Source organism: Schistocerca nitens, chromosome 1, assembly GCF_023898315.1.
Source record: "Schistocerca nitens isolate TAMUIC-IGC-003100 chromosome 1, iqSchNite1.1, whole genome shotgun sequence".
Taxonomy (NCBI): Eukaryota; Metazoa; Arthropoda; class Insecta; order Orthoptera; family Acrididae; genus Schistocerca; species Schistocerca nitens.
This window is the reverse complement of record NC_064614.1, coordinates 402,181,219-402,253,307: the sequence shown is the minus strand read 5'-3', so window position 1 is coordinate 402,253,307 and position 72,089 is coordinate 402,181,219.

The following is a 72,089-nucleotide window of genomic DNA, read 5'->3' as shown; positions in this document are numbered from 1 at the left end:
TGGAATGTGTCCTGCACTGATAAACCTAGACGACCAAAAATGTCCACACCCAGAAGGTTAGTAGCACGGGGGGATCTGACCATCCAAAACTGAGCAGTGGATGAACGTCCACTGTAAGAGATTTGTCTGGAAAAACTTGCCATCGGCTGATACAGAATGATTACTGAAACTGCACAAGGCATGAGTGTATGGGGATAAAGCTGGCAAACCCAAGTGTTGGTATGTGGCTGTATCCACAATAGAAATACACTCCTGGAAATGGAAAAAAGAACACATTGACACCGGTGTGTCAGACCCACCATACTTGCTCCGGACACTGCGAGAGGGCTGTACAAGCAATGATCACACGCACGGCACAGCGGACACAACAGGAACCGCGGTGTTGGCCGTCGAATGGCGCTAGCTGCGCAGCATTTGTGCACCGCCGCCGTCAGTGTCAGCCAGTTTGCCGTGGCATACGGAGCTCCATCGCAGTCTTTAACACTGGTAGCATGCCGCGACAGCGTGAACGTGAACCGTATGTGCAGTTGACGGACTTTGAGCGAGGGCGTATAGTGGGCATGCGGGAGGCCGGGTGGACGTACCGCTGAATTGCTCAACACATGGGGCGTGAGGTCTCCACAGTACATCGATGTTGTCGCCAGTGGTCGGCGGAAGGTGCACGTGCCTGTCGACCTGGGACCGGACCGCAGCGACGCACGGATGCACGCCAAGACCGTAGGATCCTACGCAGTGCCGTAGGGGACCACACTGCCACTTCCCAGCAAATTAGGGACACTGTTGCTCCTGGGGTATCGGCGAGGACCATTCGCAACCATCTCCATGAAGCTGGGCTACGGTCCCGCACACCGTTAGGCCGTCTTCCGCTCACGCCCCAACATCGTGCAGCCCGCCTCCAGTGGTGTCGCGACAGACATGAATGGAGGGACAAATGGAGACGTGTCGTCTTCAGCGATGAGAGTCGCTTCTGCCTTGGTGCCAATGATCGTCGTATGCGTGTTTGGCGCCGTGCAGGTGAGCGCCACAATCAGGACTACATACGACCGAGGTACACAGGGCCAACACCCGGCATCATGGTGTGGGGAGCGATCTCCTACACTGGCCGTACACCACTGGTGATCGTCGAGGGGACACTGAATAGTGCACGGTACATCCAAACCGTCATCGAACCCATCGTTCTACCATTCCTAGACCGGCAAGGGAACTTGCTGTTCCAACAGGACAATGCACGTCCGCATGTATCCCGTGCCACCCAACGTGCTCTAGAAGGTGTAAGTCAACTACCCCGACCAGCAAGATCTCCGGATCTGTCCCCCATTGAGCATGTTTGGGACTGGATGAAGCATCGTCTCACGCGGTCTGCACGTCCGGCACGAACGCTGGTCCAACTGAGGCGCCAGGTGGAAATGGCATGGCAAGCCGTTCCACAGGACTACATCCAGCATCTCTACGATCGTCTCCATGGGAGAATAGCAGCCTGCATTGCTGCGAAAGGTGGATATACACTGTACTAGTGCCGACATTGTGCATGCTCTGTTGCCTGTGTCTATGTGCCTGTGGTTCTGTCAGTGTGATCATGTGATGTATCTGACCCCAGGAATGTGTCAATAATGTTTCCCCTTCCTGGGACAATGAATTCACGGTGTTCTTATTTCAATTTCCAGGAGTGTAGATGATGCTGTGTCAGCTTGGAAGACCACCAGAATATGCACGAACTCCAAGGTAAGGAGTAAACAGGCACCCATCTGGGGTATGATGAAGAATACTTTGCCATCAGCAGAATGCGAGGCTTGCAGGTCCTGAGGTGACAATTTGTAATGATCCTGTGCGTCCACAAGAAGTGTGGCATCTACGCAGTGTTTCTGCAAAGCCTGACACACCACAGTGAAATGACCTACTCAGATGCAAGCCATGTATCCTTGCTCAGAGGTGAGGGCACTCTGACCATTGGTGAGTCCAGAAACTGTCTGGACAGGATGGATGCTGGGTGAAAGACTTCCTGTCACGGGATGGACCAACAGATCAATGAGACTCCTGCTCAGCACTAGGCAACTGGAGAACTGTGAAAACAGCTGGATCAAGACGCTGTGGTTTTAACCAGTGAGACTGTTCAAACGCATGAGTGATTGGCAGACAGGTGTCAAGGGATGGGTCCTGTAACTTCAAAACATCAGCCCAAAGATCTTCCTCATCTGGTGCATGAAACACCACCATATCACAAATCAATGAAGAGGCATAAGACTACTTCTAGGCAATGTTGGCACACTGGAATTTACAATCACAGGAGAGACACTGGAGCATCATAATCCTTTCCTGACAAGTCTGACTTGGTGACTTTCGATAAGAAAAGAAAGTCTGGCAGATGGAGGTGATGTGTATTTGTGCATCAAAATACTCAAAAAGGCAGCCATTAATATGGGTAAATGAGAGATCATGAGGGGACTGCTCAGGGTTCCATTGTTGAATTAAATGATACACCTGTGAACCAATGCTTGCTGGATAAAAAAAAAGCGCCCAACTTCAATTTTCATCATGTTTCCCATGTGCAAGTAAATGTTGTTCTAACCATTCAACATAATTTGACCATGGTTTGACAGACCTGTCAAAAACCGGAAATGTTGGTGGAGCCACGTGCAAAGTGTTCAATTTACCTGCGATGGAATCAACTCTATGAGTTACCTCTTGCAACGCTGGTGAGTGAGCATGAAGTTCTGAACGCCTGAGCACTCCTTGTATCTGCTGTATAGTTTCCACCAAGGACTGAAGAAGTTCCTCAGAAGAGGCCATTTCGTTCCAAAATGGAAATCTCATCCTTGTTACCAATAACTGTAGTGTCCTGCAGTCAACAGGAAAGAACTAACAGTCAGTCAGAACACACTTTATTATAATTAAAGAAAAAATGCCTTCTTGGCATACACTAAGCTTTAAATGCAAGAACAAAAAGAAAACCCCACAACTCTTGTGGTGGCAAACCAGATAAGGAAACAAGACAATGGAAGTCCACCTTGATAGCTGAGTGGTCAGTGTGGCTGAATGCTGAGCAAAGGGGCCCGGTTTTGATTACCAGCTGGGTCGGAGATTTTCTCTGCTCAGGTGCTGGGTGTTGTGTTGTCTTCATCACCATCTCATCCCATTCAACATGCAAGTGGCGTCAACTCAAAGACTTGCACCAGGCAAACAGCCTACCTGACGGGAGACAATAGCCACACAACATTTCATTTCAAGACAATGGAAGAAAATACTGACCAAAATCTACATCTACCAATTACAAAATACCACATGCTACTACAATGCTATGATGAGTGTATACAATGCTAGGGCCAGTGTAAGTACTGGTTGGAGCTGTTCCTAGAGGTTGGTAAACACTGCTGGTCTCACTGTCTGGTCATACTTATAAAGCCAGGTCGGCGGAGTGCTAAATGAGTCGTATGAGTTCTGATTGGTCGAACACTGTCACATGTTGCCTGGCAAAGTGGTTCCGTGTTTATTTGGAAAGCCTATTATTGTTTATATCTGCTGGCCATGTTTCTCTCTGCACTCCTGAGGTTGGCAGCCCATCTTGCACATTGGTTGTGTGGGCGCTCTAACTAATAAAGGGCTGCTAAGACATTTCACATGTAATAAGGGAATTGCAAGCAGACAAAGATTTCAACACCAAGCCACAAGGGGCACTGCTTTTTATTTTTCACTTGTAATTGTCCATTCTACATGTGTGATATTTATTCCTGTGCTTTTTTTGTTTCCTATTTTTTGTGTTTTATTTTCTGTACTCTTGCTCTGGGCAACAATTGAATTTGCCCCTCACTCTCATTGAATAAGGAGCTATCTGTCAAGCATAATCCTTTTTGTCATCAGATTAATCAGTGTTATTAAGTCCATCAGTTATAATTACACTGATATCAACTGGTAGACTTTTTGACCCAAGAGCTTTCTGTCAAGCATAATCCTTTTTGTCATCAGATTAATCAGTGTTATTAAGTTCATCAGTTATAATTACACTAATATCAACAGGTAAACTTTTTGACCCATTATCAAACACAAAAGGGGTCCTTTTATATCTTAGTAATCATTGAGACATTTTACACATTTATAAAGCTATATCCAATGATAAAAGCAACAATCAAATAAATCATTTTGCAAATAACAGGTAACTATTTTACATATGTTGATATACTACCAGCTATTCCATCACACTGGGAGTCTTAGTTTATATCTAAGTCAGGGAAAATGTATGTGGAAGAAGCAAAATTTTGATTTAGGCATACCACCCTTCTTGTAACATCATTGAGAGATACATGAGTTAAATAGGAAGACTCTGCAGGATCATTCGTAGCAAAAATCATTTTAATTGGATTGAGTATGTCAGTGATTTTAAGGGCATAATGAATAGCCTACCACATTCTTTAACTCAGTTCTCACCCACTGAAAATATGTTTAACAAGAAACCTGAAAATCACATTCCTGAGAACATTGAATATCCAATATGTCAAATCATGACATCTCAGAAAAGGGAAAGAATTGTTAAAGAGATCACAGGTCACCAAAGAGATGCCAGAAAAAAAAAAGACTTGATGCTGAATGTAAGTTAGTTCAGTTTGGGGTAGGGGATTTGGTAAAACACAAGAAAAATCTGAACTAATGACTTCTGAATCAGAGAATTTTTTGGACATCTACATGGGGCTGTTTGAGGTACAGGAGAATGTTTCCCAAAATCCATATAGGCTTATCTACTCAAAGTCTAGGAAATTATTTGTATTCACACTGAATTATAGCTTCATAAGCATATGTCTTAAAACAAAGATTTGCATCCTATGAAGTTCCTGACTTTTCAGAATTATAACTTTCCAGAAAAGAAGAAAAACCCTTCAGAACATTCAAGAAATAAACAATACTAGATGAAAATTAGTGTAGTTATGTGCTTATAGCATCATGTGTCCTTTAACTCAAAACATCTGTCTTTGCTGAACAGTGATTTTCAAAATGTTGCGTCTGAATAAACTGCATTAATATGACTGAGGTGTGATTTTCAAATGAAAATTATCTCTAATACTGTAAAACTCAAGTATTTTTATTAATGTCTTATAAAAACCTCATATCTCATTTAGCAAGATTCTTCTGGGTTAAAATATAGGTATGTTTAGATGCAAGTTGTGAGTAGGAGAGAAAGGGGGCTGAACTCATATTTAAGCAGTTTTCTGAAAGAACTTCATTATTTATTTATCAGCAGTTAGAAAGCCATTGGTTGGTGAAAGTGATTATGTACATCCTGGTAATGAAATGAGAAGTAGAAATTACACACATACACACACAAAAGTGGGCAATGGGTTTAGTAATTATTATTCATTCTGTTAGTATTTATTTACATGTACTCTTTGATCTTTTGGGATAGTGGATATTTCTAAAATACATGTAAGCGTGGGTTTTATGTGAAACTGTACCTTGGAGTACATTAGTCTGGGAGGGGGAGGGGAGGGGGGTTAGTAGAAGTTTTCATCTTTTGAAATATATGTTTAATACTGTACTTTATGTGAAAATTATGCTTGTTTCATAAAAAGGGATTATACTTCCGTTATCTGTTTGTACTTGGATGAATGTATTTCTGGAATTCATACTTAGTTTGTAATTTCTTACATTCACGAACACTTACATTTCTATTAAGACATACCAGTCCTCTAAGCTAATTTAGTGATGAAAGTATTCCCAGAATTTATAAAGGAGATTACTGAAAGGATGTAACTAAAGAAAAAGTCCTAATGAAGGCTATCTGAATTGTTGAAAGCAAAAAAGGAACCAAAGGGACAAAGACTTTTTAAGTATCTGTGGATCATTTAAATATGAACTATTATTTGCATGCAGATGGACAATGATGGAAAGAAGTAGAGAGAAAAAAGCTCATTTATAACTTTATATTAACAGATTTCATTTGTATTTTCTTGTATAGAAGTAAGTGTACTCCAATTCAATGGATGTTGATGCAAATACAAAGCATAATAATATCTTAAATTTATGTAAATATTTCCTAGATGTATTATTTCTTTAACCCTGCGGCAGGTGCGTGGCGGCATACAGTACCGCCAATTTTGTTTTCATTCAATAATTATGTCAGTGCGCCGAGCACACAACAGTCATGCTAGATATGCTTCAATCATTTAGTCACGTGCCAAACTGCATTACTGGGCCATCATTATACCCACCATAACAGCTGTGACTCACCTGTGAAGTGGATGACTGCACCGAGACGGCACTGCGTACTGCACGCGCCCGGTAATGTAAGTACACTGTCGAATGTTTTGATGATTAGAAGCTTTGTTTTACAACTCTGTGGGTGAATGATGATTTAGTTATTAACATTGCTTTGGTATTAGAATTATTTTATTGCCTCTCAGGTCCGCACAAAGGAAAGGACTAACACCAGAAGAAATCGAGCGTCTTCTTCTGCAATCATCTGACAAAGAAGCTTACACAGATTTCTCGGACAGCGATGAGGAAGCAGAAGTAATTGAAACTGTAGATCATTCCAGCGAATCTGAGCAGTCATGCATTGACAGGAATGAAGTGAAAGGAATGCCACATGATGACTGCCATTTTTATATTGATAAGGACCAAGAAACTTTATGGGTAAATAATCCGTTAGCACTACCATGGAAACCAAAACGTAAGAATATAATCAAAGTCCTACCTGGCCCAAAATGCAATGGTAGAGAAGCTAAAACTGAAATTGAAAGTTTTCTCAAGTTGTTTGATCCAGAGATAACGGATTATGTCGTTGCAAACACAGACAAGTACATAAATAACAAGAGATCATCTGTGAATTACTCAAGGGCTAGAGATTGCAAAACTACTTCTGCTTCTGAAATAATGGCTCTTTTAGGAGCACTGTTACTCATTGCTGTACAAAAAGGAGGATGCACAAATGTATTAGGACTGTGGGCATCAAATGGAACAGGACTGGTCATTATAAGGGCAGCATTTAGCTACAAGCGCTTTCTGTTCTTGCTCCGGTCACTCAGGTTTGACGAAACTTCTACGGTCACTCAGGTTTGACGAAACTTCTACAAGAAAAGAACGACTAGCAACTGATAAACTTGCTGCCATCCACAATCTCCACTCAGCATTTCTGAACAACTGCAGAAATAACTACAGTCCAGGGGAGTTCACAATCAAAGACGAAATGCTTGTGATTTTGTTCAGTACATGCCCAATAAGCCCGCTAAGTATGAATTGAAGTTGTATGCATTGTGCGATAGCAAGACATTTTATACTTTTAATTTTGAACTATACTGTGGCAGACAGAATCCTGAACCATACGTTGCATCTAACCAGCCAATGGATATTGTGAAGAGATTGTTTGAGCCAATCAAGGGAACTCACAGGAATGTAACTACTACAGTAGTTACTCTGTAGCCCAGCATCTTTTAGAAAATGGGCTAACGTTCATTGGAACATTGAAAAAGAACAAGAAGGAAATTCCTTCGGAATTTTTGCCCAACAGATCGCGAGAAACTGGAAATTGTCTTTTCGGATTTCAAAATGACTTCTGTCTTGTTTCGTGCCAAACAAAAAGGAACAAGGCTGTGCTTTTCCTGTCGTCAATATATGAAACTGCTGAAATCGACACCGCTACAGGCAAGTCTGTTGTAAATTTGGATTACAATGCAACAAAAGGTGGAATCAATACTGTGGATTATATGTGTACATCCTACTCTACACAAAGGACCAGAAGAGGATGGTTCTTTGCATTGTTTTTTCATTATCTGGATATTGCTGGGATAAATTCCCAGATCTTGTTTTTTTGCAAACAATCCAGAGAAAAGCTTCAGAAGAAGAACCTACCTAACAAACCTGGCCTTGGCTCTGATGGACTGCCATTTGAAATAAAGGGCTCAGCTCTCTACTCTACCACTAGATATTCAAGGATTTCTGTCACCTCATCAATCAATTCCCGCCAATCACGATGAGACTCTAAGAAGGTGTGGGAAATGCCATATTTGTGGTGGTAAAAAAAAAAATGAAACTACTGTCACTTGCAATAGCTGCAAAAGATTCGTTTGCAAGCAACATTGCCACAGTGTTGTCACATGTAATGATTGCAGCACTTCTCCAGAGGAAGAAACTGTGTGATTCTTGATATGTATTTTCTGACTGCCTTATTCTTTATTATTACTACAAAGTTTTTATACATATTAGACGTTTTTTGTAAAACCTACTTCAACAATGGTAAACAATCAAATCATATCTGTGGTTATAATTTATTTAGAATTTGTTATTAAAGTAGTGCTTAGGAAATATCCTGGAAACGTATGTCAGATATTCTGTAACAATTTCAATTTTCCCATGCACCTTGGATATATGTATACGGATCACATTAAAAGTTGCTGTTAAGAATGATGTTATAAACAATAAATAAGTAATTCCACCAAAAAATTAAAAAAACTACTTTTTTATGTATTTATATGTAGGCGGCAGTGAGTGCCGCACACGCCCGCTGACGCAACAATCTTAAGTGCGCCTGCCGCAGGGTTAACATCTTTCTCTCCACACATCCTGAGAGGAATGCATCCTGCTGAGATTTATCACCACAACAATAAAAGAGATTGAATATTGTTTCTTGGATATCGTCTGTCACTATTGAACTACACTCTTTCAGACATCAATCAACAGCCTTAAATGTTTTTATACCCACTATTGTTCCTTTCTTGTTTCTATAACTTTCCCATCTGTTTCTTCTCTTTTTTGTCTGTAAAGACATTTTTTGATTCATTACTACTCACTTCACTCATATCACACAGCTTTACAAACAACACAACTCACAGTCGACACATAATCTATACGCGGTAAATAAGGTGATAACTGCCTGTCATCCAGTACCTTCTTAAGACGATTGCTTAGCCTACATGAAAGATATGGAGCTGAAATTTTCAGAGCAGGTAATTCAAATGTGATTCTATAATTAATCACTTTGGTAGAAAAAGGGCATAAAGCCAATTATGCCCATAGTCCATCACACTCCTCAATTATGAATTTATGTTAACGTCAGTATTGGTTTGTTTCATATGCATACAGTACCTTTTTTGTGTCATCAGTCCTTGCTATTAATCACAAGGTCCAGAACAGTTATGCTTTTATCTTTTTCTGGCTGAACTTTAAGTTCATTTTTGGACCCACTGTGCTCATCTTCCTAGAAACTTCTGTATTTCATCACCATTACTTCTGTATTCTAAAATAAAGCCTCAACATATTTAATGTAATATGCAGTATTCTTTTCTGTGTCCTGGTCCACTTGAAAGAATCTGTTTTCAAGGCTGCTCATAAAAATCTCTGTTATTATTTTGTGTAAACTACTCTCATTGCTAATCAATCCATCTGTTGATATATAAGGTAATTAAACTGAAAGCAGATAAAAGCAAGTACTAATTCAGGGAATTCTATTAATTTCAAACATTTTGTTCTACTGATCTTCTGACACTTTAATAAATTTTCCATGACTACCGCTATCTAAATGGATTCATTTGTATAGAGGTTTATGATATCAAAAGATGTCAGTACTGCCACTTCTGGGGCTTGAATTTTGTTTACAAATGATGTGAAGTCATAGCAGTTCTTTAACACTTTGGAGATCAACCACTTAGAAGCATATTGGTCCTAGGAAACCAGGCATTTATGCTGTTATTTAAAGGATTACTGGCACATTTGCAAATGATGTATCTTCAAGGGTAACAGATACTAAAACTGAACAATTGGCAATCAGCCGGCCGCGGTGGTCTCGCGGTTCTAGGCGCGCAGTCCAGAACCGTGCGACTGCTACGGTTGCAGGTTCGAATCCTGCCTCGGGCATGGATGTGTGTGATGTCCTTAGGTTAGTTAGGTTTAAGTAGTTCTAAGTTCTAGGGGACTTATGACCACAGCAGTTGAGTCCCATAGTGCTCAGAGCCATTTGAACCAATTTGAATTGGCAATCACTATCCACGGCTTGTGCCCTTTTCCACTGATCTTCAGTCACCCCTGTTACTTATAAAACTGCCACTTACCTGTTCAATACGTCAGCATTGGCATGTTTCACACCTGGCTTGTGTATTACCTCATAATCGAACTCACTGAGTTTCAGCGCCCATCTCACTAGCCTACTCGCTGGGTCTTTCAGACCTAATAACCATTTCAGAGCTGAATGGACCGTCGCAACCTTAAACCTTCTACCATACAGATAACATCGAAAGTACGAAATCCCGTGTATTACTGCTAACAATTCCTTCTCCGTCTTGGAGTAATTTTGTTCTGCCTTGTTAAGTTGTCGGAACGCAATCGGATGTTCTTTGCCATCAATTTCTTGGCCAAGTACAACCCCAAGAGCGTGATTAGATGTGTCACATTGTAGTATAAACTCCTTCAAAAAGTCTGGAAACTTCAAAACTGGATCTGATATCAGTATCCGTTTCAACTCTTGAAATGCTTTCTCACACTTTGACGTCCACTGGAAGGTAACACCTTTTCTTAGCAACTTAGTAAGTGGCCTTGCTATTTCTGTGAACCCCTGTATGAATTTTCAATGATAGCTCGCAAGACCAATATATGATTGCAGTCGTTTAACCATTTGCGGAACCGGAAAATCTCGTGCTGCAGAAGTGAGAAGAGGATCTGTCCGTGCCCCATTCTAACTGATAACATGCCTGAGATAATTTACTTGTGCTTGCGCAAAATGGCATTTGTCCAAACTTAATGTTAGCCATGCTGCCTCTAATCTTTTAAACATCTCCTCTAAACGTTCGACATGCTGCTCTATATCTCTTGAAAAAACTGTAATGTCACCAGATACACCAAGCATTTTTTCGGTTTCAACCTGCGAAGGACTCCATCCAACAACCTCTGAAATGTTGCTGGAGCATTTGTTAGTCCAAACAGCATTCTTTTATACTTGAAGTGACCACAATGCATCGTAAATGATGTGTTTGGCCTGTCCTCTGGACATACTTCAATCTGGTGATAACCGCTTCGCAAATACATAGTGGAGAAAAATTTACACTGCCCTAGGTTGTCTAACATTTCTGTGATATTCAGAATTGGATATACGTCCGCCACTGTCCATTCATTCAAATGTCTGTAATCACAACAAAAGCGAAATTTTTTCGACCCGTCCGGTGTCTTCTTCGGAACTAGGTCCACGCTACTATACCAAGAACTATTACTGTGCTGGATTATCCCATCTTCCAGTTGTTGCTCTATTAATTGCTCTACTACTGGTTGTAATTGTTTCGGTACTCTGTATGGCTTATGATACACCGGAGCGTGATTCCCTGTCGGAATACGATGCTGTGTTATCGGTGTAGCAGGTAGTGTACCCTGTGCTTCAAACAGTGCTTTATACTTTAGTAATAATGCTTCCATACCTGAATGATCATTTCCTCTCAAATGATTTACCTTGTCACGAAGTGCAAACGTGCTGACGGTTTGTTTTACATCATAGTCTAATCTCGAACTATCAATGTCCTGTTCATCCATTCACTCTACTGTGGCTATTAATAATCCCTTCAGCAGATTGACATCATTCCACCCAAAGTTATCTAAACTCACTGGAACCATAAACTGCCCATTTACGTCTGTTACCCATGATACACTCCTACATATAAAGCAACGCTTTTCATCTAAAACCTCATTACTTGGTAGTGGCTCTACCAAGAATAAGCCCTGCTGTGGCATATCGACATCTACTGTACCCAGATCAACTTCCCTGTACCTGTTCGTACTTTGCCACACAAAATCACCTTTAATGCACTTGTATGAAGTTTAGTTGGTATCACCTTAGCTATCAGTACACCTTGTGACTCTCAAACATTTGCAATGGCTGTACCCATTGAGAACAAGTTCCCATCGAGTACCAGCATATGTTGCGAAAGGTCAATTTTGGCATGATGTTTAATCAGAAAGTCCAACCCAAGTATCGCTGAAAATCCCTGTCCCACAGTTGACAACACCTCCATTTGCTCCCGGAACCACACGTTCCCTATCTTAAACTTGAGCTGTGCTGTCCCTAGTGCATCTAATTTTTTATCACCTACTGCACGCAATCTGTATCTCGGAGCTTCCAATCCTTTCTTGCCCACGAGGTCCACACTGACAACTGTTACATGCTCTCCAGTATCCACTAAAACTTTTTGCAACTTATCTTTTATCCAAAGCATCAAACTACAATCCACCTCTTTGTGCACTCTCTGAGTACCTCTTTTTACTGGGAATGCCTCCCAACGGCAGGAAAACTCCCTTTTTCGTTTAACAGTTTTTTACCTGCTGTATCATTAACCCGTTTCTTGGCTTTACACTGCCGTGCCTTATGCCCTATTTTCTGACAATTGAAACACTGTTGTTCCCGACATTGCCCCTTAAAATGACCTTCCTTCCCACAATGGTAACACTCTTTGGCAGACGAAAAATTTTCTTGTCATTGTGACTTCTAGTGGAGCTATCCGCTTCCTGCAAATGTGTAGCTATGTGCAATGCTGCTGCTAAGTCACTTAGATTTTCGATCCGTATCCAGCGTGAAAAATCCGGAGAGACCCCTTGCAAAAATGCGTCTAAAGCTCTATTCTCTGCTTCTTTCAATAGAACTTCATTTGCACTCGCATCTTGTGTTAACTCATTCATGTGCGCACTCATTCTCCTAATTCTCTCTGAAAATTCTTCTACCATTTCACCCATTTTTTGCGTCATCCTCCCCAATTTTTCTCTAAAAAATCTGGCACTGTTTTGTTTCCTAAACCTTTGCAATAATCCCTCAGCCAACTCTGTGAACTAGTAGCATCCTTTAACCCTTCGTGGTATGCCACATAAGTCTTTGCGTCACCTACTAACCCTGACCTCACCATTTGCAAACACATTTCATCCAACCAGCCACAAAGTCTAGCCATACTACGTACATCACCAATGAAAACATTCACATCCTCTGATGTTTTACCTGACAAGGAAGGTATCAAATTAGCCGCTGAACAATCTGCCACACCAGAAAAGACAGTACCCTTGCATTCTACACTATCGCTTCCCGAGCTTGATTGAGTATTTTGCAACAATTGCTGCTCCATCAACTGCATGTGCTGCTTTTGCAACTTATTTTCTTCAATAAGTTTCTTAACTTGCTCTGTCAATGTGACTACGGCATCACTTGTCCCGGTTGCATGTGTCTCTGGCATTTTCCGTGTGGTATACCTCACCTCACAAAAATAAAATTGTATTACCCAGAAGCAAGTTAATTCCTAGCACATCTAATGGCAAGCCATCTAGACTTACCACATTGCCCCATTACATGATTATAGAAGCCACACACATCACAAGTGCTTGGTACAAATTTATTGGAAGGAGCGACGTGACCTGTTAATCCACACACTACACATTTAGATGGTACTAAGGTAACATGACTATCATTCCCATGAAACTGCAATAAGTCTACAGGGCTGTTATGCCTTTCAAGTGACACTCTCACATCCCTTAACGTTACCCTCGACATGTCTAGCTACACAGTAAACATAGAGAGAAGGCAGTTGCTGGACTCACCCTATTCAATGTTTCTCGGTTGTTCCGCATGGTGCTAGTCAAAGTCGTGGGGTCGGTGAGCCTGACACCACTTGTTACGACTTCTGCACCACTTGTTAGTAGCAGACACAGTGGCTGCAGAAAAGACTGAGATGGCGTGGAGTTTTACAATTATTTATTGAACTTTCTTTATAATTTCTCCCTCGGCGTGGCTGCCCAGCCCTGCGGATCCCTTTGCCTGGCTACTGCTGTGTAGATTCTCCAACAATGCACACAAAGCGCGCCGCTGATTGCACTAGGGAGCCTCAGGCCACCAGTGCTCCGCTGAAGCCAGGATGCCCTGTGGTTGAGATGAACTTGTCGCCGCTCGGCGCCCCAGTACGGGCACGCCCACGGAGCCGCGTTGCCGTGAGGTCAACTGCTGACACCTGCTGCACCTGCGGCTGGGAAGCCATCAGTCACAATGTCTGTGAGGTTCCATCAGGGATGGACCACGCGCCGTGGGGCCAGGTTGCTGTGAAATCCGGGCATCAGTCCCTGGCAGCACCTGTGACCAAGGCCGCGCTGCGGCTGGTCCTGCTTGAAGTTCTCGCTGTAGTTAGTCAGCCATGGTCCGACCAAACTCGGGCCAACCTCCAGAGCTGAAGTTGACATCTGGCGGTGAATGGATGACTCCTGTGAGGTGGAACACACTTCTGGAATCATCACCTATGAAGATTGAACATTCGGACATGGACCACGTCCGTCCTCAGATCCCAACTGCTTCCTAATGGCTCCTGTCGGTTGCTGCCTGCGCTCCACTATTTATATCCAGCAGGAGGACGTTTTTTACCCTCAGTGGTAGCTTTTTATTATTACAGCGTGTTTATTATTACAGCGTTTTTATTATTACAGCGTTATTATTGCAGCGTAACTTAGCGTGCTGGCCTCACTTCCCGTTACTCAGCACTCTCCAGGCTTAGCTTGGTGCTCAGTCTGTGTGCATCCTTGCGTCAGCCTGGTGGTAGACTGCTGCTGTCAGCAAGGTTATCTGTGCCTGCCTACTTCACAATGCCTCAATCGCCAGTGTGCCTCTGTTTTGCCATTCTCCACTGCGTGAAGCAATGCTTACTACATGTGGCCGCAACACAAGTTATAAGTGTGAGGTGAGTTATTGAGCAATTTCTTCCTCTTGAGCTTCCAAAATTTCTTGCTTACTCAACAAATGTGACGTATTTGTTGCAGTGTTACAGCGGACTATGGAACCTAACAAGAACATGCACAGAATTCCTCAATGTGATCATATTGGCTCAGACAGTCATGACAGAAGCTGTTATATTACCTAATGTTCCTTCAAAATAATTCTAGAAATTAACAACAGCAGGTAGTAATGTTCAAGGTCATGAGACATATGTACAATTTTCTCATATGAAATGAGTCCAGTTTTTGAGTGATAGCTAGCGTACACATTGAGAAAATTGCACCCTGACCTGTACTTGGGTGCAATCTTTTTAATACAAAACTGGAGCCTGAGTTGTGCTAGGACTTGGTATTCTAAGTGTTTACACTAAAGAATTTTTTGAAGGCATACACTGCTTTTTCTTAATCCACTCCCAAGTCACTTTAAAATTTAGAGAATACCTATTCTTAACTATTGGTCTAACTAGGTGTCCACACATATGCAACTTCATTCGTGAATACCATTCCAGTATAGATGTATTCATCATTTTCAGAGTAGCAAGGATGGAGGCATGGTTGTCAGAGGGAAAACCTCTTACAACCAAGGATGGAGGCATGGTTGTCAGAGGGAAAACCTCTTACAACCATGCCTCCATCCTTGCTACCCTCCCTGTTTTCCTTTCCCTGTTGTTTCATAACCTGGGTTGTGAGTAACTGAATCCACTTTCCCTTCTTCCCCTTCTTTCCCCTCTCTCCTCCCTGATGAAGGAACAAAGTTCCGAAATTTAGGAACGTAAATTTTCTGTTCTGTTTTGTGTATCTATCGGCTGTACTGAGCTGAGGTAAGTACTGGCCAGCCCCTCTATCTCTTTGTTAGTATTTGTTTCACATATTTGTAAGAGATTTTCCATTAATCATATTATCAATTGGCACTGCTTCTGGCCAGCAGGTAAAACAATCACTCAGGGTGAAACCATAGCAATGACCATTTGATTGACGAAGCAGTCCCACAACATCCAAGTGTACCTGGGCAAAATTTACAGTTTATAATGAATCATGCTCCCCTAAAATTAATTTTTTTTATAGATAACCAATACCATGGTTAGAATTATCTCAACTGTTTCACTAAAAGAATTCATATGATTTTGTATAAGATGTATTATACTTCAGGCTAAAGTGTATGACCAAGAAATTAATGTGTTGCAATCGATAAGTACTAAAAGTTAAAATTATTCTTGTTTTAAGAATAATTGAAATTACAAAATTTCCTGCATACTTAAAATTCATATTATTAATTGCATGATCAAATGCTAATTATTTAATTTGTATCTGGATTTATGTATGAAATAATGATACAATTTGGTAAAGATTCTTCCCCTGTCAAGATAATTTGTAAACTCTTTTGCCTTGTAAACTCACTGGGAAGGGTGAGTACCATAGAATGTAAGTGGTAGTGGGCCCACCTCAGGTGGAAGTAGATGGTGTTTTAAGTTTGTCACCAACAATATAGTTATTGGTTTTTTGACAGTGAAAATTATATAGTCAGTATAATTTAGAAGAATGGAATAAAATAAAAATATATTCATAACAACAGGCAACTCTTCATCAATTATTTCATATTCAGGAACCTGCAACATCAAATCAAAATTTTCAGCAGCAAGAATGTACTCCTAGAAACAACAAGATTTTGAGCCAGCAACAACAACAACAATGAGATAAACAAGATAAGTAAAAAAGTTCTTCTTTTGTAATCTTACTCCTCTCAAAGTTCTAAAAATCTGTGTAAAAATGAGAACTTTAATGGTGATTTGTGGGAGGGTAGGATTACAAGTTGTACCCAGAAAGTCACAGACTAAGGAATGTGCATGGCAAGGCACTTTACAACTTTGGCACTGCAAACATATCCTTGTTCATTATTGCCAGCACTTTCCCATGCCTGGCCACACAAAACATTGTGAGATGAGTCAAAAAGTGGGACATACTCAAGTCACAAGTTACAGATACTGTCAAAAGCTTGTCTTCTGAATGCTGGTGGAAGAAACAGGAGAGGTCGTACACAAGAGACGTCACAGTAGAAATAGACATCTTTTCCCATAGTATTAATGAACAGCAATTATAATTCTGATGCACTGTCACTGACTATCATTCTGAGATCCTCTTCTTCTTGTTGCACTTGGGTCAGTGGAGTTAAGTCATAGGACTTGTCACACTGCTCACACATTAAAGATAGTTGGCCACAATGTCACCAATTCCCAAAATGTGCTCAATGTCAGTAGAAAATTGATCTATGAACTCTAGATGGTTGAATTGGCAAGGAGAGCAGGTAGTACCTTTCCATTTGAAAGTAAAAGTCAACAGTTTATAGATCATGAATATTCTGAACACTCAAGCTTTGACTTGAGAGCAGGAGTATTTCACTGCTTCATATACTGCCAGGAGATGGCAGCCATAACCACTCCACTTTCCTCCTCTGAGGTGGTGACAGTTTGAAAGTGTACCAATGGTTGTCATGAACTGTCTGATCACTGCTGTAGCCCTATACGGCTTGCATCCACCACCTATGAAAGACATGTGTCAAGTTTAGGATAAGCTAGAAGAGTAGCATTGGCCATACTCTGTTTCATGTGGCCATGCTCTGTTTTATGAGACCATACTCTGTTTCATGGCCTCAAATGTGGAACGTATAGTCTCAGTCCATTGCACCGAGTAATTGCCTTCTATCTAGACAGCAGTGCAGTCAGTGATACCTGCAATACTGCTTCATCAGGCAGGTGGCAATAATAAAAATTTGGGATACCAAGGAATTGACACAGTCCCTAGATTGTGGTTGGCCTAGGTAACTGCAAAATCATGTCAACCTTCTCTGTGAAAGGTAGGGAGCCCGCAGCAGAGATTCTGTGTCTCAAGAAAGTCACTTTAGATTGTCTGTAAACAAGCTTGTCAACATTTAATATGACACCATAATGCTCCAAACGCTTGAACACCTATTGTAGATGTTGTCAGAGTTGTACCCCAATGTCTAAGAACACAAGCATGTCATCCAGATATGCAAACCAGAACGGGAGGCCTTGGAGAACAGTATCAATGAATCTTTGGCAAATCTTCACTGTGTTTTGTAATCAGAGTGTCATATACATTATCTCAAACAGGATAAGTAGTGTGATAATTGTGTTTTTCAGAATGTCCTCGTTAGCCACGGGTATCTGTGTATAGCTTTCAGCACACTCTGAGACTCCATGCATCATAGCACCATGCAATGAATTGTTATAGTCTCTTCAAAATGGCACAATATATTACTCTAGCAATGTTCTTGTGTACAGTGCATGATAATCTCTGCATGGGAGCCAGGCCCCACCTTTTCTCAGCGCTAGATGTGAGGCAGAGGACCACAGATGGTTCAATGGTCTCACAGCATGGTGTCGAATTCTGACTTTTTGATTACAAGATGGTCCACTGCTAAACATCTAGGCTGGCATGACATTGGTGGTCCATCTGTTGCCTTGATGGGACCCACTGTTTTGTGCAGAATCTGTTTAGGTGCACCAGGTGGTGTGCTCAGATTCATAAGCAGCTTTGACAGTAAAGCGTATTCACCCTCCGGTGAGCTTTGCACTGTGCATAATTGCACTGTGATGAAAACTGGTACTAGTTAAACCATTAATGCTGTGCACCAATTGGGCATTTGCCATGACTGACAACAGATTCTAGTGCACTAGGAGATCTGCACCAATGATCGGTGCCATGATGTCTGAAAGAGTGAAATTCCATGTGAACAGATGACATAGGCCAAAGTTCAGCTCCATTCACTGTGTTCCATAGGTTGTAGTAGTCAAATTACTGGAAGCTGTTGGCCAACAGTGATGCAATGAAGACCTTGGCGGACACTGAGTTCTGAACCAGTGTCTATGAGAAATTTCAGGGCAGAACCTCTGTCACTGATGAACAGGCACTTGGATGGTGACAGTCTGTATGATGCACCTACAACTGGCCACTACCATCATTTGGATGGAAGCACAGTGGCATACATTTTTGGGCATTCTCGCTGAATCTGAGGTGTTACCAACACACAGGCAGCTCAAAAACCAGCTCTGTGAAACATCTGTGGTAATGCCTTCTATTCTGTTGTTTTCGGAACCACATTGTGACAACAATGCACTGACCTGTGCACATAACATATCTACATTTCCTGTGACCAAGTTGTAAGTGGCACACACAACTGTAGCTGAGGCTGTGGTACTGCTGCTTTGTGCCATGGCTGCACTAATCTGGACAGGTGTGATAGAACCCTTTATGGTGTCCACCAACATGTTGTATAGAACAGCGACAATGTTCACTTTAATGTACAGATGCCTCAGATATTAGGACAGCTTATTCTTATTGATGTCTTTTTGCATAAGAATTTGGCAAATTCGATTCTCCTGCAAAGCAGTGACTCTCTGTATTAGTTCTGCCTTGAGTTTCTCATAGTAATCTGTTACCAGGGGTACAGTGATGATGTCTTGCACCTCAGGTGCAAAATGGTGGTCCACTTAGTTTACTATGAGTGTGGCCTTTGTGGCATCAACCATAATTCTAACACTACAAAAACTTGCTTCCACTTTTGTGAGCAATACGACAGGGCTACTGGGCCAAAATGGTGGCAAACAGACCACCAGGCATTAAGGCATTATCTTTAGATGTTTCCTGAGCTCAATAAAAAAAAGCAGTGTACTTAAGTTCCTTCATCTGAAGGATCATGTTGGGGTCACCACTTGTCTAGATCAGAGTAAAATCCTTAATAATATTGATTAATCTGACACTAAAGGATTACACTTGACAGTAAACTCTTTATTAAATGAAACCAGGAATCTAATTGAATTGTAAAGCAGATTGACAGTAGAGAACATAAAATGTCAAAAAATATGGAGTAAAAAAAGCACAGCAATAAATATTGCATGTGGAGAATGCACAAGAACATGCAAAAAATAAGAAATCAGCACCACTGGGAGCCAGATGCTGAACTCTTTGAGAGCTATGATTCACTCAGTACACATAAATCACAGGATCTCGGGCAGCCAGCGTGGAACCACCTTGACACCCACAGTTCAGCTATTACACCATGTAATACTGCATGTACACACATTATTCAAACACTTCACTTTTTCACGGTAACATGTAACAGCTATCATTTTGGATGCTATATACTGTTGCAAGATCAAAACTCTTGTTCAGCAGCAATCCTCTACAAGTTTTATCACTAACATTTACTCTCTGACAAACATCATAAGTAGAGGATTCTTTTTGACACTTCTGCAAATTTTAGAAAAGTATATGTTTTCCTGTACCTTCTGCAGGCATTTTGTTGAACCACAGTGCCAAAAATGTTGATTTAGGTACTTTCTTAAGGTTTAATCTATTGTTCAGGCCAGCATAACTTCCAATCATAAAAAGCTGGTCTTGGTGTTCTCAATAAAATCCCTTTATGAACTTTAAAGTGTTTGTCAACTTTTCCTTCCCCCATTTACTTAACTAAATAAAAGCTTTTCGCTCATTTGCATCATGTCATCATAATTTTGATTTCTCCTTATATCATTACAAATTTTTAGAATCTCTTCCTCATCTTTTACCACTTTGAATAAGTAATTCTAAGTTCTTTTCCCCATCCCCATAAGTGTTTTCAGAATTAGCTGCAACAGATAACCTACATAGTGCACCAGCTATGACATTATGACCACTACATAACATCATATTAAATAATAACTTCTTATATGCACAAGTGACAAAATACAACTTTAAATCTCTTTTTCAAAAAATATAAAAGCAAATAATAGTGCATTTTAACTCCACACAACAAAGACAAAGAATAAACAGTACTCAAATAATTAAAAACTTTGCAACCTACTATGGCTCTGCACATAGCTGTTTATTTATTTTGCGTATCTTCCCACTCCCACAAAGTCCCTCCCACTAGAGCGAAGCTCCAGGTATGTATGGAAACTTGTATCAGACCTTTCAACCTGCCCTTGTATAAATCATCAGTTTTGTGTCTTCTTCTTCTGCTACCATATCTTCTACTGGATTCATTTTATTTGCTGTTCTGTAAGATGCCTGCTCCTGTTGTGGCACCATATTCCAATGAAAGTTTTGTACATCCCACCCTACAGCTTTGAGAGGTAGGGCACGTTGATGTCCATCTTCGACAATCATTCCTAACTCCATGCAAGCAAAGTGTTCTGTCAGCAACATGATACTTGCTCATGTACCTGGATGACCCAAATTATGTATACTTTTGAAAATCTCTTGCAGTAAATATTCAGGCACAAATGGTCTAAGTCTTTCTTGTGAGGAATTGCACCATATTTTATTGGCCCCCCCTTACGGATGTATTTCCTGCAGTCTCAACCTTGTGAAGTGCTCTGGCAAAAGATCTGAAGTTGTGCATCTTCTCTCTGCTCTCTTGCCAATCTCGTATAATCCACAGAATTGATTACCATCACAATGCTTAAGGAATAATCTACTGTGACATTCTGCACTCCTTTTGCATGACGTAAGTCAGTGCTGAAGTGGCTTATGTATTCTGACTGTCTGAACTGCATAGGTGACAGAGCATCTATGTGGTTGCTGAACTCAGAGGTGGGTGATTTGTGGTCTGTGAACACTGTAAATGGTCTACCATCCAAATTAGGACTAAAATGCCTTTATTACATCACTAACCACTCAGTCACATGCCCTCCAGTTCCTTCATGCTTCATCGAGTTTCTGTGAAAAAATCCCAAACAGCTACTAACATCCTGCAGACCATTGATGTAAAGCTGCTCCAATGACTCTCTGACTTTCATCAACTATTATAGCTAGTTTCGCATTTCTCTCAGAATGGACCATTAGAACCACATGCTTCGGACTTGTCTCCGTCCATTCAAAGGCTTGCTGCAGGCAAGGTGTCCAATGTATCATCTGATGTTTATTGGTATTAGGGCCTGTCAGCACCTCTGTGAGCAGTGCTTGCAAAGCAGCTGCTCCCAGCAGATATCAGCAGTAAAAACTTACAACACCTAAGAGCTTACATAATTGTTGCAAATCCAACAGCTGAGATATTTGTACTATAAGATCCGCTTTCTCTTCCAACTGGCAGATGCCATCTGAGGAAACTGTCCGCTCCAGATACATTGTGTTTTTTCCAAGTTGCACTTATTTTCACAATTATCCCATACCTACACAGCCTACCAAAAACTGCTTCAAGGTGTGCCTCATGGAGATTTTGTGCCACTGACAACACCAGTATATCCTTGAGATAACCAAAGGTGAAATGTAGCCATTGTAACACCTCATCAATTGTCATGTTTGAGCCATGTTTTTTAGGCCAAGTGGCATACATAAAAATTCAAAGAGTCCAAAAGGTGTAAAGAGAACTGTCTTCAATATCTTAAGGTCTGCAGCCAATATCTGGTGGTATGCCTTTTCACAATCTATGATGCTGAAATATATTCCTCCCATTAGTACAGTCATAAAATAACAAATACTGAGTCCTGGATATCGAATGGGTATTGTGCAAGCATTCAATTCCCTGTATCGCCACAAGGCCTCCAACTTCAGTATTTGTTCATAAATATATGCAAATGTGAAGACCATGTGCTATCTGATCTTCATATCACTCCTTTTTCTAACACTTGTTTGAACTTGGACTGTGCATCCACAAGCTGTCTGCTTCCAAACTTCTTGGTCTAAAAGAGACTGGAGAGCCTGGCACTTTGTTTATGTGGGGAAACATATTATGTGCCACTATGACTAATATTTGTGCTGCCAGGTTCATATGCTGGTCTACCTCTTGTCACTCATACTCAACTATCTCCTCTTCCTCTGAATTTTCCCAGAAGCCCAGTTACCATTTATGCTCCCTTCTTGTGTTGGGCCAAATTAATTTCAATGGTGGTACTATATGCATATAGATAATCCACCCTTAAGATTGGTTCTGTTACATCCACTATTACACACATCCAATGACAAGTATTACAAAAACCTATATCTACATCCTTGCTGTAGCTGCCATACATTGTTATCAGCTGTTTATTTGCTGCTGTGAGGTTAACCAGTGAACTGTTCCCAAATGACATATCTCTATTTACTGCCAACATGCTTACGTCAGACCCGATGTCTACTGCATAATAACATGAATTCTTCACATCTCATAAAATGGTTCAAATGGCTCTGAGCACTATGGGACTTAACTGCTGTGGTCATCAGTCCCCTAGAACTTAGAACTACTTAAACCTAGCTAACCTAAGGACATCACACAACACCCAGTCATCACGAGGCAGAGAAAATCCCTGACCCCGCCGGGAATCGAACCCGGGAACCCGGGCATGGGAAGCGAGAACGCTACCGTACGACCACGAGCTGCGGACACATCTCATACAGCGTGTTGTCATGGTAAAGGCAGAAAGGAAGTGTCTGTATTTACAGTCTTGTTATTGGCATGGTGTGCATAACTGCATGCCAGAATACACTTGGCAGGTCATTCACCAAATCATTTATGATACCAACAAAAATTTGTTCCAGTTTCGTCTGTCCACTGTTTCCTCAGTGTGCTGCTGGACCCTCTGAACCAGTGATTTTCCAAACTTTAATTTGATTCTGTAGGCCATCTAGTTGTCCCCTTAGTTTCTGAAATTGTGTGCTTGTATCCACTTGCGACCCTTGTGAATTACAACCACCTGATACTTTCCCGACTTTGAACCCACTCCTGCAATGGTCAGTGCACTTACTGTCTCCATTATTGCATAAATTCTGTCAGGCAGCTGGAGAATAGTGGTCATGTTGCACCTGTCCTTTGTAACCATCACCGCTCTTATTGCCATGGGAATATGTGATGTCCAAATGTACCACAACATAGCATCCGAAAATTCTGCCTCCGTCACTATCACATGTAACTACCTACAAAGTTCTGAGGGAATCTGTCTCCTCATTACTTGCTGCACAACAGGTGGTGTCTCCATTGATGTTATGGTTTACTAAGCCTGCTTATCAAAATCTTCTTTAGACTCTTATATTGCTGTGTTGTTGGTGGACCCTTAAGTTTTCTTCTAGTAATGCTACTGGTCTGACATAGAGACTGTTGACTGCTACTGTGTACTTTTCTTGATTGTTTGTTACTTTACTACAAGTGACCACCAACTCTAACATAAAAAAACAGAATTCCACTTTATCAGGCAGGAACTGAAGCATGCACACCATCATACGCCCTCAAGATGAATCGTTTCTCATAGTTTTGTCAACTGTGGAGCCTTTTGCATGGAATTCATCAATTTGTTCCAGTGAAAAGTTTGATGCTACACTACTTAATTCTGTAAGTCTTGTATCTGACTGCACAAAGTACTCTGTAGCTGTATTAAATGTGTCATAGGACTGCCCATCATCTGTCATATGTGTTGTCTAATTTGCACTGCCTCACTTGTTCGTTTGTTGCTGTGTGAGTTTTTCTGAACCTGGGGCACCACATTATGGCTACTAAGTAACATGATATTGAACAAAAACTTCTTATACATACGTGCAAGAACATGTAACTGTATTTCTCTTTCGCATAAGATGTAAAAGTGAATAACCAGCAATGGAACATTCTAACTCCACAGAACAAAGGTAAAAATGAACAGTAATCATGTAATTAATATCTTTGATGTCAACTGCTGCACTGTGCATAACTGTTTATTTATTTTGTCTGTCTCTATGCTCCCACAACATTGTCTTTTCTTTGAATGTAATTAATTTCATAATCAAACCCACTGCATAAATAAGACTCATCTATTTATTATTTTATGATATTGTCCGCATTCTTGAATGTTAGTCAGAATTTTGTGTTCCAAATAAAGAATTACTTTGTGTCCCAGAAGATAGCTTTTGAATTTAACAAAATGCTTAGTTAATAGCTGACAGTTCCTTTTTCAGGCCTGAAATAAAATTTATCATGTTTCTGTAACATATGACTTGCAAATGTGGTTGTAAGGTGCTCAATCTTTATCCCTATTTCCTTTGCTTCAAATAAATGTGCTCCCAAACTTGTATTGTTATTCTCTGTCATTATACAAATTGCTTGAGACATTTCTGGTTGTTAGAAAAGTTTGCTTCAGCAAAGTTACTGTTTTATTTTGTTAAATACACTCCAACACTCATGAGCCAAATCCCAAACTGAATTTTTCTTTAACAAGTTATATAAACAATTGGCATCTAAAGCTTGACTAAAAGTGAATTTTCTATAAAATCCTGTGAGGCCAAAAACTTATTTTAACTGTTTTTTGGTTTTTGGAGCAGGAAAATTTGTGGCGGCATCAATTTTGTCATTATCAGGCTAGATCCCCTTTTGAGAAAGAGTATGTCCTGAAACTTCAGTTCATTTACCATAAAATTACAGTTTTCTATATTCAAAGTAATAATAACACTCTCTTTATTGTAAACCATTTCCCCTCAATGGATCCAAATCTTCTTCCCATATTTAACCAGAAATAACAATAGTACTGATATATTTGCTTAACTTAAAAGAAACTTCAGCAGCCAATGTAAGGTCCAATGCTCTGTTAAATTCAGCCATTTACATATTCAACCCAAAAGGGATCACACAATATGGATAACTTTTACAACCGAAGAAAACGTTGTCTCCACATTAGAACAGGATTTATTGTACGCTAAAGAGTATATACATAATTTGGAAACAGTGATTAGTGATCTCAAACAAAAACAAAAAGTGGAAAACGAGCCTTTTCTTAGGCCTAAAATAAACAGGCGTGTGAAACAAAGTGGAAATCGTTTCGAACTAAAAACAAGGAATAAATATGAGCTGCTAGACACGTATGAAGAGACGAACAACCAGGGACATAAGAGAAATGAATACACGTCTCTAGGGCATACTCTGAAGAGTGAAGAAAACACTAAATTTTCGCAAAATGGTTCACGAAGTGAGAGTAAGGGCGATGTTTACATTTTTCCAGCTAGCCACGGAAGAGGCTTAGCAGGTAAAATGGCCACTATGCAAAATAAACGAAAAGTAAGTGGAACCACCAAGCCTGGGGCTCCTCTACGAGAAGTGCTAAAAAACTGTGAAACATCAGTAACAAAAGGTTCGAAATGTGTCATTATTGGAGGAGGTAACGACGTTTATAGAAACGAAAGTGTCAATGCAACAAGGGCTCTACGTGAAACCTTAGGGAAAATTACACATTCAGATGTATATGTTGTAAGCATTCCACAAAGACACGACTTGATGGAAGCTTCATGCGTAAATAAAGAAATTATTCGAACAAATAGAAAATTTAGAAAGATCTGTAGCAGTTTCGCCAATGTAACATTTATTGATGCAACAAGCTCTCAGAGAGATCATTTTACAAAGCATGGGTTGCACAGAAACAATTTTGGTAAAACAATTGTGTGCAAAGAAATATTAGAAAAAATTGACAAACCACAAGAACAGATACATCCACCCATAACACTGCCAGTGAAGGAAGAAAAGGAAGAGTCACCACTTTGCCCTATAAAGGAAAAATCAGTGTTATTACCAGCAGAAGAACCAGTGTTGTCACCTCCAGAAGAAGAAGTTGTGACACCACCAACTGAAGAAGAAGCACCACCTTCAGAGATCCTGCAGCCAAGATATGGGAGAGGAGAGAGAAGAAAGAAACAGCTAAAGGACCAGGATTTTGTATACAATGAAGCCAGCAGCAGCCGACCAATTCACAAGAGGCAACCACCTGCGAGAAGTCAGGATTTTTGTTGGCCCCAGATCAGCAACAGCACACCATAACAGACATGGGGATCAACAATCTGACAAGCACACCACTCGTAGGTAATGTAAAAAATATAAACTGTGATTCAAAGTCAAACTGTATCCAGATAAACAAAAAGGGAGATAATATGCTGACATTACTTCAAGTTAATATTTGTTGTATTAGAAATAAGATGTTAGAATTGGAACATTTCTGTAAGATTAAGAATGTTGATGTAATATGTGTATGTGAGCATTGGTTAGTTGCAAATGAGGTAGATATGTTTGTACCTCAAGGATACGTCACTGCAGACATAATGTGCAGAAAGCAGAGGCGAAATGGTGGGGCTGGGATCTTTATCAGAGATAATTTCAACTTTACAAAAATAGATGTATCATCTTACTGTACAGAGTTAGATGCAGAATTTAGTTGTATAAAAATGACTGATGAAAATCTAATAATTGTAAGCCTATACAGATCTCCCAATGGCAACATTGATACATTTTTTGAAAGATTTGAACTAATGGTTAGAAAAATACTAATGCATAAAACAAAGATTGCCATATGTGGTGATCTTAATATAGAAATGGTAAACACAAGTAATGAGCCCTCAAGAACTTTTCTTAATTTATTAAGGTCCCTTAATCTGTACTGTACCATCCAGTGTCCAACACGTAAAAATTCATGCATAGACAATATTATTGTGAATTTTCCCCGTGGCAGCTACACTGTTAGCCTTGCAAATGGGTGCTTTGCAGACCACGACCCATTGCTTCTCAATCTCGTTAGTAAGCAACCAAATTCCACTAGTGTGCACAATATGACATGGGTAAGAAGACAAAAAGAAGAATACATTATGTCATTTATTCGTATACTAGAGGATGCAAGTTGGGACTTTGTCTATAAGTGTTCATCTGAGAAGTCTGATGTTGAAACTACCTTTGAAAACTTCCTTAAAAATTATACAGAATTATGGTATTCATGCTCACCACTAATTAAAACCAACTCTTCTGGAACATATAAAAATAAAAAGCTGGAATGGTACACAGACGAACTGGTCCAGATAAGAAAAAACATGCTCGTACTATACACAGCATATAAAAATGCATGTAAACAAAGATCAGAGCAGGAGGGCACCTTTTATGCAGCATACCAAAAATGTAAAAAATTCTACAAACTTAAGCTGATACAGACAAAAAAGGCTGCTTATGAAGGGTACATAGAAGGTGCAACAAACAAGTGCAAGGCAGCATGGCAGATTGTAGCACAAGAATATCCCACACGTCACACACATGAAACTCAGCTCACTCCAAGGGAACTAAATGACTACTTCATTAGCTCAATTAAAGAAATTGAAAGTAAGATAGAAAAAACAGATACATCTGCAAGCGATTTACTTAATGCCCTTCCACCAGTAGATCATGTCTTTAACTGGTATAGTATCACACCTGCTCAGATTAAAAGAACAGTCACAAAATTTTCAAATTCTAAAAGTATGGACTGCTACTGGCTCTCCAATTACATAGTAAAAAAAACTGTAGACTCGATCGCTAAACCATTGGCATTCATATTTAATAAATGTTTACAGTCAGGAGTGTTTCCCGACTCCCTCAAAATTTCCAAAGTTATTCCAGTGTTTAAAAAGGGTGACAAACATCTTCCTAAAAGTTATCGCCCAATCTCAATTGTGCCAATATTTTCTAAAGTATTTGAGTCACTTATGTACACTCAATTAAGTAGCTATTTTGAGACACACAACCTTTTGAGCAATAGTCAGTTCGGATTCCGACAGGGCAGAAATACCACTGCGGCCATCCTGGAAATTGTTGACCAGACATTAACAGCCTTTGAAGACCGGAATATGGTGTCACTTGTCTTGTGTGATCTGAGCAAAGCTTTTGACTGCATTCCCTTTGGCACCCTGGTTGCAAAACTAGAATTTTATGGTGTATGTAACCCAGCATTAGCAGTAATAGAGTCATATCTTCATAATAGAAGACAGTTTGTCTCAGTTAAAAATAATTACTCCCCTGTAGCAGCAGTTAGTACTGGTGTACCACAGGGCTTGGTTCTGGGACCCTTCTTCTTCATCATAGCCATCAATGACCTACCTCATCACATAAATAGTACTACCATATGCTATGCAGATGACACAACCCTCCTCACCTCACATCAGAACATCTCAGCTTTGGACAATAACACACAGGAATCACTCAAATCAGCCATCCACTGGTTCACATCCAATAAATTACTGTGTAACTCGGAGAAAACACAACAGCTTCTCTTAGGGTTACCCAAAACCATAGAAAACAAAACTGTAAAACTATTAGGAATGCATATTGATTCCAAACTTAACTGGGAAGAACACGTAAATCAGGTTTGCAAAAAGCTTTCAAGAGTCTCCTATCTCCTTTGGAAACTTAGGGACATGATTAGCATGAACTTTCTGAGAACAATGTACTGTGGACTCTTCCAGTCACATATTACATATGGCCTTCTCATATGGGGGCACAGCTCTCACAGTAACAAAATTTTGTTGATGCAGAAAAGAATGCTGCGCATAATGTGTAAAGTCGGTCCCACGGAGCACTGTCGTCCTCTCTTTATAAGGCTAAGACTGTTGACCATTGTAAACTTGTATATTTATATCTGTGTGTTACACATTAAAAACAATGGTATGGAAGGTGTTGTCAGGGAAGAAATTCATAACTACAACACTAGAAGGAAGGCAGATTATGATATACCAAGACACAGACTAACAAAAAGTAGTAACTCACACAAAGTGAATACCTTAAAAATATTCAACAAACTACCGCAATCTGCTCGGGACATGCCCACAAAAATTCTTAAACAAAATTTGTACAATTGGTTATCTGACAATCCATTTTATTCTATGCAAGAATATTATGATCTGAGTAGCACAGAGATAAACCTGTAATTGCATAATTAACTCAATTAACTACTATATATACTGTTACAAAATATTTCATATCTAATACCTTTGTATTTCAACTGTGTTAGGTAACTACTTTATTTGCCAGTGTTATGATGTGTTACGTAACTACTGTGTTTGCTACTACAATGTAACTCATTTTTGGTACCTTTGTATGTATCTGAAACAAGAATATGTATTAAGCATTGTAGTCACCTGCTTAAGGTTTAGGTTATTTGTAAGTTACTCATATGCTAATTATATCTATGCCTTATATATAGTGTCTGGAATATTAATATTATTTTATGTACTGACGAAGCCTATTTCATCTTGCATGATCAATGGCTAATAAAGAATCTTGAATCTTGAACCATATAAAAATGAAGAATACATTCTGGAATCAGGTTCAAGAGGAATTGGATGAAAGCTTGAAATTAACTCTAGTCTACTCACAAAACGTTACATAATCTGATTTAAGCAAAAGCTTGTTCATATTTTCAGTGCAATTATTTTCTCTTTGTAAAAATTTATTAAGCTGTGTTGAATCAAGCATCAGCTTAACACCTCCATATCTTTTTGAAACAACACCTAATGGATTGTAGTATTCACTTCTACTTCTCACTATTAGGCCACTGCTTTATGACACAACATCTAATGGATTGTTGTATTCACTTCTACTTCCTGCTATTAGCCCACTTCTCTCCATTTTCTGTTTTTCTCTGTCCAATTTATTTTTCCTTGAGAAAGGTATACCATAAGATTTCAAAAAGAATCACTGATGAGCTTACAGATGAAGTGTAGTGATTCGAGAATTTCTGTGTAGATTGTAGAACCACTTGGCCTTCCACTGTCTTGAACACACGATATTTTACATATGAGTGCAACAGAGTGGAATCCTACCTACTGTGCATCACATGTTTGTGTGTGCAGGTTGTAAATGCGTTGCAAGCAAAACGTAGATGTGGCGGTCCAACTGCACCAACAAGTACTTGTCAGTCATACATGGAAGTTTAGTGACGGTGGGCAGAAGAACCATGGAGTGTTTATGTTACTCTGTTCTAATTGTGTTTTGACCATTGTTTTAGTAACATGAACAGTTCAAAAAGAACCAATCAAAAACTTTTGTCTTAACCTTGTTAAGGGGAAGACGTATTTTTCTGATTCATGTTGAGAATGGGCATGGTGTGTAAGCCACCTTTCTCTTAAATGTAAATTAACTTTGCTTATAATGTTTGGTGACATGAGGGACTTATGAAACAGTACTTATTTATGTGAAGAGTGGGATTTTGTAAAATGTCTCAAGTTCAAATATACCTCGTTAGTTGAAGCAAATGAAACTTTGTATGTCTACTTATTTTATAAGTAGCAAAAGTCTTGAGAAATTCCTGTAACTATCATGTGTTGCCATAGCAATCGAGCACAATAAGGAGAAAATCTCTTAGACCAAGAAGAAATATGCATAGAACAAATAAAACTAAGAAGATTCAGTGCGTGGAGTGGGTAGCACTCACACACATCGCAGGGACGCAGATGCAGAAACCAACATCTGATGCTGCCAGTACCAGTTGCTGTTCACCAGTGTTGACCTGCTTCCACATCTGCTCATTCATGCAGTGAGAACTCTATGCCACGTGAGCATGAAACAAAATTTATTTGCTGTAATAAGAAGTGTGACAGAATACTGTGGAGTCAACCTTTACTGTGTATTTAGTATAATTACAATTAGCATTAAATTCTTACAAGGTCTAAGACCTATAGGAGTATGGATAATGTACAGCAAGTCGAGGAAACTTCAGAACTACCCATGGCTAGGAAAATTAGCAAAGAAGGACCTGACTGTCGGAGTTGGTAAATCTGATCAAAACTTTAAATTCTAAATTAGATGCCCAGAATGAAGCTTCAAATGCTCAAAATGCTACTTTAAATAAAGAGCTATGTAAAGGATTAGACTCAGTAAATTCTCAATTGAATATACAGGCAACAAATATAGGTTTGTTAAGTGCCAAAATTGACTCACAGAGCAAAGAATTAATAATATATGTTAAGGCATGGAGGCTTTAATGACTGAATTTGACACCTTAAATAGAAAAATAGAGTATTTGAAATTAGACTTAAAGGATGGGTTAACTAATTCCTTGAAACAGAATGATCAATTTCAGGATTTGACAAACAGGCTAGAATTGAATATTGAAGACAAACGTAATAGTGTAGAATCTAAGATTAATAAAAAGCTAGGATCTTTTGAAGATGTGTACAATGTTAAATTTAATGTTGTAAAGCAAAGGTCAAGTACTTTGAAAGAGTGTGTCGATAAGCAACATGATTTAATGCCAACCATCCAGTCACAAATTACAGGTGTTCATGCATGAGTAGATAATATGTAAAGGAACTTCAAAGAGAAATTTATGAACTCTGGTATCATAAATATAATTAGTTTGGAGGAACAGATGGAAGAACTTATGGATCAAAAAATTTCCAAGAAAGTGGCATCCGGAAATGTATCTCCTATTCTATCTTCTGAACTTAGTGATACCAAGAAAGTCATAGATGACCCAAGGAAAGAATTCAAGCTTATTGAGGATAAATTAGACAGAAGAGTGACTTCATCTAATGTGGTATTAACTTGTGAGGGGATGAGCGATCTACAATGGTGGGGGGGCTAATTCAGGACTATCTGGGCAATTTCCTAAATTTAAGCCAGACGGGGATGTACATCTGACCCATTTTTTGAAACGAATCACGCTTTGTCAAAGAATTGGGAAGATTCTAAAAAGATCAAATTTGCTGTGTGGTACCTTCTAGGGGAGGCCTCAGAATGGGGAACTGTAAATATTGAGGATTTTTCTTCTTGTGGAGACTACTGGGTTAACATATTTATAGACTCAGGGAGTGAGGTATCACCCATCTCCAATGCATTCTTTAATTCACTACAGACTAAACATCACTTACTGCTATTGCCCATAACCTAGGTTTACATAGTTGGGATAACAGGAACAAAGTGTAAAATTGTAAAATATGAAACTCAGGTGACCTGTCGTATTGGAGATGTCAAACACTATTAATAGTAGAAAATATTAATAAGACATTTTGTTTGGTTTAGATTGGTTATTAGAGTTTAAAGCCATCTTGAACTTTAATGAAAATCTTCTTTGTTTTGGTAGAAGGGATTGTAGACATTGAATTCCATTTGTGGCAGATAACTACATTGGACAACAAATAATTGAGGGTCAGTGTTTGCAATTAACAGCTACAGCACATTTTTCACCAAAGATCGATAATGTAGATCACGTATTTCATCAAACTGATGTACAAGACAAATTTAATGAATCCCAAATATTACACAAACAACAAAGACAAGCTTTATATAAAACTCTAATGGAGTATGAAGTAGTATTTTCTGATTGTCCAGGCAATATCAGCAACTACATCTGTAATTTCAAAATCAAAGATGGCACCCCACTCTTTTGCAAACCATATCCAATACCAGCGAGTTTTAAAGAAGCTGTTATGGAGGAAATCAATAAGATGATTGATAATAATATTATAGAATGTAGTTCCAGCATAATGAATAATCCTCTAGTCGTGGTAAAGAAAGCTACATGGGGGGGAAAGGGGGGGGGGGGTTATGATTAGTGTTAGGTGCTCGTACATTGAATAGACATATAAAGACAGAAAGAGAAAGACTGATTAATATTGATGAACTGTTATCCAAATTTGAAAATGGAAGGTTTTTTTATCACAATGGACCTGACTGTGGGATACTGGCAAATAAAGTTACATCCAGAATCTAAAAAGTATATAGCATTTCTGTTTGATGGTAAATCAAATCATTTCAATGTATTGCCATTCAGACTTAATATCTCTGTGTCTGTATTTATACGTGCATTAGAAGAGGCACTAGGGAGAGAGTTATTAAAGGATTTGATAATATATGTAGACAATATGCTGATAATATCAGCTACTTGGGAAAAACATTGTTTAACTTTTTGCAAGACTTTAAAAAGATTTTAAAAGAAAGGTATTACAGTGAAACTGTCTAAATCATACTTTGAGCACCAAGAACTTAAGTTCTTAGGTCATATTGTAGGGACACATGGAATTAGACCAGACCCTGAACACATCAAAGCTTTCAAAGAATGTCCACACCCAAAAACTGTAAGACAGTTAAAAGGATTTATAGGTATGGCCGGATACTATCGATGGTACATATGAGGGCAAGAGCTAAATGACCCGAGAGTTTTACATTTATTAAAAAAGGGAGTACCATGGACTTGGGATCAAGGTACAATGGATGCATCTGAAAACTCAAAAGAGTGCTTTTGAAATCACCCATATTACATCATCCGGTTAAGGGCGAACTGTTTAAGTTGTCAACAGATGCATCTTATTACAGTATTGCTGCCAAACTTTTCCAAGGAGGGTGCGACCTAAGTAATGCAGAACACTGAACCATAGCTTTTGATAGCCATAGTCTAGTTAAGCATGAATTGAACTACATGGCTGCCGATAAGGAACTATTGGCAATTGTATGGAGTATCCAAAAATTTCAAACACTAGTATGGGGATCCGAAATCCATATTTATACAGATCATCAAACTTTATTTTTTCTAATGAGTAGTCCATTATATCACAGTAGGTTAATGAGATGGATGCTTTTCCTCCAGGAATATGATATAAGGATACAGTACATAAATGGTTCTGAGAATGTTTTACCCAATGCTTTGTCTAGGCTACCCATAGCGATGGAAGAATTGAAACACACAGAAAGACTCAGCATTATTTTTGCCATTAATTTGATGTCAACAGAATATCCGAATATCAGAGTATCTGTCCCCGAGGGACATTAACATTCTAATTTAACAGGCGGAGTGCCAACTGCTGTATCCTGAGTTGTTTTTGGTGTTTCTTCCATAATAGTTTTCTCACACGGAATACCTTTAAAATCTTAAAGTGTTCTGTCATCTGTCCCCGAGGGACATTAACATTCTGAGTTAATGGGTGGAGTGACAATCGCCAGATCCCAAGTTGTTTTTGGTGTTTCTTCCAAAGTAGTTTTCCTGCACTGAATTCCTTAAAATCATCCCACACTCTGAGATACTATAAAAAATTTAAAAAGAAATCATACCAGCTAGGATTTGTGATTATGTCATCCACAGTTGTTCCTGGTGGAGGATTTCCTTGTTTCAGAAACAACCTTGTGTTTATTCTTTCTGTCATGATGATTAGCAGCAGCTTGAAAACTGCTGAACCATATACTTCCTGCAGACTCTGCTTCAACAAGGCCACTTCATTTTCAAAAACTTAAGGCAATTATCCATCTCCCACACCACCACGATACAGGAATATTCTCTGAGGGAGAGAACCCTGGTTTATTTTCTGGTATTTTTGCAAAGCTTTTATGATATTGATTGTTATTTCATTTGACAGCTCTTCATCCGAAGCATGTGGTACAACTGCCCTGAAGTATTTAGACATTTGTTTGTCCAAGGAAACCACTAGAGCTCCATATGAATGTGATCTGTTTGTCATGAAATGACAAATATCAAATTAAGTTCTCGTCTTACCACTGAGAGGTATCTCTACTGTCCAGGATATACCGCTAAGTTTACAATTTAACTGAATTGCAACTTTGGTTACAATGGACATCACACTTTTCAATACCAATTTTTGGCCAGTATGACCTGTATAGAAATGGCTCGGTCAATGCAACATTTTTTTTATTGCACCGCATACCACTGGCAGCTCGCTAAAGTGTTTGCACAAATGATCCTGCATCCTTCATACATCTGGGACTTATGACAGCCCAGTTCTTCAAAGTGTAACACACAAACATTGAATTTAACTGTAATTGTCTCATCCAATCTGCATCATGACCTGCATCATACTTGATATTAACTGCCTATATTATTTTTTCTTGAAGTAAAATTCTACATTATATATCAACTAAACTTCTTCTTAGTTTCATGTTCTATTCAGTTAGAGTGCTAACAACCTCTGGCTCCCTATATAATCTTTCATTGAACAAAAGAAGCTTCTGTGCTCTGCAAGAGCACGCATGAGGTGGAAATTCGCATGTCATCACTGATCCCCATCATTTGTCACAACTCCGGGACAAGATATATTAAGTCTGGCTGGCCAGCTCTTCTCTCCCGCAGTTTCGATCTTGACACCAACAGAGGCTGGCAGTCTCCATGTACATTTAGGTCATATTTTTGCTTGAAATACTTTTTGTATGTAATCTCTTCACCAGTTTGCTTTGCAAACCTGTGTGTACAGGTCTTGATGAAATCGACGTCATCAATTTTGTATGTACTATTGATATAAGGTATCATTATGATGACTCCAACAATGGTTTTCTTGAAAGCTGCCCAGTAAAGCCTTTCTCTGTCACATATTTCTGTGTAACTATGGAGAACCGTGTCCTGGCACATAACTTCGAAATTAATTTCTGAATTCATGAGAATATTATTCTCATGCTGAATGTAATATAACTGGACCAAAGTTCCAATTTATACTCCTTGACACAAATATTTTTTAGTGAACTGAAGGGAATATTATGTTAGTAGAAAATATAATATTGTGTGACTAATTTAACAACTGTGATACTATAGTGTATAATTTTCTACTCTGTACACAATAATTTATACCTTTTATGAGATGTGGTGTAGACGGGAGGGTTTGTGTCAGTTTTGAAAGGGGTGGGTATTGTAGATAAAACCAGGGTTTATGAGAACAGAAACATCATGGCTAACATAAAGCATACATCACACCTTTCAAACAACCTTCACAAACAAGTGTGTCTGATTCTTCACCATTTGCCGTTTCCATAACGTTGCTAAAATTTCCTTCAGGGACCTCAAGGGTAAAGGTAGGAATGTCCATTCTCTAGGAGACGATTTAACACGAAACCTCCTCTGGCATCTCACTCAAGTACCTGAGAGGTAGGGATCCTGGGGAAGGGGGTGGGAAGGGTTTCCTGTCTTTGGGGCTATCTTCTTTCTCTTCTTTGATCTTAGCAAACACATCTACTTTTCCCTTTCTTACTTCTCATTTGATGATATACCTATTTTTTCTCTCTTTCCATATTCATTAACTTCTATCGCTGAAGTTCTTCCTGGTTTCCATGGTTTCTAGTAACTTGCATCTTATCTTTAGATAAGAAGGCCAAAGAATCAGACCACAAGAACACACACCCACACACACACAAGAAAACCGTTATACACAAACATTGAAATTACAGATTAGAAATCTGACAATGGAAAATCCAGGATGGAATACCAGAGAAGGAAAGTTGCTACTCACCATATAGCGGAGATGCTGAGTCACAATAGGCACAACAAAAAGATTCACACAATTAAAGCTTTTGGCCTTTAAGGCCTTTGTCAGCAGTAGACACACACACACACACACACACACACACACACACACACACACACACACGTAAATGCAACTTGCACAAACGTCTGCAGTCTCAGAGAGCTGAAACCACACTGTGAACAGCAGCACCAGTGCATGATGGGAGTGGCAACTGGGTGGGGGTAAGGAGGAGGCTGGGGCGGGGACAGGGAGGGATAGTATGGTGGGAATGGTGGACAGTGAAGTGTTGCAGTTTAGACGGAGAGCAGGAGAGAAGGTGTGGAGGGGGGGAGGGGGTAAGTAGAGGAAAAGAGAGAAATAAAATGAAATTGGAAGACTGGGTGTGGCAGTGAAATTACGGCTGTGTAGTGCTGGAGTGAGAACAGGGAGGGTGCTGTATGGGTGAGGACAGTGACTAACGAAGGTTGAGGCCAGAAGGGTTACTGGAATGTAGGATGTATTGCAGGTTCCCACCTGCACAATTCAGAAAAGCTGGTGTTGGTGGGAAGGATCCATATGGCACAGGCTGTGAAGCAGTCATTGAGATGAGGGGTATGTTTTGGCAGCGTGTTCAGCAACAGGGTGGTCCACTTGTTTTTTGGCCCCAGTTTGTCAGTGGCCATTCATGCAGGCGGACAGCTTGTTGGTTGTCATGCCTACATAGAATGCAGCACAAAGGTTGCAACTTAGCTTGTAAATCACATGACTGGTTTCACAGGTAGCCCTGCCTTTGATGGGGTAAGTGATGTTAGAGACCAGACTGGAGTAGATGGTGATAGGAGGATGTATGGGACAGGTCTTGCATCTACGTCTATTACAAGGATATGAGCCATGATGTAAGGATTGGGAGCATTTGGTGGACAGTGGAATACCACAGTAGGAGTGGGCAGGACATTTCTCAATTCAGGGCATGATGAGAGGTAATAAAAACCCTGACAGAGAATGTAATTCAGTTGCTCCAGTCCCGGATGGTACTGAGTTATGAGGGGAATGTTCCTCTGTGGTCTGACTGTGGCACTTTGGGAGGTGGTGGGAGACTGGAAAGATAAGGGAAGGGATATTTGTTTATGTACAAGGATGGGAGGATAATTACCATCAGTGAAGGCTTCAGTGAGACCCTCGGTATATTTTTAGAGGGACTGCTTGTCACTGTAGATGCGACAACCATGGTTGGCTAGGCTGTACGGAAGGGACTTCTTTGTATGGAAAGGGTGGCAGCTGTTGAAGTGGAGGTATTGCTGGTGGTTAGTAGATTTGGTATGGATGGAGGTACTGATATAGCCATCTCTAAGTTGAAGGTCAACATCTAGGAAGGTGGCTTGTTGGGTTGAGTAGGACCAGGTGAAGCAAATGGTGGAGAAGTTGTTGAGGATCTGGAGGAATGTGAATAAGGTGTACTCACCTTCAATCCAGGTAGCAAAGATGTCATCAATGAATCTGAACCAGGTGAGGGGTTTAGGATTCTGGGTTTTTAGGAAGGATTCCACTAGATGGCCCATCAATAGGTTAGCATAGGATGGTACATATACAGACACGTGTGGATGGATATGTGTGTGTGTGTGCGAGCGTATACCCGTCCTTTTTTCCCCCTAAGGTAAGTCTTTCCGCTCCCGGGATTGGAATGACTCATTACCCTCTCCCTTAAAACCCACATCCTTTCGTCTTTCCCTCTCCTTCCCTCTTTCCTGATGAGGCAACAGTTTGTTGCGAAAGCTTGAATTTTGTGTGTATGTTTGTGTTTGTTTGTGTGTCTATCGACGTGCCAGCGCTTTCGTTTGGTAAGTCACATCATCTTTGTTTTTAGATATATTTTTCCCACATGGAATGTTTCCATATATATATATATATATATATATATATATATATATATATATATATATATATATATATATATATATACTATGATGGTTCTACAATGTGTTTTTCTTTTTTTTTTTTTTTTTAGAGCAAAGAAAGAGAACATAAGCTAGAGTGGAATTAATCATGATAATCATTTAAGAAAAGTCAGTCTAATTAATATTATGAGGAACTGATGGATTGTAGGATAGTGGGACTTCAATATGTATGAAGACATATTATCTATGGAGAGTACAGAATTTTGGAAGTACAGGAGGGCTCTAGGGAGTAAAAGATGTATTAAAAAGTGAATGCAAAGTGTAGAATAGACGTGTAGCTTTACCCGGGAATACTTAATTATAGTACACATAGGAACATACACTGGGGTAATAAACCGTGAGGCCTACTTAGACAGGATAAAGGGGGTGTACCCGGCCTTTACTAAATAAAGGACAGGTGCACCTATGTGGAGATAGGTTGACCTGTGGCCTAAAAAGTAGAAATGTTTTATAAAGGGGCGTACCTACCAGAATGGAAAGAGGAAGTGCTCTCATAAGGTCAACCCACAGGCAAGGTATAGGTACTGATCCTAGGAGAAGGGGACAGTATCGTGACAAAAGTCACAAAATTTTATAGGAATTATTTTGGAAAGTATGTACAACTAAATTTATTGTGTTTCATATAAACAAATGAGTGTCAAAAGAACACTTTCATTTCCCCCTGAGTTCCTCCAAACTACAAGCTATAAGCTACAAACTTGTACAAAGAATGAGAACAGAAAATAGAATAATCAAGTGTCATGAATACCTGAAGTTCATGATTGGAAATAAAGAAAGAGTCTCACAATTCCTAACTACTGGTCAAGCTTACTAAATTGCGAATGAATGCTCAGGTCTTGACATCAAAGTAAATTGAAAATAAAATAAAGAAATGCTCAGCTAAAGATTATTCTAGAGAAAACAAAGGGTTGTTATTGAAGTGGAACATGTATATATAAACCTATCTAAGAAATGTATACTGCTGAAATCTAAAATGTTATCATGTGTGATATTATGTACATAATGATTATGTATAAAATATCGTGTGTTCAATCTGAAAGGGGGGGGGGGGGGGGTAATGTAGTGATTGAGAATTTCTGTGTAAATCGTAGAACCCCTCAGCCTTCTACAATCTCAAACACACAATATTTTAGATTTGAGTGCGACAGAGTGGAATCCTACCTACTGCACATCACATGTTTGTGTGTGATGGTTAGAAATGGGTCATGAGCAGAATGTAGACATGGCAGTCCAACTGCACCAACAAGAACTTGTCAGTCGAACCATGGAAGTTTAGTGAAGATGGACAGAAGAACCATGGAATGTTCATGCTACTCTGTTCTAATTGTGTTTTGAACATTGTTATAGTAATATGAACAGTTGAAAAAGAACCACTGAAAAACTTTTGTCTTAGCCTTGTTAAAGGAAAGATGTGTTCTTCTGATTCATGTTGAGAATGGGCATGGTGTGTAAGCCACCTTTCTCTTATATGTAAAATAACTTTGTTTCTAATGTTTGGAGACATGAGAGACTTACAAAACAGTACTTATTTATGTAATGAGTGGGATTTTGTAAAATGTCTCAAGGTCAAATATTCCACGTTAGTTGAAGCAAATGAAACTTTGTATGTCTACTTATTTTATAAGTAGCAAAAGTCTTGAGAAATTCCTGTAACTAGCAACATACTTCATAGGAGAAGAGAAAGAGAGTTTGCAGCAGCCGGCTAACCATCAAGGAAGGTCCACCAAACCTCTCAGGTAAGTCATCTCATGAAAGGAGTGGAAGTTGGTATACCTACTTCAACACTTAAATCAACATCCGAACCGTTAAAGAAGTTTAAACTGATAATTTTTAACTCTGTTAGGTTTCTCACAAAGTGAGTCTTAAGAATATAATGTTCCCTAAGTTAGTTTTTCTGGTTAACATTTAAATTTGCCATTTCATAATAAATCAGAATGGTGTAAGTTATCATAAGGAAAGCTTTTCAACGGTAAGCTAGACTAAACTATAGCATTATTCACAAAGAACCTTTTGGGTAATTACTTTACCTGAGTTTCATGTGCTGGTACATCACAGCATATTAGGTTGCTGGCCAGAGCTCCTGTGTGGAACTGTGGAATATCTGTGACTGGGACAGGAAGTTCACTCTAGAGCATGTTACATGGTGTACTGTACACAGAGTATTGCATCAAATTCTAGTAAAAGCATTATATCTATGTATATATTTTGTGTGGTGTATTACTGGTATATTCCCCTCTACTATATGATGGAATCTACCTACAATGGTAGCCCTGACTACAATGTACACTGCAATAACTGCTAAATTTCATGCCAAGTCAGCTTCTTGCATGTTAACAACGCACCCATTGGACATGAAACTTGTTTCATCAGCTCTGCAACATGGCTCTAGTGCTCCATTTTTGTGAGAATGTGTCATTGCTCAGTGTTCTCATTGTCTTCAACAGCAGACAATCTGGAAAACTGGCCAGGATGCTAGTGCAAATCTTGCTTCACATATCAGAGTGAACACAGCACAGCAATAGCCTTCTATGGAGCCATTATTAATGAACTTGCAGTCTGAATATACTCTGGCAAGTTTCAGTGATACTTTATGTTCAATGTTTGTGTGGATAGATATCATGGCAACCCCATCTTCAGCATCTACTGCAACATGATATCTTTGAATGAAAAACTGTTGTTCAACATTGAAGCCATGTTTGATGCTACAACCTCATTGTGGCTGTCATCAGCAGCTCTGGTTGTACCTTACTTTTCACCACCCACACTACATCTGTCGTCAGATTATACAACACGTTGACAGTCTACACCTCAGCCTAAGATTCCAGCTTTCCATCTGAATCAAGTGACATTGTGGTTTGCAATGGCAGAGAGCATCTTTTCTACGTCAGGCATAGACGATGGAAATTAAAAGTTGTTCATGCTGATCTGTCATCTTGCTGAATATGCTGAGCCAGTTACTAACATAGTCACCCCTTGTACCTACAACAAAGTACGATGCGCTGAAGGAAGATTTGCTACAACTTTTCACTCACACACAGAGTAATAACTGTGCAGAGTGCTCACTGATAAACAACTTGAAGGGTGGTGTCCCTCTCAATTGTGGCACCAAATACACACCCTGGTGGACCACACTTTGATGCTGGAGGTGACACTCTGGATGCTGTGGATCATGAAACTCCCACCTCAACTACAGCTACCAATGACTATACGTGAGACAGAAGCATTGTACAAGAATTTCTCCTTAGTGGACAGATTGGTTACAGTGATTCGCCACAGGCAGCACATTATTGTAAGTGAATCCACTCCCACCATCCTGTCAACTGTCATGCTCCCCAAACAGATGTGATGCTGTCTGACTGCACATGAAGCTGACATCCTGAATCCCCTCCTGAACACCAGACAGCAGAATGCACATGGTACCACACTGCTACCAGATAATGCCACATCAGTTGAAACAGCCACCTCATGGCCACACTGCTATACTACCACTTGCAGTGTGACACCACCTCTTGTAACTGTAATCATCCCTAATTTATCCCAAACAAAAAAATGCAGTAGGTGTGCTGGCTCACACAACAATGTCAAGTCATCTCTTTCCCACAACAATGGCATCCACTGAAGGACATCTGTATATTCATGGCCAATCTTCAAACATGTACCTACCTATTTACAAAGATTCAGAACTATGCATATTGCCCCATCAGATACTCAAGGTGTTGGATTGCAGCTTCATGTAGCTTATGAGGCAGGAACCTGTGTGTATGGCTCTGCACATCATGTCACACAACTCACGGATGTGTTATGCAGCCATTGGACTTTCTACATTGCTGATGTTGCTGAGCCTTTGCTGGGGATCAATTTTTTCCACAGATTTTGTCTCTTCCCCAATCTTGACCAGGCTGCCTTATTCCATGAGAAACACATCAGTCTGTCCCAGGGCTTTTTCCCTGGCTTTGCCATTGGCCATGAACCAATGCTCATGCTGCCCATGGCCTACATCACTGCCAACACTGACCATTCTTCAATTATTGATAAGTGCATTGCGATGTTGGAAGTAGTTACCACAGTCCCGTAAAGTCTCCTCATGCCCTGCGGTGTCTCACGACTCTTATGCTGCACCAGTGACAACTTGTGTCACCAGGTGCAAGAAAAGTCTCTCACATGTGCACATGAGTATGAGCAACTCCACACCTTTCAGACACTGTGGCTACCTTGGACAGCCATCCCCCTGTCGTCTGGCCACTCCTCCCCTCTGTGGCCGCAGACCTGCCACGATGAAACCTACAAAGGTCACTACATCACTTTTTACTATGTCCCTCTTGGTTCAGCAAATACACTCAAGTCTCTCAGATGACACACAGATAAGCTCTATCAGTGTGCTATCAGGAATGGTATAGTACACTGGCTTGATATGGGCCATGACATTTTTCAAATGCCCTACTACTTACAGCTAAGGTGATGGTGAACAAATGTTGCACTCAAGTATTATTCTTCATTTGGAAAGTGCTTGGCATCTCCCATAAAGTTGTTCATTAAGAAAGACCATTCAATATGGTTCTGTGGTGATGACAGGACTCTCAACTCCCACACAGTTCAGGACAGCTACCTCATGATGCCCAACATCCAAGACTTAATGAGTTTGGCTTTCAGGAGCTACTGTTATTGGAGTGATCAATTGCTGCAACAACTATTATGAAATCCCCATGCACCCAGACAGTGGCACCAAGTCTGCTGTTATTATGCCCTTTAGCCTATTCAGTTTACTTGTTGTCATCTACAGACTCAAGAATGCAGCTGAAATGTGGCAAAAATTTATTGACAAGGTTCTTCTCAGGCTCAGTTGCTATTATATCTACCTAGATGATAATATGTACTTAGCTGATAACTTAATTTTCTCTGCTGACTCTCAAAGCCATGAACTACAGTTTGAAGTCATTCTTGCTGTTCTTCATATCATGAGGGTGACCACTAGTGAAGAAAAACTGGAATTTCACAAGGTGGCGATGACATTTCTCTGACATCTCTCAATGCTAACAGTATCAAACCAACACCAGATCATGATGAACTCAATCTCCAGCTGCCACCACCTCAAACTCATCGAGACCTTTGCTATTCCTTGGGTTATTTTCAGTGTCTACCACTGACACTTACCACACACTGCAGAGTTTCAAATACCTCTGATTAATACTCTTGGGGGCACACACACACACACACACACACAAGTGAAATTGGAACTTGTCTGGACTACAGAGATGCAAACAGTGGACTGCTCCAAGAAGTGTCTTCCAATGGCTGTTTCCCTGGCACACCCTGTATTGGACACCCAGCTTACCATCAGCATGGACATGAGTGATTCTGTCATGGGCTGTCCTCCAGCAAGAGGTGACAACTGAGACACAGCCCCTGTTCTCCTTCTCCAAGAAACTCACAGGCTTTCAATCAAAATGGTCTGCAGTTAACTGTGAGTTACTAGCAGTATATGAGGGTGGGTGACCCTTCTGAGATGACACTGACCATAAGCAACTGGCAGACACCATATGTTACATATCATATAATTGTCAATTCACAACAATTTCACCATCTTAGTCTCACTGCCCAGTTCCCTTTGGCATCCATCATCTGCATAGATTAGCCAACATTGTCACTGATTACCTCACATATGTGCACACAATCTCCTTCACTCTGAATTACAGCAGACTGGCTGAGATATAATAGTGGGTACCAACAACTTTTGCCTTATTCAATGACAATTCTTCTAATCTCAAAATAGGACACCGATTAGTTCCTGGTTCAGATTCCACCATGTTTTGCAAAGTACCCACCATAGGCTATAACTGCACCTCCCCACATGGATGCTACAGCCAATCTTCAATTGTCTCCTCAGCCTCACTCATCTGGGAGTTCTACCAACTACCTGACTAGGCACCAAGCACTTCATATGCCCAGGTGTCAGGTGTGACTGCTGTGCAATGACAGAGGCATGCCTCAAGTGTAAATGCAGTAAGGTGGGTTGCCACGCACAAATCCTCCTTTGCAGCTTTGACATATAGTGCATGCATTTACATTGTCTACACTTGGATCTCTTTTGACCCTATAACACAACCTGCTATTAGTTTGCATGTTATGCACAAAAATAAGTACAATATTTCCATTTAATAATACAAGAGCAAGTTTCTGCTAATGTTACACCTATGAAAGGAATTTAAAATGAGAATGATCATATGTTAATGAAAGAGGTATCAGACTTCTTTTCTTTATGGTAGCTTCTTCACAGTAGTTTCTTTACAGTAATTATGTAAAAAGTTGCAACCTAATTAGCCAAAGTGGTACTAACTATTTATATCATCCACCAAGAAAATTAACTCCTGTACAGAGCTTCTCTTGGTAATAAACCAATTTTGCAAATAGGAAATGAAACAGCAGCACAATACTAGCAACTATTTAAAAAGTTGGTTGTCGTGAGCAGTACAGATAAAAGCTTAAACTGTTCTGCTAATAAAAGGTCTCTTACTAACATATACAATCTGTATTCAAAGTAAGAAAGCTTAAATCCATTATACATTGTCACTACATAAATTGGACAGAGGAGGTTTTACCACAAAGGTATTAGGGAGGGGGAATAAAGAAAAACCAGATAAATGATCATTAAATTTTTGTACTGATTGATATGATAACTACGTTGTTTCAAAGGAAGAACATATTTCCTTGCGTTAAGTAGGGAATAAGTGAAACATGGGTGTCCTGAATCTGTTATAACTGAACAAGTTGTTGCCAGTTAAACTTCCAAGACCTTAAAAGCTGTCAAGGCTGTCGCTACACTTCATAAATACTTTAACTGTAATAATGATGATGATACTGGCTCAAAATGTAGTTTGTGGGCCCATGAAGTGTTACGTCTGTTTACTGGGTTACACACAAACACATGAATAAAACAACACACTTTTATGAACCTGTGATGCAGGTAATCATCAGTAGCCATTTAAACTGCAATGGTCTTTAATCAGTTTTTATTATCACTGTTTTATTCAGTTACTTTTAGTGCTGAATTAATATTTTTTTGATAATGAAAGTGAAATAAATCAGTTTGTTCTTTTCTTAGTTTTCATTCTTTTGCAAAACATTAATCATTCAGCTATGAAAATTTATGTAGACTGTTTCAGAAAAAAACTAATTGAACACTCCAGAAATTTACTACTCAACAAATGTTATTGAGCTCTTTTAATATAATAAATACTCTGGAAGTTCAATAAAATGAGACACTCAAATATATTGCATCACTAAGGAAAGGCCCCTGTTTAGATAAAACGAGCAAAGGTCAGGTCAGTGTTCTATAATTATTATTATTTGCATGCTTATTATTTGCACCTGAAGCAAATAACTGGTCTGTGCACTGAAAAGAATCTTCTTGGCATCAGAGTATTACAATTCAGAGCCATCCAATAAATGCCACCATCTGAGGCAATTTTCCCCAATCCTGCAGATTTACTTGACTTCTTCAACATAAAAGATGCGAACAGATCAGTGCTGGCCACTTACTCTCTTTGTCGCTGACTCTCTTTGTTACATATGCACCATGTTTCAGTGATGTTTCCTATTAAGGATACATGAGTGAAACATCTTTAACACTTCATACAGTGTTGGGCACATATACGTATAAGGTTTGCAAAAACAACATACGCTTTACATTAATAGTAATACATGAAGTATAATTTCATCACATTCACATCACAATGCCACCAGTTACATTTAACATAAATATATCATCATAGAAACATGTCTTTGAGTTACTTAAACTTTGTGTAACAATGTGTACACATAAATGAAAATTACATATACATAAATACAAGAGAGCACATAGTTTTTGAACAGTTCTTTACATAAATATTATTTACAAGCTGCTTTGCATGCTGTCCCAAAGTCATACATCAATGAAAAATTCTGAGACCATGCCTATGACATACGGTGTAATGATACCATATGGCCGACACCATAAGGGCTATCCTTACAATCACCCTGTACTGGGCCATTCCAGGTGTTGAAACAGGGTAGTCACACCTTAGATGTTGACTTAAGCAGCACTTCGAAGATTCTCTCCATCAACAGGATGAAACTATCTCAGATCATCGCCACCTTAGATGACCCAACTGCTCTTCAAGACAGTGCTTTGAGAACTCAACCCTACGAGGCTCATGACCCTCTGAGCCAGCGACTATTACCGTTAGCATCCATGACTTTTGACTGGATGAAGTAGTGGTCAAACTGACTGACACAGAACCTTTGGTTGAAGCTAGTCATGTGGGTACAGACTCACAGTCTATGACGATTGCCACCTCACTTACCTCAACCTTCTGCCTACCAACAACTGTGGACTTTGCTGCTGTGTTCCCTGGGCTTTTTAAGAAATTGAGCTCACTATCACCATGCCAGCTAACTGTTCTCACTCCTCACTGCCCCCTGGCTAGACCAGCACTACCACAGCTACCACCGTCAATGGCAGATGCAAAATTGCCTCCAACCCCAAGTACCTCATCCTATGGCCAGACCCATCAAGTTCATGCCATACCATCTGTACTCTGTATTCAGGAGACAGTCATTGTCAAGTACCAGCAGTGCTTGCTGCTCAATGAGATCAACTCTCAGCACACCCTCCAGTTCTTTGCACTCTAGCAAGGGACTGTGGGGACACCATGACAAATGGTGTCCCTGAGCAGCTTTCCTGTACAGAAGGGAGAACTAAGAGCTGAAATAGATCAGAGATTGAAAGTGGCAGAGGGAAAATCGCTGACTAACATCATTAATAACACTGAAAAGGAAAAGGAACATTCAACCACAACACATCAGGTGTCAACAGACAGAATAGATAATCCAAATATCTATCAGCAGTTCAACCCTAACGTGCCAAGTGAAATAAATTGCAACTCTAAAATGTAGCAGGAGTTGCTGACTTCTGTCTCTGTTGCATAGAGGTATTCAAAATATGATTCAATACATCAAAACAATGCCACACCGGCAACAGACAGTGCTGCATGGCTTTCTGCTTTGCTCAAAGATGAAGGCTTACAATGACACAGGCAGTTTTCGATTTTTTCTTCCAAAGATAAGCAAACAAACCCAATCATGTTCATAAGAGCTTTCTGGAATGTTTTCTTTGCGGTAGATTATACACAGGGTGGTGTCTTGCCATGGGCCACTAACATGGCAGAGAAATGTCACACCCATGAACAGTTTGGTAGAGCATTCTTAGGCACATTCTGGTCCATCACAATAGAAGAGAGCTTGAGTCATGAAGTGTTTAATCTGGTTCCATTCAGCTGTAAACACAGAGTCCTCAGAAAATACTTTGAGAAGTGTCTAAATAAAATCCGTTACTGGACATAGAAGTTCTAAACATTTTGAAAACTGACTTCCGGCTAACATACATGAGAAACTAATCACCACTCCTGAGCACAATACAGAGAATTTCCTCTCAGTTCTCAATTCCACAGATCTTGTTTATGAAGAGAAACCTGTACAACCACAAAGTGATAGTGTGCAGGCTGACACCACATAAACTAATGCACAGCAAGGCAGGAATGCAGTAATGACCAACAGAGTTGGCAGCCATATCCCCTTGCAACAATACCAGCAGGTAAACATTTGTAGCACAAAGGAGTAAAAATTCAAGTTAATATACACAATAACCAAGGACAGAATTACAATCAGACAGGATTTAATGGCCAGAGAGGATATAGCCAGCAAGCGTGCAATGTGCTGCAGACTGGGGACAATTGGCAGGTGCAAAACACAACCGGGTGACAAAATATTCCACTGCCAACTGAGTATAATCAGTACAAACAAAATTACATTTCATATAATGGCCAGGGACAATGAAATTTTGAATCAAGAGCTGTGCACTATGTTAACTGGTTAGACAAGATGCACAATGTACACATAGTTGAGGCTATCCCTGAAGAGGTGGTCAGTGTTCAGGGTAATTTGGAAAACTTGAACTGTTGTTGATAGTCCCTCATTTGATGACCAGTAACAGGGGATGAGCGTGGAACCAGTTAAAAAGCTCTTTTCTTAGATATAACAACTATAGTGATATCAAAGATGACCTTCATCAGGAAGATGTTACCAACTATGTACATGACAATGAAGACACAGTACAGACAGTAATCAGTGCACAAATACTTGGTTTAAGGTACCTGTAGTACTGGATACTGAAGCTAACTTGAATATAATTTCATAGGGTCTGTTAGAACAATTATGAAAATGAGGACACATACTGATGCTTCCAGTGCAAAACTGTAAACTCTAACAGCTGTAGGAAGTAAGTCTAAAGATGTACAACTGCAGGCATGGATTCCTATTCAAATTGATAACTTATCTTTATAATACATTTGTCTTGTGGTTGAAAGGCTGATAGTAAACTCCCTTATCAGCACGGGAACCTTTAGCAGGTACCAAATACAAACTGCCATCGGAAAGGGGAAATCTCATTTCGCTGTGAATGACGAACAATATTCAGTAGACCTACTCAAGTCAAAAGCCAGAGGAAGCAAACCAAAACACATTGCTGATATTTGAATACAATTCTTCTATCCCTCTGTCATGTTTGCAAACACACAGGAAATTGAGCAATCACACGAAGAGGAAATAGGCCCTGAGATCGTGTCTGTGAAAGCAAGTGAGTCAGTGTGTCTTACAGAAGAACAAAAGGAAGAGCTGCAGGAGCTTTTAATATATTACACTTGTGGCACTGATGAGGTCGACACCAGTATCGATCTGAGTACCATCTTTGAACTAAGCTAAACATTATCTTTGTGTAGTTCCGCCATCCAGTTCTTTGTAAGCCATACTTGTGTAAAGAGCTGAATAAATGAACTCCTGATAATAAGGTGTTGTTTGGTGTAATTGACCCGAACTACACCTCACTGGTGACCCCCGAGCTGTAACGTCTTCCATTTTCACCATTTTACTGTGTCCGTGGCTTCCGCATCAGTTATTTTCGTGTGTATTACATCAACACAACATTCGAACAATGGCTTCAGCCCAATGCCTAATGCTGGATTTTGTGATCGACATGCTTCATGTTGCGGGCGATGTACACCCTCCAGGACTGCAACACAATACCTCTCGCTCGACGATTACGCCGATTTCGCCGGACGTTTTCATGCCTACAAGAATAAGTGAGGTTAGGAGTGTGCATGACTCCGGTTATCAGACGCCTTTGTTCCCACAACATGTGCCCTCCCTCACTGACGGTGCAGTTACCTCTTATGGATATCTGTGCAGTGTGGGATCAATGCCGATTTCTGCAAATGCTTCGTTGGATCCGTACAGTACCACGCGGATTCCTGCCATGTGGCCGGAACTGCTTTGTTCACAGGTCAACCGCCTCAGCATCCAACCATTGCCACGCCTGCCTCGGTTCAGCGTCAGCACATGCCTACCTCAGCCTGCAACAGGAACAATAGGTTGTTATCTGTGCCTGACCTCCATTTCCGTCTTACTGCTACGCCTCAGTGTTTTGTGCCATGACATTCACCTTATCCGCACATCGTTTCGAGTGAAGTGAATATGAACAGTGAACATTCACACATTCCGCCTGACGTTTGACATCATTTTCCTCACTGTGCTCCTGGACAGCCCGCACCTCCGCCGCCTCCCTGCAACACAGGTGGCTCCGACTCTGATTGTACGTCGAGTTTTCCACGGACTGGCACGCATTTTAAAACTTTGAACTTTTTCTCACCTGTAGCCCCTGCGGCGGCTTCAGTCGAGCTTCTGCTACCGTTCTCAGCACATCTCGGTGCCTCATCTGCGTCGGTCTTCCGCAACATGTCAATCTGAACACACCCGCAACATGTCGAACTTCTGCAACCGCAATCGACACATTAATGCATCAGCCATCCTCATCTCATCGGATCACGCTCAACCACATCGCATCACCTTCACGCTGCCACCCACCCAGCTGTTATCACCACATACCCTGGAGACACACTCTCCTGGAATACTGCGACAACAGCAGCTCGCTTCAGGCAGTGCCCCGATGAATTCAACTCAACATGTTCTTCCGAACGTTCTACAATGCTTACCGATGATGCCGCCATTCAATCCCGACAGGGCAAGAACCTGGTTCAAAATTGTGGACGAAGTGTTCGACCATTTCAAACTCGACGAATCAACCAGGTTTCTGTGCCTTATCACCCACCTGCACGACCAGGAGTACTTGATTGCTGACCTGGTCGATGTCCCGGACTCAGCTACCCGGTACACTCTAGCCAAAAAGACAGTTCTACATCGGCTTGCGCACTCAACTGAGACAGCAATACGGCAAGTGCTTCACATCAAGCAACTAGGCAACGACAAACCTTCACAACTCTGGAGACGGCTACAGGCCCTGGTCAGCGATAATCTACTCTCTGACTCAGCTCTCCTCGCCATCTGGTCAGATGAACTACCTCCTCACATCCACTTTGCTCTGATTCAGAGGTCACCCGAACCTGTCGAGCAACGAATGACAATTGCTGACAAACTACATGACGCATCACTGGTCTATTTCGCCAGCCACTGCCTACCTGGCAAGTCTCAGGTTCAGACTCCTCGTCCCACGGCCGGACGCAGCCAGCGCCGCACTGTACCGACTGTTCTGCTCTCTCCGGGACACAGTAAACAAACAGCTGGGACGTCAACAGCTCTGCCCTCGGTCATGCCCCCTCCTGCAACCGAACCAGCTGTGTCCACCGAACCTCAACCACCACCTCTGGCAACGAACTTTCCGCAGGAAATGCAATCGCACTACCCATACTGTTACTTGAACACACGGTTTGGTGAGGCGGCACAGAACTGCAGACCACCCTGCTGCTTCCCAAACGCTGATCGCAGGTAGATCCAGGTGCCGCCTCCTGCACACAACATGACAGGCACATCCCAGTGCTCCTTTCTGTCTGGGAACAATTGGATAATTACGGACGACTTTACATTAAAGACATTTCGTCGGGATACTTTTTCCTAGTGGACACAGGCGCCGATGTTTCACTGCTGCGTATGTCCTTAGTGTCGTTAAACATCTGCCCTCATCATACTTCACTGCAAGCTGTGAATTCAACTAAACTACAATGCTTGGGTTCAACCTTCCACGTCGTCTCACTCTCCGCAAACTGCAAACTCGAATGGACTATTTTAGTGTGCAATATTGAGGAACGTATACTAGGGGGTTGGGGTTGTTTGGGGAAGGAGACCAGACAGCGAGGTCATCTGTCTCATTGGATTAGGGAAGGATGAGGAAGGAAGTTGGCTGTGCCCTTTCAAAGGAACCATCCCGGCATTAGCCTGGAGCGATTTAGGGAAACCACGGAAAACCTAAATCAGGATGGCCGTATGTGGGATTGAACCGTCATCCTCCCGAATGTGAGTCCGAACCTATACTAGGTACTGACTTCTTTTGACACCACAAACTTTCACTGGACCTAGTGCAAAACACTGTGTTTCATCACCTGTCCAAAACTCACTTCCCCTGTGCTCCGTCGAGCAAACCCCCCCCCCCTCCCCCTCCCGTGACACATCGGTCTGGGCTCATCTCATCCGTACATGCTCGTCTCTGTCAACGACATTACAAGAAACAATGCACAAGTGCCTTGTTGATCTTAAAAACGTCGCTCACCTACGCAAGGAAAACTTCGAGCTCTCCCTCCAGCTCCACGAAATTCAGCTCCAGCTCTCCGACGCAGCAAAGGAATTACAGACACTGCAGCAAGGACAAAGCAAGGTCAGTAAGTGCGCCAAATCTGCTTGTAATCCCAGCAATCAAGCCTCCATGTGCTTACCTCCCACTACCCCTCGCAACTGTGCTATCTACCATAACGTGTACTGACAGTTCCACAGGACCATACCCCCCTAACACGGCAGCATTTGACACTCGGCTGGACACGAGTGTGCATGCACAACGAGTGTCACGTGTTCCTGAACTGACAGCTCCTACTCCTCCCCTTGTGGACAGCACCTCAAACTATGCAACTTCGGCTCCTGCGTAGCGCCATTTGACCGCCACTGACAACACAAACAGTGCACTCGCACCTAGATCTTCACCCGCAACCGTGCTGCCACAGGCCGTGCCCTCAGACAATGGACTCACTAATACTTCACGAGCTCTACCAAGCTCACCTGACCACAGTGCCACTGCTTCAGGCCGGCGGCCATCTTGTCACGTTGACTCCTGGGACTTTTCGCTGCCTCGGATCCTGTCGGATCCACCAAGTGGCTCTGAACACCACAACCTCACCTCACCTGCCCTGCCCGCCACACATTGTAAACAAACCGCCTCCCGTGCCGCCGGCAACATTAACCTCCAACTCGCCAACGAGGACACACAAAACCTGATTTCAGACTCTACCTCTTCACTATACTTCGTCAGCATCACCTTCCCTGGCATTTCTGGTGAGATCTGGTGCAACAACAGTACGGGCACATTATGCCCCCTCATCCCAACATGCTCCGTCAAGCTGTCTTCAACACACTGAATAATTTAGCCCACCCCGGTGTTTGTGCATCCGCCACCCCGTAGCGGAGCGCTTTGTGTGGAGAAATGTCAACAAGGACTGCCCGCAATGGGCACACTCCTGCATCGTGTGCCAACGCTGGAAAGTACACAAGCACACCTTAGGCCCCCCCCCCCCCCCCCCCTTCAGGCACCTTTTTGATCCCTCCTGGGCATTTCCAGCATATTCATATTGACATTGTCGGCCCTCTCCCCCTCTCTAATGGCTTTCGATATGTTCTCTCGTCTATCGACCGAACAACTCGCTGGGTCGAGGCTGCCCCCTCCCAAATATCACAGCAGAAACTGTTGCTCGAGCTTTCATTGAGTCATGGGTATCGCGTTTCGGATGTCTAGCTATCATCACGACTTACCAGGGCATACAATTTGAGTCGGCCCTGTTCAACGAGATTTGTAACATTTGTGGCATCTGGCGCATACATACCACAGCATATCACCCACAAAGTTAGGCTAGATGAGCGCTGGCACCACACTTTCAAGGCGGCTCTTTGATGCCATGACTCTCTATGGACAGAGGCCCTTCCCCTTGTGCTACTCGGCATTCATGCGATCTATAAGGAAGACCTCAAAGGCACAATAGCCGAGTTCATATATGGCCAGAACATTGTTCTCCCTGGCAAACTTGTGAGCCCTTCCGCTTCTCTCCCTCAGTCTGACTTACCTTCCTTTGTGGACCGTGTCAGATGCCACTTCATCAACTTCCACATCCCTCCGCCTGCCAGCCATGCCTGCCCTAAGGTTCACGTCCCAAAATCTCTGAACAATTGTAAGTACATCATGCTCCTAGATGACACTGTCCATGCTCCCCTACAACCTCCATATACTGGGCCATACCAAGTTCTCCGGCGCTCAGCCAACACCTATGACATTCAGATAAAAGATTCAGCTGTAACAGTCTCTCTCAACAGACTTAAGCCTGCTCATGTCGAGCCTGCTTCTACCCCCCTTCAGGCCACAACCACGTCTCTCACTGTCGTGGCCCACAACGCTCCAACCACTCCCTCCACGTCAGACTTACACACTCGGTCGAGTGACTTCCAGCTCCAATCATCGAGCTCTTCTCCGACCTCGCCCTCTACTCCGGTCTCGCGCACTCCATCGAGTGATCACATGCTCCCCACATTGAGCTTACCTATGATCACACCCTCCCGGGCCCTTCTCCGGTCCCTTCAACCTCTCCCCTGTCACCAGCCTCGCCCTGTCGAGGTTTCTTATGCCCCCCCATCTTGAACTTACCCTCGCTCTAGGTGTTTGTGCCTGTCCCCCCGGACGTAATCCATGACATCTCTATAATACCATGCGATGACACACTGTTCGTCGTGTGTTTCCCTTCATCCGGTACTCATGACACAACCTCCGCCATTCCCTACCACCTGGTGAAATGTTTTCCCCTCTCGCCCGAAGTTGACCTGGACATGCTTCGGACGTTCACCATGCCCACCAGAGACATCGTTGTTGTCGCTCCATTCCTCTTGCAAACCGCCAGCCTACCTGTTGCCGCATGACCAGCACGCCCAGTACGACGCCCTGGCACTTCAGTGTCTTCCAGGTTTGGTGGCTGGACTTTCCTTCACGACATCTACCCACACAGCTCCCTGATGATGCTGTTGAGCTGACGGCGGACCACGCCTGACGATGCCATAGTCACCCCACCCCCCCTCCCGGCCTCTCAAGAGTACTCCATACTGCTAGGGGGGTCTATGTGGCATCAATGAGGTCAACACCAGTATCGATCTGAGTATCGTCTTTGAACGAAGCTAAACATTATATTTGTGTAGTTCCGCCATCCAGTTCTTTGTAAGCAATACTTGTGTAAAGAGGTGAATAAATGAACTCCTGATAATAAGGTGTTCTTTGGTGTAACTGACCCGAACTACACCTCATGCTCATGTTTTCGAAAAGATACCTTGGCATAATCAAAGGACACAAAAACAAAATGAAGGTGTACCTTCACGAAACCTTCTGCTTTTCCTCTTATCCCATACCATGGACCAAGAAGGGGCCTGTGTGAAAAGAGATCAATGGGATGCTAAACTGGGGAATAATGCAACTATCCTTATTCCTTTCTATAGTCTCATTTGGGGCATTAACATCCAATTGGTAGTGTCCACTTTGTGCATGATGCACAAAGAATAAATAAAATTATTGTGCCTGTCAGGGAGCAGTCTGACAACCTGGAAGAACAACTTATAAAATTGCACAACATTAAGTGCCTCATCATAATGGATCTCTGAACCTCATAATGGGAAACTGCACGACATGGAGGCAGCCATAAGTACACTGCCTTTGTATGTGGGGCAGAAGGTATAAGTTCTGTGTATTCCATTTTGGTTTAAACATAAATGCACCCTGTTTCTGCTTTAGACTGAGTCTTAGTACCTGAATTGTTAAGTAGAGTCACTGTGTAAGGTGATGATTTACTGATTGCTACCCTCACATGGTCAGAATACTTAAGGCTCTTGGCTCAATTCTTGTATAGGTTTTCAGAATACCAAGTCACAGCCAACCTAATGAGGTTATATTTCAGTAAGGAAACAGTTAAATTCCTTGGACACATAATATCACCTTAAGGAATACTTCCAGACCCTAAGAAGCACAATGCTATCAGACACTGATCTGTACTTCAGAATAAGAAATAGTTGAAGGGATCTAGAGGATTATTACATTTCTTCAGAAAATTTATCTCACAGCAGCTCTTAAATAATGATCCTCTATTGAATCTTCTACAGAAGAAGCATTCCTGTTATGAACAAACTGATTTTGACAATATTAAAGATGCTCTTTTGAATGCCAACATCTTAAATCGTCTTGACATAACCAGGAATTTTGTCCATCTACAGATGCATCCTCACAAGGGCTGGGGGTATTCCAAACCACTGACACTAATTGGAAGCTTACCCTTGAGGTAAATAGTTCTGCTAGTAGGACCCTATTTGAAGGTGAGTGAGGGGAGGTGGGGTGACTATGGCATCATCAGGGGTGGTCTGCGGTCAGCTCAACAGCATCATCAGGGAGCTGTGTGGGTAGATGTCGTGAAGGAAGGTCCAGCCACCAAACCTGGAAGTCATTGAAGTGCCAGGGCGTCGTACTGGGCGTGCTGGTCATGCGGCGACAGGTAGGCTAGCGGTTTGCAAGAGGAATGGAGCGACAACAATGATGTCTCCGGTGGGCATGGCGAACACCCAATGCATGTCCAGGTCGACTTCGGGCGAGAGGGGAACACATTTCACCAGGTGGTAGGGAATGGCGGAGGTTGTGTCATGAGCACCGGATGAAGGGAAACACATGATGAACAGTGTGTCATCGCATAGTATTATAGAGATGTCATGGATTATGTCCAGGGGGACAGGCACAAACACCTAGAGTGAGGGCACGTTCAAGATTGGGGGGGGGGGGGGGGGGGGCATGAGAAACCTCGACAGGGCGAGGCCGGCGACAGGGGAGAGGTCGAAGGGACCGGAGAAGGGCCTGGTGGCGAGGGCATGATCATAGGTAAGCTCGACGTGGGGAGCATGTGATCACTAGACCGCGGATTTTAGGTAAAAACCTATTTTGTTCCTGAGTTCCTATTTGCATAAAAAATTGTAGTTATGCGTTTCATTACTATTTACACTTAATAGCATTAATTCTATAGGACCTAAAAAAGTCTATTTCGACGTTAGTGCCTATTTTTGCCTATTTCGGCTTTAATATCCTAAAAAGTGCCTATTTCATCATAAGACAGTGGCTTTAAGTTTTTCCACACTATACGACAGATGGAAAAAAATATTTTCTGCCCAGCGTGGAGCAAGGTGGCTAGTTGATATGCGCTCATGCTTCATAGTTGCCTAAAACTTCGGTCTTTTTTTTATTTTTTTATATCGCTATCCCTGTTAATACCAAAACCAAATACTCTTTATAGGTGTTTTATTATTCGTATGTAAAAAATAGATCACGGATCTTTAGGTTAAAACCTATTTTGTTTCCTAAGCTCCAATTTGCATATAAGTTGGTACTTGTGCGTTTCATGACTAACTAAACTGAATACAGTGAGTTCTATAGGACCTAAAATTGCGTATTTTGACGTTGATGCCTACTTTTGCCTATTTCGACATCAAAATCCTAAAAAGTACCTATTTTGTTAATCTGACATAGAGTTCTTGTGTTTTCAAAGATCGGAAAAAGGAAGTAAACTTAGGGCTTTACATCTCGTCGAAGGCGAAGGTCGTTACAGACTGTTTACAATTCCTTTGCTTGCCTTACTACCAACAGTACTCTTGGCACATTTGAATGGTCATCCATCCAAGTATGCACCGAGCGCAACAGTGCTTAACTTCGGTGAGCGAATGGGAACTGGTCAAAGATTTGAGTTACACATTAGAATCGAACGTGGGAGTACTAAATGTTATATTTGAAAATATTTCGTTCGTAGGATTCTGGCCAGTTGTGTATTTTTGCAAAGAAACGGTTTCATAGGCCTTAAGCTGAGCATGGATTAAAAAATCACAATGTTAATCGTAGATGCCCTCTATAGCTGAATTACTGCCCTTCACACATTTTCTCGCTGCTGTCTACAGGCAGTCCTATCAAACTACTCTCTTTCATGAAAGGTATTATACGTGAATTTTCTGGTACATTGTGTAGCGACCGACGTGTTAAGTGTTACTGACGTTTTAAGAGCAAAATAAATTCTAGTTTCTGTGTGAGAATACTACGCCATGCCGAAAACAGCTAGCTCAAACTCTACTCATATAAGGCAGTGGCTTCAAGATTTTCCACATTATAGAACAGATGGGAAAATTATTTTCTGCCAAGCATGCAACAAGGAGGTTAGTTCACATTTTTCTTAGACTTATTATTTTCCTGTCACTTACGATTATTTTTTATTGCTATCCTTTAGTAATACGAAATACTCTTTATATGCGATTCTAAACTACATATCCCTTTTCTCTCGTATTAGGTTTGGAGTGTTAAGAAATCTCACTTAACTCAGCATGCAGATGGAATCGCACATAAAGCTAATGTTGAACAAAAGTCAAAATTGAAGCAAACTCTTTTAACCAATAAATCTGGTGAATCCTCCGGAGGGGGGAAAAAATTCCTGCAGAGTCAACTTTACATAAGATTTATGTGGATTCAGCTTACAATGCTGCAGTGCACAGAATCCGAGAAGATGTTGGAGAATCTTGTATATGGATTTCTGTGGATGAAACTACCGACAGTCTTAGCCGTTACATTGCAAACCTGATTATTGGCAAGCTAGATCCAGATGCTCCATCCAGGGCTCATTTGATTTACTCAAGATAGCTTGCAAAAACTAACCAACAAACAATAGCACAGTTTGTGAACAATGGGCTTAAGGTGCTATACCCAAACGGAGTGGACGGGAATAAGGTGCTTCTGGCCATCGCTGATGCTGCTGCATATATGACAGCAGCGTTTCAACTATTAAAAGTATTCTACCCATTGATGCTGCATGTAACTTGTGTAGTGCATGGGATCAACACATAGCAGAGCAAGTAAGGCTACACTTTCCTAAAGTAAATAAAGTAATATCTATGGTGAAGAAAATTTTTGTTAAGGCACCAACAAGAATACAGTCATTCAAAGAACAGGTTCCAGATGTCACATTGCCATCAGAGCCTGTTGTCACCCGCTGGGGCACGTGGCTGATAGCAGCAGAATACTATAGTACGCATCTCTCAGCTATCCAGAAGGTGGTTGAAAATATACCGGAGAATGCTGCACCCGTAACTGCAGCAATGGAGTTCCTCAAAGATTCTTCTTTAAAACGGAACTTATCTTACATTATGGCCCACTAAACATTTATGGAAAGAATAATTTCACAGTTAGAAGGCTCAGGGAGACCTATCTACAACAATATTTCTTTGCTTGAAGAAGTCAAAATGAAAATTAATGAAGCGCCAGGTGAAGTAGGGGAAAAAGTAAGGGCAAAAACGCAAACGGTTTTGCAGAAGAACACTGGCCTGAAGGAGTTTTGTGCAGCTGCTGACATACTCAGTGGAAAATCCAGCACTCCTGACTGCAGCATTCCTGTCCAACATGTGCCGAAGATGAAGTACACCCCTGTCACATCTGTTGACATAGAACGTTCTTTTTCAGTGTATAAATTGATTCTGACTGACAAGCACAACAGTTTTTCACTAGAATACCTAGAAATGATTTTGGTTATTTATTGTGAAGCCAACTATGGTCAGAATATGTAAAACTACGAATGTATTAATTAAACCATTGCCACATCTTTTTTACGGAGATCTTCATCTTGCAGGAACACAAAAATATTTGGAGTTATGTTCAACATTAATGTTGTAGATTGCTGTGCTCTATAACTGTGTAAATATTCAGTCTCCTTGTTTCAATGACTAATAAGATGTTCATACTGTCAACACTGTGTATTTTAATTTATTTTTATTTTCTCTTCATCACTTATATCAGAGCCTATTCTAGGTTTTATATAGCCTAAATGAACTACTGAAGGAGCCTATTTCAGGTGCCTAAAATACACTTTTTATGACCTAAAAATCCGTGGTCTAGTGATCACTCGACGGAGTGCGCGAGACCGGAGTAGAGGGTGAGGTCGGAGAAGAGCTCGATGATTGGAGCTGGAAGTCACTCGACCGAGTGTGTAAGTCTGACGTGGAGGGAGTGGTTGGAGCGTTGTGGGCCACGACGGTGAGAGACATGGTCGTGGCCTGAAGGGGGGTAGAAGCAGGCTCGACATGAGCAGGCTTAAGTCTGTTGAGAGAGACTGTTACAGCTGAATCTTTTATCTGAATGTCATAGGTGTTGGCTGAGTGCCGGAGAACTCGGTACGGCCCAGTATATGGAGGTTGTAGGAGAGCACGGACAGTGTCATCTAGGAGCATGATGTACTTACAATTGTTCAGAGATTTTGGGACGTGAACCTTAGGGCAGGAATGGCTGGTAGCGGAGGGATGTGGAAGTTGATGAAGTGGTATCTGACACGGTCCACGAAGGAAGGTAAGTCAGACTGAGGGAGAGAAGTGGAAGGGCTCACAAGTTTGCCAGGGAGAACAATGTTCTGGCCATATATGAACTCGGCTATTGTGCCTTTGAGGTCTTCCTTATAGATCGCATGAATGCCGAGTAGCACAAGGGGAAGGGCCTCCGTCCATAGAGAGTCATGGCCTTCAAAGAGCCGCCTTGAAAGTGTGGTGCCAGCGCTCAACTAGCCTAACTTTGTGGGTGATATGCTGTGGTATGGATGCACCAGATGCCACAAATGTTACAAATCTCGTTGAACAGGGCCGACTCAAATTGTATGCCCTGGTAAGTCGTGATGATAGCTAGACATCCGAAACGCGATACCCATGACTCGATGAAAGCTCGAGCAACAGTTACTGCCGTGATATTGGGGAGGGGGACAGCCTCGACCCAGCGAGTTGTTCGGTCGATAGACGAGAGAACATATCGAAAGCCGTTAGAGGGGGGGAGAGGGCCGACAATGTCCTTTTGACTGACTTGACTTAGAAGATTCAGTTTTTCTATGGCATCAAGGGACTGTAGACTTTAGTGTGTGACATAAATTTAAACTTGATACAGCCATCTGTTCTTAAGCAAAATGGTTTTTAACAGTCAGACAGACAGACAGTCAGCTGGAAAACAAAGTGATTCTATAAGGTTTCTGTTTTCACTAACTGAGTTATGGAACCCTAAAAAAAGATTGAAATTTTGTGGAGACATGTTAATTTTGTAATTTCTTGTGTGTTTAGCTAACTGTTCGTTAGTTTTCATGCAGTTTTACAGTTTTTGGTACATCTCTCAATATCACTGAGTGTGGACACTTTTTTATTGTTTCCAGGATAGCTTTTTTATACTCGTTTCTACATTTAATTTAGAAGGTAGGTATTCAAGCTGTTATAAATATGATACTACAGCTTAAAATGGTGAATAAAATTGGCCAGTTGTTTAGTATAATACAGATTTTGTCTGTCTGGAAACTACTTTTGAGGCCTTGTCAGTTACTTAACAATTAATTACTGAAAATAGTGTCAAAAACAAATTAGAAAAACTATTAAAATATTACTTTCACTAACAAATCATTACTTTAACTGTAATGTGTCCCATCACAAACTGGACAATTTACTATCAGTTACTCATATGGTTATCACAAATTTTAGGGCAGAACTACTTATATGACTCTTACTAAAATGGAACCTACTTATGTGAAGACACAGAATTATCTCAAGTCATATCATTCTTTTGCAGTTTTCAATTCGACAGAAATACTGACTTCAATGTGGTGTAAATTCCACTGTCCTAGTAAGCTTTTCAGTTTAGTGAGCTTATGCTTATGTATTGTTATATCACAATCAGCCTTCCACATCCCCACCTATCACAATAAAAATGTCCAAATACTAAAAAGTGCAGAGATGATATCCTTTGGTAATCCGTTCAGAGGTACTACTGATAACCCAAAACTACCTAGCTTCAGATATCTGTTCTTAACAGAAAATATTTAGATCAAATCTAGAGACTGAGCACTTGATTGATCACTTCATATAAACTGTCAGTCCAATTCTTATTTGATACTTTCTTCATTATCTATTTCCTGTACTATAGTGTGATAAGAGATTTTTTTTTAATTTTTTTTAAAATATAAATATATATAAATAATCAACTGAATGAAAAGAGGATGGCAAAACTTACATCTTCCATTTCTTCTTTCTCTTCATATGCTCTTTTGCTTCTTTTTTCAGCTGCCTAATTGTATCTAGGAGATGTTCCCTCTCACGTGTCCAGGCAGCGACCTCTCCTGGATGTTCTTTCCTGCCCAGTTTTGAAAGTAGAGTAGTAATGCGCCGCTTTTGTTCATCTACAACTGTTTCCAGTTGTTTCTCTTCAGTTTTCCACAGTGCAACTGCAGATGGGATTTGCTCTTCTGTCAGATTCTCTACTTCTAATGTAAGCTTTTCATTGTCTCTATGCAGATGTCTGTTTTCATCTCTGAGAGCTTGTAGTTCAGCCTCCAGTTTCTGAAATTCTTGGGTATGGTCCTCTCCCACCAATGGCAGATAAGACATTTTTCTAGATTGAAGTCTCTGGATTTCATCTTTGAGATTAGTGACATTCACTGTAAGATCTTCTATTGTACTTGTTGCATCAAGAAGTTGTTTGTTCAATAACTTGTTATCTTCCATAAGCTGACTCATCTCTTTCTCTCTGCTTTTTTCATCAAATGATGCAATTTGCTCTGCCTGGAGTATTGGTGTCTGTTTTCCATCTTTCAACTTCCTGACTTCCTCTTCAAGTTCCCTTCTAATGGTATTTGCATCTTTAAGTTCATTCTGTAGTGACTCATTCTGATTTCTTAGTTCATTAATAATTTTTTCACTATCTATGTCTGTTTTCATTATTTGCACAGGTTTTTCCACGTACTTCACAACTTCTTTTGCACTGCTGCTTGTAATATCAGTTAAGGACTCAAGCCTCCTCTTCAAAAATTCATTCTCTTCCCTTAACTGATCGATAATTTGTGTGTCATCAGTTTCAGCAGACAAAACTTGTTCTTGACTACTCTGTGCCAATTTTCGTGCATCTTCAAGCTGTTTTCTCAATGTTTCATTGTCTACTCTTAGTTGAACAACATCTGCTTCATTTGTTACACTTGTGGGCTGCAGGCCTATGCTCGCTCTTGCATTTTCAAGCCTTTGTCTCAATGCTTCATTATCTTTCATTAATTGTTCATATGCTTTATCACTAATAGTGCCTACAGTAGATCGTCTAGCATGAGCCATTTTTAGTTCTTCAACCTGTTTTCTCAACATTTCATTTTCTTGATTCATCTGATTGATAATTTTTGTGCTATCTGTATCTCTTTGATGCTTCACTCTTGCCTCTTCGATTTCTTTTAGGTGTCGCCCATTTTCAGTTCTGAGCTCAGTAATAGTTTTCTCATATTCACTTTCATCATCACTTGTCGTATGTAAGGCCTTTCTTGCATCCTCAAGATCTTTCCTCAATGACTCATTCTCTGTTTTGAGCTGTCTGATGACCATTCCACTTTCAGGCTCTACAGAGGATGGTTCTGGAGCTGCCAATACCTGTGGAACAGTCTCCATGATTTTGTCATCACTAACTGCTGCCTGTGCTGCTTCTTTCACAACATTTTCAGTATTTATTTGCAGCCTGTGAAGAAAGTCTCTCATGCTCTGGAATCTTAACCTTTCAGCTTGCAATTGATTTTGCAGTAAAAGTGCCTCTTCCTTCACAGATTCCAGTGACTTTCCTTCTAGTTCAAGAACTCTTAATTCACTTAATTGTGACAATGTGTTTCTCTGATCTATAATTTCAGCATTTTGCTTAGAGATTAAGCTCAATAGCTGCTCATTTTCCATTTTACAAGCTTTCAGCTGATGGTGCAAGAGAGCCAAGTCTTCAGCTCCCTAAAAAAGAAATAGTTATCAATGTAACATTAAAAAGAGAACCATTATAAGAAATTCTTGTCATTATGGTTCTGTAGTAGTTACAGGGGCAATGGTAAGGAAAATAAGATATCAGGTCAGCATAAAGATACTCAGAGAAGAAACACAGTCAAAAGGAAATATAAAAATATGTAAAGATGTTTTGTCTTCCAATATTTTCATATTGTATTTGAGATAAGAAACTGGAGAATAATATTTATATTGTCTTTAGATCATACTGACCATACACACACTGAAGACTGCTGCCTGAAAACTTATCTTGCATAGGTAAGCAACAAACAATTTGGTATACTTGGATGTGTGTATGAATTTGTTTATTAACCAAACACTCAATTAGACGTATAAGTCACAAAAAAAAAACTGATATGCAACTGAGTGTTTTGATGGCATAATCCTTATGGATGGGACTCTAATATTCTTGGGGATATCCCTACATGTAATATTGGTATTGTATTGTTAATAGTATTGTTTTAAGATCATTTAATCATTCTTGCACAAAGATACTAACTTGTATTGGACAAGTCAACTGTTAATGAGATGCTGTGTGATGATACAGCATGAACTGATGTGACGTTTATAAACGGTGTGTGTATTAGGCACATACATACATTTACCTGTATAAGAACTGTAAGCAAATACATATGGGCTACACTGGTATGCCCTATTAGCTATTCCAATTCAAACTAATTAAATCTCACAAAATGGTGTGTACATCAATACTGTAACCACACCTACTCACCTCTTAAGATATAACAGTTACTCTAGTTAGAAAAGTGAAAGGATATTTACAGTTATTACAACATTTTGATGACCATAGTTCACAACTTCAACTATTGTACCAAAGTTAAAAACTTGAAAATTAACTGGTGTTCACAACTTGTACTACACTTGGCAGAAAATGCCTTATATGATATTCCAGTTCTGCATATTAACAAATATTATTTATGCTGTAAAAACTTTTGAGGAGGTACAAGGAAACAGATATTTTAAATTATACAGATCTATATGTTCAGTTAATAAATTATATATTTTCTTCCATGCATGGAGTGGGCCATTCTGCCAGAGGGTTGTACTCTCATAGTCAGCATGTTACCGGTAGTCCATTTTTTCTTGTGATAGATGAATAGAGGTCTTGATTCATGATTGCCAGTTCATTGGCAGTGTCTAAGATTTTATGTTTGAATATTGTGTGAAACTTCTATTAGAAAATTTCAGTGGATGCGCTGGCAAAGAGAAAAAATTCAGATAAACAGCAGGAGTTCAAATGGATGACAAGCAAACAAATAAAAATGGCAAGAGACTACTAGGCTGTTGCAAAAATACTGATCTTGAAATCGTGACTACAAAATTAATTAGACCTGCAGACAAATTTAAAACATGTAAATCTCTGAACCCCCCTTTAAGTGAGTTTTAGATAGACTATGTTGCTACACCCAATAAGAAAGCCAAAGAAGTATTCAACATACAAACAAGAAATGGAGTTTTTGAGTCAGACCACCATCTCCTGAAAATAAAACTTAGACTTCAACCTAGCAGAAGAAAAAACAAAAGACCAAAATCAAATGATCCACAGTACCTGAAAATCAACAAGCAAGAAATTCTTTAGGAAATTAGGCAATAAAATACCACAAATTGCAAAGAAGTGGCTAATGTTCTGAAAAACATTATGAGATTTGGCCAAACCCCAGGAAAGCGAAAACACAGGTGGTGGAACATAGCCTATGATTGGCAATAAAAGAGAGAATATAAGCACACAAAACTTTTAGTAGCAACAAAACACTAGAAAAGTTGTAGGAATTTTTAACCCTCTGCTGGCCACACTGTTGTAAAATGTGCTCAGTAGCAGTTTTTATACCTTATCAATACCTTAATTTTGCACTACTGTAGTAATGTATTCCAGTGTTGAAGCTTACTCGATAATGTTAAAATGGCTCCCATTCCTTTGTTTAGCTTTCTCAGTTTGTTTTCTCAACTGCAAACAATGAGACGTTGGATGTTGTAGAAAGTACAATGCAAACCTGCTGTTGTCGTAGTTGCAAGCTCTCTTCCAGCCGTCAAAATGCAGAGGTAAGTGTAACAACAAGTAAAATACACTTATTCATTGTTATTTATTTTGGTTATACTGGCAAGTGAATTTATTTATTCCTTTTGATACTTTGTTTCAGTTCAAAGGGCTTACCATAGGAGGAAATTTGCAAACTACTCAAAGTTAATATGAAGTCTATGCAGACTTCATATTTTGGGGACAAGTGATGCAGATTTGAGTGATACAACCAGTAAACGTCAGGACCATGACAGCAAATCTGAACTGCAAGGTGAGAATGGTGATTCCAGCACATTTTGCATTTGCATTATTTGGCATAAATACCATGAATGCACCTGGGCTCTTCAGTAGTTGTCTACTCACCTGAAGATGGTCAGACATCTCTGGGCCTAAATATCATGGCAGAATGTCAATGCGATGTGGCGGTACATCCAAAAATTATTAGAAGAAGAAATGTGGCAGGAAGATCGCAGAAGTTACAAGTGGACGGTGATGATGTACAAAATATGACATGTGTTGGAGTTCGTTATTGAAAAAGAGAAAGTTGCCTTCTACAGGTGAGAGTATTAAAATCCTAAATGTAAACTGCCAAAGCATTAGCAACAAAGTGCCAGAGTTTGAAGTGGTCATGAAAAGCAATGAAGCTTGCATGACACTATGTACAGAAAGCTGGCTGCAACCTGAAATTGATAGCAGTGAGATTTTGGGGAAAATTTAATTGTATATTGAGGGGACAGGCAAATGGGAAATAGAGGTGGTGTATTCGCCACAGTAGACAGAAACTCAGATCCACCGAGACAGAAACTGAAGCTGCATGTATGATTCTTCGAGCAAGACTCAATATTATCAGAGGGCATAAAATGATAGTTTGATACTTCTATTGCCCACCAGAGTCAGCGCTTGATGTAACCAAAAACTGAAGAGGAAATCTCAGTTCACTTGTACCTAAGCTCCCTAGTCATACTGTATTCATCAGTGGAGACTTAAATCATCCAACAATTAACTGGCAAAATTAGCACTATGTTAGTGGTGAGCATGATGGCACATCCTGTGAAACATTGCTAAATGCCTTCTCTGAAAACTACCTAGAACAGATAGTTAGGAAGTCCACTCATAATGGAAATGTATTGGATCTAATGGCAACAAATAGACCTGACCGCTTTCAGGATTTACACATCAAGACTGGTTTCAGAGACCATGACATGTATCGGAGTACAAAGTACAACTAAAACAAGAAGAAAGATATATATGTTCAGTAAACTAGATAAAATATCAATAGAGTCATATCTCAGTGAGGAACTTGAAACTTTCAGCATGGGGCAGGAGCATATACAGAAACAAAGGCTCACATTTAAAAGAATAGTTTACCATGGACTAGATGGACATATACCCAGTACAACAGTTCATAACTGGAGGGAACCTCCATGGTATATGATCACTGTAAATAAACTTTAAAAAAAAAAAAAAAAAAAAAAAAAAAACCAGAGATTACTGCATAATAAGTGTAAAAGAAAACGTAGGACTATAGATAGAGGGTTGCTGAATGGAGTACATTTGGCTGTCAAGAGAACAATGCATGATGCCTTCAGTGACTACCATAGCACAATACTACCAATAATATTTCAAAAAACCTAAAGAAATTCTGATCATACGTAAAGGCTGCCGGCAGTGGAGTGTAGCCATGTATGGAAGTGAAACATGGACGAAAATAGTTTGGACAAGAAGAGAATAGAAGCTTTTGAAATGTGGTGCTACAGAAGAATGCTGAAGATTAGATGGGTAGATCACATAACTAATGAGGAAGTATTGAATAGAATTGGGGAGATGAGGAGTTTGTGGCACAACTTGACAAGAAGACGGGACCAGTTGGTAGGACATGTTCTGAGGCATCAAGGGATCACAAATTTAGCATTGGAGGGCAGCATGGAGGGTAAAAATCGTAGAGGGAGACCAAGAGATGAATACACTAAGCAGATTCAGAAGGATGTAGGTTGCAGTAAGTACTGGGAGATGAAGAAGCTTGCACAGGATAGAGTAGCATGGAGAGCTGCATCAAACCAGTCTCACGACTGAAGACCATAACAACAACAATGTGGTCAGAGTCCACACCTGGCCCTGAAAATGTCTTACAGTTTAAAGTCTAGTTGCAAAATCTCTGTCTTACCATTATGTAATCAATATGAAACTTTCTGGTATCTTCAGATCTCTTCCACATATACAACTTTCTTTCATGATCTTAAACCAATATTGCTACTAAAATAGGAAGACAGCCCTATTTTCAGCCATTCAGAGCATACCTCATGATTAACTGCAAGCATCCAATAAGATTCATTCTGTTTCCGGGCAGCTAGATGTAAGTTATAAACTGTCCTGCAAGAATCTCTCTCCCACATGCTACACTGTTGCAGTACTTTGCTACAATGCAGTTTCATTCACAGAGTGATCAAATTATTCATTCAGATGTTAATGTTACTTTTTTGGAGCAGTATAGCTGTGAATGCATATCTGTAAATGTTTTAGAATGATTTCCAAATGAATATGTCAGGTGGCAGCAATGAACGTGAAGTTCCTCACAAGCAACTTTAATTAAATTGCATGCCCTTAGTTGTATGACTGGATTTATGATTTACTGTCAGAAAGGTCATAGTGTGTAGTAATCAATGGAAAATCATTGAATAAAATGGAAGTGATATCTGGTGTTTTCAAGGAAGTGTTATAGGCACTCCTCTGTTACTGATCTAATAAATGATTTAGGAGACAGTCTGAGTAGCCCTCTTGACTGTTTGCAGATGATGCTGTGATTTACCATCTTATACAGTCATCAGATGATTGAAACAAATTACAAAAGACATGGACAAGCTATCTGTATGGCAAGAAAAGTGCCAATTGATTATAAATAATAAAAGGTCTGAAGAAATCCACATGAGTACTAACAGGAATCCGCTAAATTTCGAGCTGCAGGATAAAACACACAAATCTAAAGGCTATAAATTCAAGTAAATACTTAGAGATTACAATTATGAATAACTTAAACTGCAATGATAACATGGCTAACACTGCATGGATAGCAAAGCAAAGACTGTGATTTATTGTAGAACACTTAGAAAATGCAACAGGTCTACTAAAGAGACTACTTGCACCTTGCTTTTCTGCCTTCTTCTGGAGTACTGCTGTCCTGTGTGGGATCCATAGCAGACAAGGTTCATAGAAAAAGTTCAAAGAAGGGCAGTTCATTTTGTATTATCACAAAACAGAGGAGAGACTGCCATGGATATGATATGCGAATTGGGATGGCAATCATCAAAACAAAGGTGTTTTTCATTGCAACAGGATCTTCTCATGAGATTTCAGTTGTCAACTTTCTCCTCAGAGTGTGAAAATACCTACCTACAAAGGGAGGAATGATCATCATAATGAAATAAGATAAATTATAGCTCACATGGAAAGATTAAAGTGTTTGTGTTTCCCACATGCTGTTTGGGAGTGGAATGGTAGAGAAATAGATTGAAGGTGGTTTGATGAATGCTCTGCCAGGTAATTAATTGTGATTTGCAGGGTAATCATGTAGATGTAGATGTAGATGCTTCACAAGCAGTTGAGGAGGCTTATATTCCGGATTTATAACTTTTTCAAATGTGCATCTGAAAGCGATACTTCTATTTTTGACATTTTGAAGACTCAAAAACAAGCTGCAGAAGCATGTGTTCGCAAGAGAACAGTAGAAAAAAGTGTCAGTTTGCTACAAAACTCAAGAAAATCTATTTTTGTGTCACCTAGATAGCACTGAAATCATAAGAAACCTGTAACAGAAACAGATGGTTTTGACAAAGACATTTTAAAGTGCTCCTTGTTTGAAATGTGTATAGGAAGGGAATATCAAACATCACAAAAACTTGTTACAATTATGCCTGAGCAGATTGGCTTCAAAGGTAGTGCTTCATCAATGCAAAGAATTTACAAACACATTGGTTTCAAATCTATTAAGAAGAGAGTTTTTTAATTGAAAGAAAGTGACACAAAGGCAGCACAAACCATGTCCCTTATAAAGATGCAAGGTACAAGTTTTACAGTGCATTCCCTTGATGAAATATGGGTGAATCAGAATCATTTCATTATTACCTGCTGGAAAATGAGTGATGGTACTGGCAGTTTTAAGTTCACAAAGGAAAGGGTTCTCAGATACTTATTCAGCATATTGACTCTTCTTCTTATTTGATTCCTGTGAGTAAACCCAGGTGTAAGAATAACAGCAGGGACTGCCATTTGGAAATGAACATTGTCACTTTCAAGAAGTTGTTCACTGAACAATTCTTGTCATACCTTGCTTTGAAGTCAGTTATCATTCAGCTGTTACTCAGAAATGAAGTACGAGCACTAGGAAAGGGGATACAGCATTGTGGCTGAAAAATAGAAATATTCTGGACAATATAAGCTAGACTAGTGCTCAACTCCTGTAGATCATTAATATATAAAAGTCAGGTGACAGAATGTACAAATTTGACTCTCTTGAATGTGAATGTGGTCACACAGTTTTGTGATTACCCACATATCACTGTCAGTATAAACCAACAAGATAAATCTGAGCACAAGTTACAAGCTATATGGGGAAACAACATGACATTCGACATAACAGACACTGAAACACTTGTGCATGAAGCAATAGACAGCATCCCCCTTCAGTATGGACAGACTGTGGGTGGCACACTGAAAAGTTTCGGAAAAACGACTTTGACAGGGAGGTGAAGATGGTTAAAAGCCTTGAACCTATCATCCTAAATTTACTTTCAGGTGGTTCAGACATGGACACAGATAGCAGATGGTATTATGATGCAGACTTTGAAACAAAGTAAAGTCATGATCTTTCTTGGTTTTAAAGATTCATGGTTTAAAAATGTTTTTGTCAACATATCAACTGTGTACATAGTACATGAGAACTTCCTTACTTTTATTGATTAGGGATATGTAGCCTATAAAGTATTCAGACTATAATGTTCAACACATTGCCCAATGAGAAGTTAAGCTTTTCCCAGAGTGTCGTATGCTCTAATTAATTGCGAGAATGTGGCCAGATAAATACGTCAAAAAATCCAATATTTTGGCACATAAACTTCTGTCATTCTCAAGGCATGAATTGTAAAGTGCCTTAAATTGAAAGGGAGGGATACCAATCAAGATTTGGTGGTTTTTGATGTTATTTATCAGCATTCTATTGAGCTATTCACAGAAGATGGTTAATTGTCAGCTTGTTCTATGGATCATAAATGTGTTCTCCCAAAGTAACATCAAACAAAATAGTTTAAACTCATAATGCCTGTTGATACCAAAAAACATGACAACATACTGTCAATTTTTATGATAGTTCTTTTGCACTAGTCATTGCTGCCACTAATTCTTTTTATGCATAGTGATTTACACTGAACTGCAGTGACATGCACCAACATATACGCATTATATACATTTTAAAAAATTATATGAAGTAGAAGCAGCTGTCAAACGAATATAATGATCTCTGTTCGAGTCTGAAGTTTATTTTTTGTTTATTACGTTTATACCTATAATGGGCCTACAACCAAGTTGCAATAAATAGCAATTATTGCAACCATTTTCTACATTCTTGTCATCTGACAATTGTCATTTTGAGGACAATTATACTTGACGTCTTCACAAAGCTGCATCTGCTTTTCTCACCTTACGACATCACACAGACAATTGCTGTGGAGCAGTGGAATCAACCTCAAGATGTGAAATACGATTTCTCTTATGTAGATGACTGATTGAAATAATTTTTAAATTCCCTCATAGATTTGAACATATAATACAATGTACCACAGGCAAATGAACCTGATTGTTGTCTGCACTGACACACTTTGGGAACATGGACCATGCTCACTCTTTGCCGCCATGCATGCACAAACCTCATCCCCTCCATGCTTTCCAATTGTTCTGTGGAACTGCCATCCTGCATGACACGCGCTATAGTTGTTAATAATAGTAAAATGAACATTTTAACCTACATTACTGTCAACTGTGCTTATTGAAAATGTATTAAATTTTTTGAATACAATAGAGGGAAACATTCCACGTGGGAAAAATATATCTAAAAACGAAGATGATGTGACTTACCAAACGAAAGTGCTGGCAGGTCAATAGACACATAAACAAACACAAACATACACACAAAATTCAAGCTTTCGCAACCAACGGTTGCTTCGTCAGGAAAGAGGGAAGGAGAGGGAAAGATGAAAGGATGTGGGTTTTAAGGGAGAGGGTAAGGAGTCATTCCAATCCCGGGAGCGGAAAGACTTACCTTAGGGGGAAAGAGGACAGGTATACACTCGCACACATACACATATCCATCCGCACATACACAGACACAAGCAGACATTTGTAAAGGCAAAGAGTTTGGGCAGAGATGTCAGTCGAGGCGGAAGTACAGAGGCAAAGATGTTGTTGAAAGACAGGTGAGGTATGAGCGG